At 45.3% G+C, this 70228-nt stretch overlaps 4 protein-coding genes across 4 annotated transcripts; all 4 read right to left on the reverse strand.

The window, feature by feature from the left end:
- Positions 1 to 6356: 6356 nt before the first annotated feature.
- On the reverse strand, positions 6357 to 11370 carry Krt33a (keratin 33A). Its single transcript, NM_027983.3, has 7 exons — positions 10958 to 11370; positions 9909 to 9991; positions 9249 to 9405; positions 7713 to 7874; positions 7497 to 7622; positions 7058 to 7278; positions 6357 to 6873 (listed from the first exon to the last, which is right to left on the reverse strand). Exons 1-7 carry the CDS (start codon positions 11303 to 11305, stop codon positions 6756 to 6758), a joined length of 1215 nt encoding a protein of 404 aa, NP_082259.2. The 5' UTR covers positions 11306 to 11370; the 3' UTR covers positions 6357 to 6755.
- A 7421-nt stretch (positions 11371 to 18791) lies between these two features.
- Positions 18792 to 25026, reverse strand: Krt33b (keratin 33B). The gene is made up of 7 exons (NM_013570.1): positions 24636 to 25026; positions 22631 to 22713; positions 21595 to 21751; positions 20638 to 20799; positions 20418 to 20543; positions 19980 to 20200; positions 18792 to 19232 (listed from the first exon to the last, which is right to left on the reverse strand). Exons 1-7 carry the CDS (start codon positions 24981 to 24983, stop codon positions 19115 to 19117), a joined length of 1215 nt encoding a protein of 404 aa, NP_038598.1. The 5' UTR covers positions 24984 to 25026; the 3' UTR covers positions 18792 to 19114.
- A 7478-nt stretch (positions 25027 to 32504) lies between these two features.
- On the reverse strand, positions 32505 to 36712 carry Krt34 (keratin 34). The gene is made up of 7 exons (NM_027563.4): positions 36307 to 36712; positions 36119 to 36201; positions 35145 to 35301; positions 34077 to 34238; positions 33861 to 33986; positions 33444 to 33664; positions 32505 to 32958 (listed from the first exon to the last, which is right to left on the reverse strand). The coding sequence occupies exons 1-7, from the start codon at positions 36652 to 36654 to the stop codon at positions 32877 to 32879; spliced, it is 1179 nt and encodes a 392-aa protein (NP_081839.1). The 5' UTR covers positions 36655 to 36712; the 3' UTR covers positions 32505 to 32876.
- Positions 36713 to 41803: 5091 nt separating this feature from the next.
- Positions 41804 to 45709, reverse strand: Krt31 (keratin 31). Its single transcript, NM_010659.2, has 7 exons — positions 45293 to 45709; positions 45023 to 45105; positions 44598 to 44754; positions 43498 to 43659; positions 43276 to 43401; positions 42827 to 43047; positions 41804 to 42218 (listed from the first exon to the last, which is right to left on the reverse strand). Exons 1-7 carry the CDS (start codon positions 45638 to 45640, stop codon positions 42065 to 42067), a joined length of 1251 nt encoding a protein of 416 aa, NP_034789.2. The 5' UTR covers positions 45641 to 45709; the 3' UTR covers positions 41804 to 42064.
- Positions 45710 to 70228: the final 24519 nt, after the last annotated feature.

Consider the following 70228-nt stretch of genomic DNA (forward strand, 5'->3'; position numbering starts at 1 on the left):
GACAGGGAAGGGTTAACAAGGATACGAGTGTGCTAAGAGAGTATATGAGAGTTATCATAATACATACACATGTATGAAAATGTCAAAGGAAAAATTTGGTTTTAAAAAAAAAAAAGAGAGTAAGCATGCCCTCTATTCTGGCGGCCTCTAGTGTTCGTCTACTGACATTGCATACACAGCATCCGGCCCAGACTGCTCTGGGCAATTTATAGGTAGGCGTTGCCTCTGGTGTTCAAGTTTTACAATTGGTGGTAGGAAGGTGGTTGTGGTGGCATTCTTTCTTGGGTTTTGTCCTTTATTTCTTTTGTAAATCCCTCATGCTAGGCAAGCATTCAATCACAAGGCCACCTCAGGCCATCTCATTTTGTATATAAGTAAACTAAGGCTCTCGGAGATCAAATTCTTTAACTAGAAGATACAAAGCTTGGACTGGAGTCCATGTCTGCCTGCTCCTGAAGTCATCCTCCTTTCTCACATTCTTCCCTTAACTACAGAAATTGTCTTAAGGAAGGTCTTGTTATTATAATATCCTTACGTCATGTTTAGGTTGACACAAATACACACATGCACACACACCAGGGCTGTTTTATTCACCAATTGACAGTGGTTAGTGTATATAGTGCATTCAATAAGTTTCTGCTAAATGAAATCATCATTGAATGGGAGTTGACTTTTTACTTACAGATCAGCTAGAAGATTGTAGGTGCTGGTCACACTCCCTCCCTCACTGGTCAGTGCACACTTAATCTTAGATGAGGACTGGTGCTTTGCTATAAAATGTTTTGTGCCAATAGAAATGTTCTGCTAATGGGCTGTGTGTGTGTGTGTGTGTGTGTGTGTGTGTGTGTGTGCGTGCGCGCGCGCGCGTGCGCGCACCCCTCCACTGGACACTTGAAATGCATCTAGTGATTGGGAAACTGAATTTTTATCTTTGCTTAGACTTAATACATTTGTATCGAGTGATCACCCACATGTATATATGGAGCTGGTGGCAAACTCAAACATGTCAGATATATGTATGGTAGGCTGAGATATTTGGAAATAACCCACATGCTACAAACAACTAAATGCGCTGTTTATTTCTAAATCTAAATCGTTTTAAAAGCATCGAAGAGCAGGCAACACAGTGTGTGTACTGAACCATTGTCGCGAGAAATGAAGAGAAGTGCTCAGAGAGCTGAACTGCACATGACCTCTCCCCCAGGGAAGTTTCAGAACTTGGTAAACTTGAATTTCGACTTTCTGACTTCTCAGGGAGGTAGAAACCACAAAGTTCTGGAGTTGCCCTAAGTGGAAACACCTCTGTGACCAAGAACTAAGTCTGCAAAGGACCACAGCCTTGTAGAATGATGGACTGGAAATAGACTCCGCCCACAGACGCCTACACCAAAGGACCCTGAGGAAAGCTGTCTTACCCTTTGCCAGGATGGCCCACAAATCTCCCTGACTGTCAAGAGGCCCCAGCTGGTGGTATCCAAATGTACTGGCAGAAATGAACACTGATCCTTTCGAAGACACACAGCGCTATCTGCTTCAACAAGTGCCACAAATAAGGGCCCAGGGAAACCCCATAGAGCGGCCATTACTCAACTATTCCTATCTGTCTGTCTCTCAAGCTTTCCAAAGCATGACAGGAATGTGCTCGAGTTGGAATTTGGGTATGACCAAGGGACAATCTTCAGCTAATAATGTAAATAGCAGTTACGAGGGTTAATTTCCAGACCAAAGCTTCAGGAGGCAATACACTTTTCTCCATCCATTGTGGAACTAGTGTGTGGAAGGTCATATAGAATTGGAGTTACAGCCAACCTGAGTTTCTCCAACTAGATTTTAAAATGGAAAACATTGAGGGGGCTGGGGAGATGGATCAGTTGTTAAAAATTCTGGCTGTTTTCCCAGAGGACCTGGGTTCCATTCCCAGCACCTACAAGGCTGCTCAAAATGCATTTGAAACTCTAGTACTGGGAGAAATCCATCGCCCTCTGGAGGCCTCCAAGGGTACTGCACATACCTGTTGCCATTGCATGCACACAGGCAAAACACACGAATAAAATAAAAATACATATTTATTAAATAACGTTGCAGACTTCCCTGACTTTTATGCACATTTTATTCTAATTTTCTTTTGTCATTAACATTATATATATATATATATATAAATAGATGAATCATATATAGATACATGCACACATACATACATAGCATTGTAGCTTTATAAATGAATATACAAATATAAGGTTTTGGTTTTTGGTTTGGGGGTTGTTTTGTTTTTACAATCTTGGTAGATCCATGAGCAGATATTTTTCAATCTATTTATTTAACTGAGTGTGTAATTAATATAAGATTGCTTATTATCAATTAATGCAGTCTAATGCTCACTAAACGAAAAGTAGAACATTTCCTTCATCACACCCTGGTTCTCTCTGTTAGAATCTAAACCTTTCTTTAATGCACAGCTCCCGTGTTATTGTTGCATTCAGCCAGCCTTAGTTCAAATGCCCCTTGAGCCTTCCGTCTAACCACAGAAGCCTCATCTTTGAGATCAGTAAGGATGAGCGTGAAGGGATGAAGCTAGGTCCTGGGTGGAACCATGAGCCACACAAGCTCCTGCCTCTTGCCTCAAGCATTTGGTGAACCGCAGGCAGGAGGACTGGCACCAACCCAGTCATTCCGTGGCCAAATCACTTAAGTTCTCAATTTCTCCTTTGCAGCAAGCTTCATTCAAAAGATCTCTGCAACTCTGTTCTCATCACCGAAATGCTTTCAAAAGCTAGTTCCATGCCTAGTCCTGTCCACTGTTGTTAACATGGGAAAGCCATTCCTCCTTCAAAGAACACAGTGCCCAGGTGAAAAGGAGGAGGGTGTGTCCCTTTCTCATCAGACAAAGTTCCTCACAGGCTGTGGGTACAGCTCAGTGGAAGGAAAGATAAAGACAGCAATGGCAGATAGGGCTACAACATGGATGAAATAAACAGCAATTTACAACTTGTCCAAGACAAAGGACAACTTTTTCTTTCTTTCTTTTCCTTGTCCTTCCTGCTTTGCCACTTTTTCTTCCCCTTCCCCATTCCCCTATTCTCCCTCCTCTCACCTTCCCTCCTCCCACTCCTTCCCCTCTTCCTCCCTGTCCTCCCCTCCCTTCTCCTCTCTCTCCTCCTTCTCCCTCTATTTTTCCTCTAGCATCAGCCATAGAGCAGAACCTGATTTTAGTGCACAGGAATCAAACAGATGTAAGGTTTCCTCCCCTTTTGGTTTTGGTTTGGTTTGGTTTTCTGATTGCTTGTATCTTCTTAGTTTTTGTTTTGTTTCATTTTTTGAAACGGGATCTCACAAAAACCCATGCCGACCTCAAACTCCATATCGGAAGAGGACCTTGAACTTCTAACCCTCCTGCCTTCACTTTTCTGAGGGCTGGAGTTGCAGTGTAGATCACCAAGCCTATCCTTTACAGTGCTTAGATTGAACCTCCGGCTTCATGCACGTTAAGGAGGCATCAGGCATCCTACACTCTGGATTACATCCCTGCACTCGTTCACTTTTTAAAAACCCTTCCCTTGCATCCAAATGCTGAGTGAAACTCACCAAATCTTATTGCCCAGATTCTGGGTACTTCCTCAACCCATCCCCAGCCAAGGACTCTCTTGCCTCCCACCTGTCCACCGCCCATGTCTCCGCATTGCCACTTAAGATAAGATGCTGTGGAGTTGCTGCTAATTGGACATGGAGTGTGGCCAAGAGCGGTCTTGATGCCTTCATCTTTCTCATCTCCCTCGCCCCCATAGAATGCCTTTCTCAGAAAGATTTCACTCTGGGTGGGGATTGTCTACTGCTTGCCACACAGCATGCTAGGGCCACCCCAATGGGACCTCTGGCCTCCTCTCCACCTGGGCTTTCAGCCACAGGTCACACACATCATCTCTTCTCTGTCACCATGGCTCATTTATCATACTCTTTCCTTTTCCTTTTTCCTTTTCTTTTCATGTGCTTGTGCATGAATGTGTGTATGTTCACATGTGAACACACTGGAGGTACACATATATGTTGTGTGCAAGCATGTGAAGGCCCAAAGTTGATGTCTCGGGAACCTTCTGGAGTCACTTTTCCACCTTATTCTTTTGAGGAAGAACTTCTTGATCAACCCCATAGCTCACCACCATACAGCTCATCTCACTAGATAGCTTGCTCTGGAGATCCGATCCCAGTCTTCCCAGTGCCAGAGTTACAGTGCCATGTCTACAGAGCCTTTATGAGGGTTCTAGAGATCCAAACTCCCGTCCTATTGCTTTTGAGGTGAGTATTTTAACCACTGAGCCATCTACCCAGCCCACTGAGTTATCTTCCCAGCCTTTCACATTTTTCTCTGCCACCCATATCCTACAACCAACTAAGAATGTATTTAGCATGGAAAGATACGAAAATGAGATACAGATATGTAACATTTTTACCAGGCCTTCAGTGATAAACTTAACTGTTGCATTTTTGAATGGAAAATAGGCATAAGGGCTATTTTCAGCTACCATGAATGAAACAATAACCGAAACATTGACACTGATAGACCCATGCTTTGCTTCTGTCCTCCCCTGGGACAATTCTGATGATTGTCATTGGTGAAAATACCACGTGTGCTGATCATAGAAATGTCCTCCTAACACAACAATAACAACACACACAAACACAAGTGGAGAGGATAAAGATAGAAGGAAAAAATTACACAGTAAGCTTGCTTTTTATTGTTTCTTTCTATAACTTAAAGAACACACTAGGAGCCAAGAGTAAGATGCAGTTACGATTAAAGACTGAAACAAAAACATTTTCAAACCCCAAATCTGGGAGAGTTTACCTTATATTTTCATCACCTTTTAGTCTCTTTTTAAATTTCAAACATCTACTACATTCCTATCTGTCACACTCTAAACTTTTAGTAGCAGCATACGGAGGCCACTGCCAACCTTGCTGGTCCTTCATGTGAAGCCATTTGTGTCCATGCTGAGTGCTCCAGCTGCTCCAACTGTGAGGCACTTGTCTTAATTTCTTATACACATGTCTATGAGGACCCTATAAGTCCCTTTAACCTTTACATTTCAGATGGATAATTATTCTTGTATGTTAAAAAAAAAAAGTAAGAGATTGGTACCTCCGCCCATACACCTGCCCACCTGCCGTGGGCTCAGCTATGAACCAAGTGAGCCTCACCCATCTGCCTGGCTGGCCCATGACACTGTCAAGGTGTTAGTGTTGAGTGTCGTAATGACCAGGGGCATGCTACATCGTGATCCTATCTTCTCGTAGTTTGAGCAATAGGTGTGATTTCTGGCACGCTTATCACACTTTCCTTTTACAGATGGGGATGTGAGCAGTTGTTCATGTCAGTGATTCCTCTTTGGATCAAAACAACTTGACTTGTAGCTGTCATCGATACCCCAGAGCCTTCAATCTGAATGTTCTGGGAACCTATCTCCCACTCAACCACCAGAACAGCCTTTAATGGTGATGCCACTTCATCCAGCCTTGAGACTCTCCTGGAGCTTTTCTCTTACTTGGAATAAAATCAGGGAGCTGAGAAGACAGCTCTGGCTGTCATGTGCTTGCTGGCCTGCATCAGAATCCTTAACACTCACATACAAAGCCAGATGCAGTGGAGCAGGTCTGTAAGCCCAGCACTGGGGAAGGTGGTGGAGACAGGAGGATCCGTGGGATTTGCACGCCCATGAGTCTAGTCAACTGGTGAGCCCTAGGGTCAGTGACAGAGCCTGCCTCAAATAACATAGACAGTGACAGAGGAAGATCTCTAGTGTCAACTTTTGGCTTCCTCACAAATGTGCAGAGAGAGAGGGAGCATACCACATACACACATACACACCACACACCACATATACCACATACATACACACAAAGCATACATCACACACACTCACAAAAATAAGTAAGTGAAATTAGCTTCTCTCAGAACCAAGGAGCCCTGCACAACCCCAGCCAGCCACTCCCCACTCTGTCCCGCTGCTGCTAATCACTGCAGGCACACCGGCCCCTTCATGCTCCAAAGGTCCAGCTCCGTTCCCTCTCCTGACTCTGCTGCTTCCCTGGAATGTTCTTTCCCTCTGGATGTCTCTTCTCTAGTTTCAGGTCTCAACACAAATGCCATTTACTGGCAAAACCTTGGCCGTGATTGCTAATACTACCCAGACCTGCATCCACCTCCTCTCTCTAGTCTCTTGATGCTGGTTCTGGCCAGTGGGCGGCATCAGAAGGAGGCTTTTCCTTGAAGGAAATCACAAGCCATATATGGGGGTGACTGGACCTTCCATCTAGTGGGAAAACACTGGTTAATGTTGAGTGAAACAGACAATTCAGATTTTCGTGCCAGAATAAGAATTTATTGGGAAGACAAAGGATGTGTGTTGCATTTAAAAGACAAAAAGTTTAACAAAGAAAAGTTAAGTTCACTGATGTTGTTTCACATGCTTGCCAACCAGATCCTCCACACTCAACGGAGTTATTTACAGTCACATTTAGAGAAGTTTTATTAAAGCACAGCATTGCATATGTAAATATGGCTTTGTGTGAGTATTGTAGGCTCCCCAAGACAGACTTTGCATCTCCTGTGCCCAAGGATCAAATGAGAAAATACACTCTAGGCTTGAACTGAAGCCAAGAACTGGTCCGTCTTTGTCCAGTGCGGTGACTCTTTGAGGACTTGGGAAGGGGTGGCATTACGATGTAACTGGTATCCTTGTCCCCTTCTGGCAATGGCGTCTCTAACGCACAAAAGTGTTGCAAGGTCCACATCGAGGTCGTGTGACACAAGGGTTAGGGACACAGGGCCCAATGGGCTTATCACAAGCATTGGTTGTGGCACAGGGATTGCAAGGGAGCCTGGAGACAGGAAATGATTGGAGAAAGTTAGGGTAGAGTGAGTTCAACACACAGGAAGACACTAGAAACACAGTCAGGCTAGGGCCTTTCCTTTGGATGTCACCAGGTAGAAGTGCAAAGGGGTAAATTAACTCCCGCCAAGAAAACAGCTCACCCCAAGGAAAAGTCATGCAGCCATACTCACTTGCAGTCCTCGCTCTCCAGCAGGCCCCTGTACGTGTTGATCTCACACTCCAGACGAGACCGAATGTCCAGCAGCACTTGGTACTCCTGGTTCTGACGCTCCAGGTCAGCCCGGATCTCACCAAGCTGGGACTCCACATTGGTGATCAGGCACTGCACCTGGGACAGCTGGGAGCTGTAGCGAGCCTCACTCTCTGTCAGGGTGTTCTCCAGAGAGTTTCTCTGTGGGGGAGAAGACAAAGGCTGTCACAGAGCTGTTCCCTCTGAAGGTTTCTGCATGACTTCCAGAGAAGTCACAGGCTTCAAGAGCTAAGAAGAGAGACAGACAGAGACAGAGACAGAGACAGAGACAGAGACAGAGACAGAGAAGCCCCAAGGACACCCCAGTGACTCTGCCTCCCAACTCCACACTGCTCAGCAGCAGTCTAGACACTACACACCAGTTCATGCTGGGCCTGCAGCTCGATCTCCAGGGCATTGACTGTGCGTCTCAGCTCGATGATCTCGGCCTGGCAGGACTGCAGCTGCTCTGAGCTGGACACCACCTGCTTGTTCAACTCCTCTGTCTGCAATAGGCAAGGGGAGGGACAGGATCAGACCCTGCCTTACAGTCCTGGGGACTCGGTTCCTGAGTTACCATGGGCTCAGATGCCCACCTGTGTGGTGTACCATTCCTCCACTTCCCGGCGGTTGGTTTCCACCAGGGCCTCGTACTGACACCTGGTCTCGTTGAGTACTCGGTTCAGGTCCACGGTGGGAGCAGCGTCCACCTCCACGTTGAGGCGGTCTCCAAGCTGGCAGCGCAGGGTGTTGACTTCCTGGCAGGGGAAAGGGAAAATTCAAAACATCACAATGGATCTTGATGCTCTCCTTGAGAGGATGCTTTTGGGCATCTGGTGCGCTGAATCCTTCTACAGTCTCCATTCTGTTCCTTCCCAGCATCCTTTTCCCTGTGGTCAGTGATAAACTGATTCCTTTCTCAAAGCACCTTCAAGCCCATACCCCACTCTGCCCTTCATGCTAAATATAACACTTTCTATTTAGAGGGATGTCATGGTTTAGTACCAGAGCTGAGATGGAGTCGGCAACCATTCATATTCTGCTCCCTAATAGCCCAGTTCAGATGTCTTGCTGAAATATCCCCACCATATCCATAAATTATTTTTTCCTTAAGCTTGGATGTCTGACTACAAAGAAAACAAAGCGAACATCTCTACATGTTACTCCTGACATCTTCATGGAGACAACAGAACTCGGTTCTGGGCTTACACAGCCACCAGACAGACTTAGATTGTATCTCATCTTTAACATCCTCGTATAACTTCTAGAAGCATCTAGAACAATGATCCTCAACCTTCCTAATGCTTCAATCCTTTAATAACAATTCCTCATGTTGTGGTGATCCCCAAACAGAATTATTTTTGTTGCTACTTCATAACTGTCATTTTGCTACTGTTATAAATCATAATGTAAATATTCGATATTTCTGACAGTTTTGGGTGACCCCTATGAGAGGGTTATTTGAACCCCCCCCCAAGGGGGTCGTGAACCCAAAGGTTGAGAACCGCTGTTCTAGAATCTTCAAATTGCTCATCTTTTTTTTTTCTTCTGAAGTTCTCAAGTGCTTAGCACTAATTTGAGTGCATAATAAGCTCTTGGTTAGCATTAACTGTCACTACATACAGAATTCTAGGATGTAGAGTTTGCACCTGTGTGTTTCCTGTGTGGTGGTGACTGACAAACACCTTACTCCGTATTTCTTCCAAGCAGTACAGATATCCAAAAGCATTTTGGATGGCAATGAAGAGTTGTGTTCTGAGTCCAGCTCAGCCCTCTTGTTGGGCAGCCCTAAGCCACCCTGCTCCTTGCCATTCAAAATGGAGAATCACAGTCAGCAATGGTGTCCACAAACACTCTCATTGGGGAGTGACAGAGTCTACAGCAGCTGCCTTAGCTCTGACCTTTCCTCATTACTGACTGAGCTAGCCAACTTCCTTTATTCTTGTTCCAGCCTCTGGCAAAAAATCCAAATCTCCTATCAAGATTACTCATTCTCCACAAATACATTTTTGTTTGGAGAACAGCTTTCTGAGCTAATTGAGCCTCAACTCACAGCCTCTCCCCACAGCCCGTGGCAGTTACAAACATGTCCTGGCCAGTCTGACCGTGTGCTTCACTTTGGGAGACTTCACCTGCTCGTGATTCTGCTTGAGGCAGAGCAGCTCCTCCTTCAGGGACTCCACCTGCGCCTCCAGGTCAGACTTGCAGAGGGTCAGCTCATCCAGGATCCTGCGCAGGCTGTTGATGTCAGCCTCTACCAGCTGCCGCAGACTAAGCTCTGTCTCGTACCTGCAATCACAGGAGAATCGGGGATAGAGTGGGTAGGAGCATGCCTAGCCCAGACTCTGCTTTGGTTTGCTTTGTTGGATAACTAGGCATGACAGATACTAGTTTTTATAACTGTCTCCTTCTATTTAAGTTGTCAAGATCCAGAAGTAGGTCCCTCAGGGAAGTGTATGTTAATTATTTTCACAAAGACAGGGAATCTGAGGAGATAAGAGCTTGTAAACTTCGAGGCTTCCAGAAGGAAAGAACCTCACACATTCTTATGACTGAGTCCTGCACACAGTAGAAGACTAGGCTAGTCACAGACATACAGTTTGGTGGAGTTGAGGTTAGGGCTAGAGATGCCATTCTACAAAAGGGAAGAGGGAAGAGGAGGGAGTGTAGATCTTGGAGAAACTCCTAGGGGAAATCTGGATCAACACAGGCCTGTGTGAACAACAGAAAAAGGGAAGAGAGAAAAGGGAGGTAGAGACAAGCAATAACGCCCCACTGATCCACCCACTCACTTGGTCCTGAAGTCATCAGAAGCCAGCTTGGCATTGTCGATCTGCACGACCAGCCTGGCGTTCTCAGATTTGCCACACAAGATCTAGAGATCCAAAAACATTGTATAATGAGCAGGAGGGTGGCTCTTTTTATCAAGAGAAATCCTCTTAATTTGTTTATATGGAAACATCAGAATATTTTTTTAATTACAGCATATTGTGTGTCTATTACATGCTATTCATATACAATAAATGCTCAAAAAATACTTGAGGGACTAAATCTGGAGGCAGACATGCAAATAAACAAAAATTTATCAGCAGATGATCTTATTTTTCTCCTTTCTTAATAAGGAATATTAATAAACTGATAAAAACAATTTGTATTTGTTTAAAACAACTGGTGTTTGGTTAGAAAGGCTCTAAAAGTTAAAAAAATATTGCACTTTAACAAACTTTCAGTCAAGTTGGCAAGATGAATACATAAAGCAGAAACACAGGGGCAGAGGCAATGGAGGTTGTTCCTGTTCTCAGGGCCATCCTGGATGGCTTGGGACCATTTCTATTTAGTGTCTAATATTTCTGGTTTTAGTGAAATACTCTTATTCCTCACTGTACAAGGTGCACCAAGGAAATTCCAGGGTCAAGATAATGAGATCAGAGTGGTAAGGTGCCCAAAAGAGGTCAACCAGAGGTCAGAGTAGCAACATACCAAGTTAAGAGAGAAAAAAACCTGGTCCTTCCTACTACATGACTTCCTTCTTTGGCTCAGTCCTTTTCTCTTTCCTTAAGGAAATACTTTCAGAGCTCAGAAACACCCACAGACCACTCTTAATAATAGTGGGGGTTATCTAAACTCCTATGACCTCCACCAAGTCTAATTTCTGCCAAGATTCAAAACTAACAGTCTCCAGTCTGCAAATAGAAGAGTCCACAAGAAAAAAAATGCTTAAAAAGCTGGAAATGTGGTTATCAAATTTTCCACCACGCCAAGAGTTCATGTCATTTCTGTGTCTCACACGTTCTCCTGAGAACTTCCTGCTAGGAATGCTGTGGGTGCCCGTCCCGCTCACCTTCTGCTGCAGCTCCTCAATGGTCCTGAAGTAGGCCTGGTAGGCAGGACACACCAGGGGGTCCTGCTGCTGGTTCCTCTCCTGGATCCTACATTCCAGCTCTGCATTCTCTCTCTCCAGCTGCCTCACCTTCTCCATATAGGAGGCCAGGCGGTCATTCAGGAACTGCATGGTCTCCTTCTCATTGCCATTGAAGGAGCCCTCACAGAACCAATTGCAGTTGCCCACATTGGCGGGGATGTTGCAGGCCCCGGGCAGGGTGCAGCCATGGCAGCTGGGGGGCACGCAGGGCCTGGAAGAGCAGCTGGTGCGGCAGCTCATGGCGGGCAGGCAGCAGTTGTATGGCATGGTGCTGGAGGGAGGGAGGTGCCTGGCTGAAGATGAGGTGTGTATTCTCCAAGCCTCAGAGCTCTGAGTCCCCTTCCTCTGGTGAGCTTTTATATCCACTCCAAATTGGGTGGGGACGTATAAGTCAGTCTCTCTCTCTTTTTTCTTTTGGCTTTGCTCATTTAGTGATGGTCAAAGGCTACCCCATTCATTTGCTCTGCTTCCTCAGAAGACTCCCTTACCTCATAAAAGGCTTTACTTGGGCTTCTCCCTCAGTCGGGACTCCTTGCCGTGCCATCCATCATGAGGTAAGAGCTTGGTGGTATGACTTCAAAGGGTAGGTCTCATGAAAGGCCCAACCTTCATTAATAGGGTGTGGTAGGTCAAGGGACAGTGCTGCTACTCTGTGAGGGCCCCTGACACTTGAGTGAGCCACTGGTCCTGCTCAATGAAACAGAGAAGCAGAATTCTTCCTATGCCCGATTTCCAAAGGTCAGAATCACAGTTTTCAAACAACAAACAAACAAACAAACAAACAAACAAACGAAAACCAGGTGCTGAGATAGCCTAGCTTCTTTGTGACCCTGCTTGTAGATACCGTCCACCAATCACATCGCAGACAGCACTAGGATCGCATCTTATCTCAATCGAGGTACTAGACACTTCAAGGAGAGGAAGGTGGACAAGTGCTACAGGCAGAGGGAACTCCCACTTGTTGGACACCTGCACAGTTCCCAGACAGTCCTGTTGGCTGGCATTGTTTTACAACTTTTGGATCTCACCATCCCTTGGCACAAATCTTCAAGGTAAATGATGTTGTTCCTATTTTACACACAGCAAACCAACGTGTCGCAGGTAGGAGATGCTATGTGGTTATACAAGCCTAACGCCGGCTTCTGTTCATCATTTCACATTGCCACTGGACAAGGAACCCGGTTCCCTTCTGAACCTCTTCAGTCAGGTCTTATCTCCTCTCTGAGCTCTCCTTCTGCTCTACCTTGAGCATGGCATCGTCCTGACTTTTGCTTTTATCTCTCTGTTTGAGCTTCTGACCGAAAGGGCAGGGTGCAATTCATCTTTGAGCTCCAGTTCTAGGACCTTGTTACACGATGAACATATTGAGCGAGTATGGACCAAATAGATGAAGATGTAAACAAGAAGCAAATATCGGAAGCAGGAAGTGACAGGTAGCATGTGAGAGGTTTGCATGTTGGGAAAAGCAAGCATCATCAGGTTTGCAGGTTCACAGACATGGACCTGTGCCGGGACGTAGTGCAGTGTGCTGTCTAAGAAACAGAGAGAGTAAAACCAGGAAGTCCAGGTGAGATTTAGTACACGCACCATGACACAGCAAGAAAACCCAGCATGGTGGAGGAACCCAAGTGTAGGCATCAGTGAAGGGAAATGGTAGAAGATAAAATTATCTAATGAGGCTGAAGTCACTTGCTACCAGTGCACAATGGAAGACTTGGATCACCCTGGTATCAGCATCCATGGGAGTTTTGGAACCTGGGGTATGACAAAAGTTTTGAGGTACCATTTTGACAAATGTTCACAGAGAGAGAGACAGAGACAGAGACAGAGAGACAGACAGAAGAGACAGTTTCAGAAAAAGAATGAAAAGGCTGGACGCAGACAGACCATCAAGGAGGTTATTATAGCAGTCTAGGCAAGCAGCAAAAGGGGGCAAAGGGAATCAAAGGATAGAGTTATGATAGGAACGTTAATGACAGATATGGGTATGACTAGGGTGCAGGTGTGAGAAGTACAGAGATGGGCAGAGGGAAAGAAGAGAGAGAGAGAAGCAAGAGCTGAGGGCCAGACTTTGGAAATTCCAGAGAAGTGGAGACAAAGGGAGAAACAATGAAGGGAGTGAGTTTATGTCATCACCAATGAGCAGGGAGGAGAGCTTATGAAAGAGGAATCCATGCAGGTCCGAGAGATGTGTGACAGGAAGGTGCTCGCCACGCAAGCATTAAGATCGTTCAGATGTCCAGCACCTACGTTTGCAGTCAGGCACAGAGGTGCACAGCCGTAATCACAACACTGGGAAGAGAGACACAGAAGATCTCTGAACATCTCTGACGCTCTTGGACAGCTGGCCTAGCCAGTCTGTGAGCCTCAAGTGCAATGAGAGACTTTGTCTCAAAAACTGAGGTGGAGAATAACTGAGAAAGAGACCCAACATTGACCTCTGGCCTATACACACATGTGTATACAGACAGAGAGAGAGAGAGAGAGAGAGAGAGGGGGAGAGAGAGAGAAACAGAGAGTGCATCTTTCGAGGACTTCTAAGTACATCCGCAAGATCATGCACAATCAGGACCATGGAGGGGGTGTTGAGTGGTCCAAAAAGTTGTCAGGACCCTCCTAGTGTCACACAGGTATACCTGCTGTGTATAAAACCTGTGTCCATAAAGTAATACCCACACTAAACTTTAATAAACTGAGTTTTCAAACATGCAGAGGCAAGATGACCATTCCTTAGAGAACTTCCACCATATTGCACCTGTACACTTGATTACAAAGCATATGAGCTTCAGTCTCAGGGATCAGAGCTTTACACAATGATTGGACCTTGAAAGATAATTGCACTTGAAGCAGTTCAGAGATGCTGCGCTTGTTTGAACTCGATGATTCATAACAGTTTGTGACTTAGGAAGAGTCATCCAAGAGGCACAGCAGCGTAAACTGCCCGTGTGTAAGACACCACTTCAGCTTTGTTAGGAAGAGTGTGATTTGATGCTTTGACCATTTAGCTCGAGAGCAATGCATCATCCAGGCAGGACTTCCCACTGTCCTCACGGCAAAGGCCAAGTGCAGCTCAGGAAGAGATGCTCCCCAACAGATCCAAGATACTAAGATGCACGGATCCAAAATCCTCATAGAAATGTTCTAAAGGCATCAGGAGATTTTAGTGTTCAAATAAGGGGCTGTATCCATTGTAAGAGAACCAGGAGATTCTAGTGTCTGGACAAGGGACTGTACCCATTCTTCACAGCTCTGCTTTCCATAAGCATTATGGGCCTGGCAGCTGAGTGGCAGTCCCAACTCATCTTAGCAGCCAAGACACATCAGCAAATTCTATTCTTCACAACCTGTCCCTTCCTTAGCCCACCCCCAGTTTCCCACACATTGGAAGGACCCAGGCAGGATGGCCATGGAATGGTCCCTCCCCTCTCCCTCTCATACTTCAAAGTGGTGGATAAGATACCCTCATGGATTCAACAACTAAAATGGTATTATAATTAATCTTGTCACCTTGATGGGATTTATAATTATGATAGAAACAAATTTCTAAGCATATCTGTGAAGAATTACCTAGATTAATTTAAATGAGTTGGGAAAAAAAATACTACCTAAAATGTAAGTAGTGTAGCTGCATGCCCTGGGACCGTAAGCTGAATAAAAAGGGGACAGAAGGTGGGACACAACTATTTATCACAATCTGCTTCCTCACTGGGAAAACAAGGTCACTGGCCACATCCTGCCCTTGCCACATCTCTTCCCTCTGCCATGATGAGCTGTGCCTCTGGAACTATGACCCCCAACTATTCCTTCCTCAAGTAAAGTATTTCATCACAGCAAGTTATACAGACACAATACAGATGACAATATTCCTGCAACTGACTTTAAATTTCAACACAAGGCCTAATAAAGTCCCAGCTAGCTTAGGCATAGATTTGAAAAGCTGGCTCAAAAAAATCCCATAGGAATAGAGTCAAATTGCCAAAGTAAACTTTAAAAAAGAACAGAGCACTGGAAGATTCGCATGTGCTGGCTTTAAAATTTCCTACAAAGCTCTTCAATATGGGTACCCATGCCACTAATAGAGGAAAGAGCATTGGTTTTGATGAGCAATGTCTAAGTAACTGGGAATCCACATGCAGACAAATGAAGCTTGGCCTTTGGTTACACCACACAGAAATATATGGCTTTAAAAGGAGCAGAACCCACTGCCATAGCTGTGCGTTCCTACTGTCCCAGTACTCGTGAGGTAGAAGGAAGAGGCTGAGTTTGAGTCCTGACTGGGATATACAGAAAGATGCTGTCTCGGAGGCTAACTAGAAAATTTGAGAGGAAGGTAGAAGGAAGTTTTCTAGGTCTTGGGTTAAGAAAAAGTTTCTTGCCAGGCATGGTGGCGCACGCCTTTAGTCTCAGCACTCAGGAGGCGGAGGCAGATGAATCTCTGTGTGCTCACGGCTAGTCTGGTCTACACAGTAAGTGCCAGGACAGTCAGAACTACACAGTGAGACCTTGCCTCAAAAATAAATAAACAGACAAACAAACAAACAAGCAAACAAGCAAAAAGAAAATTTTTGCATATGTCACAAAAATCACAAGTGATAAAAGTAAAACTAGCTGGGTGTGGTGGCACACACCTTTAGTCCCAGCACTTGGGAGGCAGAGGCAGGCGGATTTCTGAGTTCGAGGCTAGCCTGGTCTACAAAGTGAGTTCTGGGACAGCCAGGGCTACACAGAGAAGCCCTGTCTCGGAAAAAAAAAAAAAGTAAAACTAGGGGACTACAGAGATGATGCAATGATTGAGATCACTTCCTACTCTTCCAAAGGACCCCAAGTCCATTCCCAGCTCCCACACTGGGAGGCTCACAATCACCTACAACTCCAGCTCTATAGGATCTGGCACCCACTTCTAGCTTCTACAAGGACCTGCATTCATACATGAGTGTGTGCACACACTCACACAAATACACACACACACACACACAAAATTGAAAACAATTTTACATTTTTTTAAGTAAAATCAGATTGAACTTCAAGGTTCAAAACTCCCCTGTAGCAAACAGACTTTATTTTCACCAAGGAAGTGAAAAGGGATATGGTTTTGAAGGGAAAAGCACTTCTAAATCATCTGCTAGATATGAATCCTGTGTCTGGATCATGCAAAGCACACCTACGACTTAAAAGAGAAGTGAGCCAGGCTTTAAAACCGAGGCCATGGATCCGAATAAACACATCTCCCAAGATCTACACACAGCCTGCACACACATGAAAAGAAGGATGCTCCCATGAATCATCACAGAAATGCAAATCAAAACCACAGCGAGTGCTACTTCATGTGCCCTGGGATGACCTGTGTTTCTGTTGTTGTTTTGCAATATGGAAAAACACAGGTGTTTGTGAGAACGTGCAGAGACTGGAGGCCTCTCATTCAGTCAGTGAGCATGTCAACTACCACAGAGACAGGTCTAACAGCTACTCGGTTTTTATATGTGTACAATTACGACATAACCTAGCAATTTTATTCCTGTGTATCTATACCCAAAAGAGCTGAAAATATATACCCAAGCAAGGGGAGGTGAGTCACATGTGAAGCTCCTGTACTTGGAAGTTTGAGGCAAAGGGATTGCCATGAGTTCGAGGCCAGCCTAAGCTATGTAATGAATGCCAAGCAGCTTAGGCTTCAGCGTAAGACTCTGTCTCAAAATAGCAAATATGGGATGAGGAGATGACTCACTTGGGAGGGCACTTGACAAGTGAGAATCCCAGATCGGATTCCTAGCATCCACATAAAGCAGCTGGAGGTTGGCTCATGTTTGTAATCCCAGCGCTAGGAAGTATGAACAGAAAGGAGGATTCCGAGGTTTCACTGGCCAGTCTATGCAACTCAGCAGGCTTCAGGTTCAACAAGAGACCTTTTCTTCAAAAATAAAATGGAGAGCAGAAGAAAACAACAGGCAGCATTGTCTTCTGCATTCCATAAGTGCACATATGGGCATGTGTACCTGCACACACACATGTGCCGCAAACATACATAAAGCGTACATCACACACAGAAAGAAAGAAGAGAGAAGAGGTGGCAGAGGGAAGCAGGGAGGGGAAAGAACCACATGTCCACTGTGGAGAGCTTTTGGTGCCTATTCTAGAAATTTGTCAAGCACTGGTCACTGGGCTCAAGGAAGTAGGCTCAGATAAGACTATTTACATTTGGGCTAATAGCAAGCTCAGGGTAAACTCAGCCAAGGAAGGGGTGGCACTCCTTTCATCTTGGTCATCCTGAGAAGCCCCCAGAAACAGCAACCACTTTGTTTACTGCCTTGCTGGATCTCTTTGTTTATTGCCTTGTTTGATTTCTTTGTCTAATAACTGACCTATTCTCTTTAAGTACCTAGAATGGCATAAAAGCAGACTAGAAAAAAAAAAAAAGCTGCTTCGGCTTCAGCACTGGCTGGAGCCATGTTATAATCTTGTCTAATTGTCTCTTTCTTTTCAATCCTCACTCCCTCCCTTGAGTCCCAGTTGACTGAGCTGGCTTGGTCAGTCCACCCTAAAACTTGAACACAAAGATTTAAGACAATGTAATCTTAGTAAGAAAAAAGGTTGAAAAAATAATCTCGAATTGCAATATTCGTGGTACATGCTGCATGCTAGAAGATGGATGGATCTAAAGACATTAGATTTATGCAAAAGAAGCCAGTCACAGTACATCACATATCCTGTTTATCTACTCATATTGATACCTGACTTGGGGTCACAGCCTGTGTACCAACAAACCAGTTTCAACCACCCATCTTCGTCCAACCCCACAAAAACAGCCATATTGCTAGAGAAAAGAAAAAGAAAGACAGTCATTCGAAGTCCACGCTAGAAAGAGGAACAATGAGATCTAATAATGTACCCCAAGACATTCTTTGGGGTTCTGAAGCCCAAATTTAAGTAGAGGTTTAGGATTATGCTTATCTAGGTAGTCTGGGTCAAAATGTAGTCCTGCTCATCATGGATTTCGCATTGTTTTGGTTCCACTCTCCTGCAAGACACTTTGACAAGCGCAGACCTCTTCCCAGAGAGAAGATTCCCCTCTAGCTTTAGGATCTCTCTTTTCTTAGCGAGATACTCCTGGGGAATTCTCATTTCTATGGCCCATTGGTCAAAGGTCTGATGCTAAGTGAAGCACACAAGCGTCAGTTTAGAATTTGAGATATCCAGAGTGAGCAAATCTATACACATAGTGTTGGGGATCTGGTTTAATGCTTGCACTGTGGGTCCCCAAACTGCATGAGAATGCCGTGTGTGAGACGCTGAGGGTCCCTGCCCTCCTAGGAAGAATGGAAGAGATCCACAAATGCTGGTTTGAAAGCAGGTTTCTTCTCTCTTACTGATGCACATAAACAACTAACAGAGAGAACAAACTCTGGATTCTATCTTATCCTTGCTCCTTCCTGAATGTGTAGGAGGCCCTGGCACTTGTTAGGAGTTCAGAAGATGCAAGTAGTGAATTATGTGAATGCAGTGAATTAGAAAAGAAAATAACAAAAATTGAGAAAGTGTTGCCCTGGAATGGAGGTGTCTATCCCATTTGCATGAGGCCTTTTGCCCAAATGTTTTGCCGTTTAGTGCCAGCCTGCAAGGATGTTAGCACTGAGTGTGTCTAATGAATGTTAGGACACCGATAAGCTAACAAGACCCCTTCTGCATTCAAGTCTCTTCATAAGAGTCCCACAGAGAACAAACACTCTGAAAAAGATGGATACAAGTGAAACTCATGTCTGTTTGCAAGAGGAAAATTTATTAGGTTTTTGGAAAACTGCAAGAAAGGGCAGAAGAAGCAGTGAGAACCACAAAATACCTCGTGTGGCCCCTTCACAGCTCAGATCTCTCAGACCACCAGATACAAGCCGGTGGTCACGGACAAGCCCTGGATGAAGATGGTCCAGTGGGCCTGGACTCAGACCCAGACCACAGCACTAGGCCTGTGTTCTTCTTCCAGACCATGATCCCTACGGTGCTGGATGTGGGTTCAAAGAGGCTGAGCTGATCCACTGACTCTCTTTCTGTCTTTATGCAATCCTCCTGCTGGCCATGGGGTGTTTAGCAGCCAAAGGAATTGCAGGGTCCACATCGGGAGCGTGTGACACAAGGGTTTGTGACACAGGGTCCAATGGGCTTGTCACAGGCATTGGTGGTGGCACAGGGGTTGCAGGGCAGCCTAGGACACAGGATCGTTAGAGTCAGCATGAGAAAGTAAGTTCTGAGAAAGCAGAATAGCCTAAAAACAAGAAGCCTATTCCCCTTTTTCTAAAGCGTATCTTATTTGGTTCATTCCCTCTACAGAGTTCAGAAACAGTGGTAGAAGAGAGTATACAATACTAGCAATGAAGTAGGAGCCTTCTGTATAACCCTGGGGACACAGAGGAATCACTTCAACAATTAGGCCTCTGCCTCCAACCTAGAAAATGGGATTGGTGATTTATACTGTACAGATATAAACGTCGGAAGAGAATTGTCCTTCTAAATAGCCTGCCTGAGCTGTCCCTCAGCCTGATGATCTACTACCTACTGAGTCCTCTTCCTGGGAGATGCTCAAATGCACTAGGAGATAGCTATATTAGATCAAATTCCTTCTCTCAAGTGATTTTAACAAGGGCCAAAATAACAGTGGACCTAAAGTTTTAGTTTAATTGAAGCAATGGTTTCCTTTCCATGTCAGAATCCATCCATGAAGATATAAAGTTCTGCACCCTATAGCCAAAGAATCACCATCAGGGAGTACAGTCGCCTTGCCACTATCTTTCAGGATAGAAAATACCTTTAACCCATCTACTACTGATAGCAAGAACCTTACACTGGTCTCTAGAGATATACTGGGGTCTGAATTTCATTTGCAAAGTCCCTTTATTATTCTTAAGACACTTGCATGTGCCTCAGGTGCTAGATACAGCAGCCAGCAACTCACTTGCAGTCCTCGCTCTCCAGCAGGCCCCTATACGTGTTGATCTCACACTCCAGCCGGGCCTTGACATCCAGCAACACCTGGTACTCCTGGTTCTGACGCTCCAGGTCAGCCCGGATCTCACCAAGCTGGGACTCCACGTTGGTGATCAGGCACTGCACCTGGGACAGCTGAGAGCTGTAGCGAGCCTCACTCTCTGCCAGGGTATTCTCCAGAGAGTTTCTCTGTGGGGGAGAAAACAAAGGCTGTCACAGAGCTGTTCCCTCTGAAGGTTTCTGCATGACTTCCAGAGAAGTCACAGGCTTCATGAGCTAAGAAGAGAGGGAGGGGGGAGGGGGAGGGACAGGGAGAGAGAGAGAGAGAGAGAGAGGCTGCAAGGACACCCCAGTGACTCTGCCTCCCCACTCCACACTGCTCAGCAGCAGTCTGGACACTACACACCATGCTGTGCTGGGCCTGCAGCTCGATCTCCAGGGCATTGACTGTGCGTCTCAGCTCGATGATCTCTGCCTGGCAGGACTGCAGCTGCTCTGAGCTAGACACCACCTGCTTGTTCAGCTCCTCTGTCTGCAATAGGCAAGGGGAGGGAGGGACAGGATCAGACCCTGCCTTACAGTCCTGGGGACTTGGTTTCTGAGTGACCCTGGGCTCAGATGCCCACCTGTGTGGTGAACCATTCCTCCACTTCCCGGCGGTTGGTTTCCACCAGGGCCTCGTACTGACACCTGGTCTCGTTGAGCACTCGGTTCAGGTCCACGGTGGGAGCAGCGTCCACCTCTACGTTGAGGCGGTCTCCAAGCTGGCAGCGCAGGGTGTTGACTTCCTGGTGGGGGGAAAGGCAAAGAGTGGACCACAGACCTAAGGAGACCTTCGGCCTTTAAGAAACACACACAGCTCACTCTTTAAATGATGAATGCAAGAGTTTAAAAGGGTGAATGTCTGTAAGAGGCAAGTTTGTCATAAACACAATTTTGAGGCAAGGGAATATTTTAGTGGGATAGAGAAGCATTGCCTTGAAGTTAGAAAACCTGAGTCCAGTTCATGTAAATCGCCTCTGGTGACTCTGCCTGAGGTCCTCCCCTCATCTATGTATGGAGATGCTTGGACAAGTTATTGCTAATATTGCTTGAGATCCAAGATTCTAACATTTCCTGCTGACTTTGCATTTGTTGTGTACTAAGCTCAATGTGACAAGTGATGTATGAGTGTTGCTACTTAAATATGAAGGAACACAGGTTAATGGAGTCTGCTCTTTCTGTGTCCCCTAACACCATAGCCCGCCTATTAGAACTAGTTTCCCATGTTTTCCCCATCCATTTATCTACACCCTCAACCATCCATTTTGCCTAGACTTACAAAGGACAACAGCATTCTCTTTTCGCACTTCAGCACTGATTTCCCAACTACTCAGAAAATAACAAAATTCATGTGCACCTAGGGCCACACTTCTTCCTGGAAAAGAGATCAGCTTGGGCCTCATTGCTCAATCATCTCTCAGCTTTCCTTTGAGCAACTAACAAAAATGTTGTGTTAATCTCACCCACCAAGGCTTCCCTTCCCCTGCTCAAGAGTCGAGAGGGCCTGAGTACTGAAATGTTGGTGGGTGGGACTTTCTTACCTCCTCATGGTTTTGCTTGAGACACAGCAGCTCCTGCCTCAGGGACTCCACCTGTGCCTCCAGATCAGACTTGCAGAGGGTCAGTTCGTCCAGGATCCTGCGCAGGCCATTGAGGTCTGACTCCACCAGCTGCCGCAGGGACAGCTCTGACTCATACCTGCGCACATAGTCAAGTCAGAGGCATCAAAGAGGAAATGTTTCTGTTTGGAGAACATAGTCAAACTCATCCTACTTTGAGGCCAGTCCATTTTAAGTGTTGTAAAAGAACAACATCACTGTAGTAAGTTGGGTGGCCCATCTCCTTCTGAGAGCCACAGAGAAGGTACTGTGTGTGGTTCCATCCACCATTCACTACGATTGTTCTAGGAATCCATTCACAAGCTGCTCTCAAGGAAGCATCCTCTTGAATTGCTACACTTTCTAGTTCTACTACAACCTATCTCTCTTCTTTATCCAAGTACCCTGAAAATCATGAAGTTCAAAGTCCCTCAGATCCAGCCTTGCCATTAAATGACTGGTGATGGATTCCTTACTCTCCCAGAACCATGTTTGCAAAATGAAGACAGAAGTAAAACTTCATTTTGTTGCCCTGAAGATAAAGAAGCAATATGAGTGAAATCCTATTATAAACTCTACAAAACATCAAAATATTATTATGAGCACAATCATACCTGAAAATACTGATTAATTCACTGAAAAAAAGGACCTTTGCCTCCTGTTTTTCTTTATGGCTTAATACTCCTTTGGGATGCATTCATAATGACTAGTCTATACAATAAGGCCAATATGAAACTTACTTTTAAAGTTATAGTGTTGAGTTCAAAAGTGTAAAGAATGGAAGTCGCTTATACTTCTTCAAGCTTAAAACATAGACCCCCTCTGCTCTCAATGACGAGACCCTGGCTTTTAATCTAACTCTAACCCAAGTCACAATAAATAGCACTTGGAAGCTTCCTGGCACATTCTCAGAACAAAGAGCCATCACTTTGCAATCCATCCTCCCACTGGGCTGCTCTGGTCACTACAGGTGTCTTACTTGGTCCTGAAGTCATCAGCAGCCAGCTTGGCATTGTCGATCTGCACCACCAGCCTGCCGTTCTCAGACTTGCCACAGAGAATCTGCAGGGGATGGATTGTGACATGAGATACATTATTCCTTCCTGTGCCCTTTCAGATCTTCACATTGGCTCTAAAGCAGGGTTTGAAGCACTGGGGTAAAATGTAACACAGATGCCATGAAGGAAGCATGTGGTTTGAATGCCAGTGTTTTTTCTCCCATGACAGTGGACGCAGTCATGATTTCTACTCTTCTAGGGCTGTTTCTAATCCTCCTGTAGGAACTGAGTCTACTGGGTGATCAAGCCTCAGGTCGTGTGGCCAGAGATCCCTGTACGCTTAGAATGGAGAACATTCCTGGGATGGTAAAATTGGGCACAATACACTGCAGATATACAGGATGAGTTTATTATCCTCTCACACCACCTCTGTTAGAACCCTGCTGCCCTCTGTCCGTTCTGCTGGCACTGTGCATGTGCTTTAGGTAAAATGTCTGCTCCTTGTAGAACCCACATCCCTTCCTTTCCAGCATCCATGGAGGGCCACTTCTTCCATGTGTGTTACTCGTTTCCCACAGCATTGCTTCCCTTTGCTGTGCCTTCTCTTCCCCACATCTCTCCTCCCTATTAGGCTGTGATCTCCTGCTGACAGGAGATTCTCTTTCTCAGCATTTTACCCCTGACCCTGACCCTAGAACTTTGCCAAATGTTCACCAAATGTGACTTAAATAGATAAGGATACTCAAGTCATACTACTCCTTTTGGATATTCACTTTGTAGGGACTACAGGACAGCAGACAGACAGTTCCCTCCAGGAACCAATGGCTTGCACAGTCAGATAGAGACTCCTATTTGTGGGGAGCTGGGGGACAGTTCAGTTGGTAAAGTGCTTGCTTCGCAAAGTGAGGACCCACGTTCAATTCCTAGAACTAAAGTTTTTTTTTGTTTTTGTTGTTGTTGTTGTTTAAGTCAAGGTGTAGCAGTGCTGAGACAGACAGAGCTCTGTATCTTGATGGTCCACCTACTTGACAAGTCCAAGCCAATGGGTTTCTCTGATTCAGGAAAAAAAATGGTGAATGACACTTGCTATCCTCTGACCTACACACACACATTAATAGGCACCTGCTCACACAGACACACTACACAGACACACACACACTCACACACACACACATTTGCACCCAATCCCTGCTTGTCATTCAAAACCCACTCCAATACCAATTTTTTGAGGATCCTTCCAAGTCCCACCTTTATGTGGGGGTCTACTCTTGCCTGCCCTGTATGCTGTTTGCCTGCATATGTGTCCTAGAAAATGGTGTGTGTGTGTGTGTGTGTGTGTGTGTGTGTGTGTGTGTGTTTGTGTGTGTGTGTGTCTCTCTCTCTGTCTCTCTGTGTGTGTGTGTTTGTGTGTGTGTGTGTCTCTCTCTCTGTCTCTGTGTGTGTGTGTGTTTGTGTGTGTGTGTGTGTCTCTCTCTCTGTCTCTGTCTCTGTGTGTGTGTGTGTATGTGTGTGTGTGTGTGTGTGTGTGTGTGTGTGTGTGTGTGTGTGTGTTAGTGGGGCTCCTGGTTTACCAAAACTGTCTTTAACTATACTTGCTATAAATTCTAAATGCTTTACCTATTTGAGGATTCATATAGAAATTCTTTAGCTCCAAAAACTAATTCAGGTGCATGGTACTTTTTTAATGTTATAATTTGTCTGAAAGCAAGAAAGAGACATCATAAGAAACTTTTTTAAAAATGACCTGTTCTGGTTTGCGGTAAGAAGCATGTTAGGAAGCTCTGGCTAATATGGCTCGAATGCTGAATCTGCATACTTTCGTTACGGTGATTCCCTAAAGGATTTTCAAAACTTCCCTTTAGGCCTGTGAAACCTACATCAGTTCCAACATTAGCTGCAAACAGCCTCAGCTACATTCTGACTGCAGTATGTTCAACTTGAATAAATAACTCATTCAACTGCCACTAGGGTGCCCGTCCCGCTCACCTTCTGCTGCAGCTCCTCAATGGTCCTGAAGTAGGCCTGGTAGGCAGGACACACCAGGGGGTCCTGCTGCTGGTTCCTCTCTTGGATCTTACATTCCAGCTCTGCATTCTCTCTCTCCAGCTGCCTCACCTTCTCCATATAGGAGGCCAGGCGGTCATTCAGGAACTGCATGGTCTCCCTCTCATTGCCATTGAAGGAGCCCTCACAGAACCAATTGCAGTTGCCCACATTGGCGGGGATGTTGCAGGCCCCGGGCAGGGTGCAGCCATGGCAGCTGGGGGGCACGCAGGGCCGGGAAGAGCAGCTGGTGCGGCAGCTCATGGCGGGCAGGCAGCAGTTGTATGGCATGGTGCTGGAGGGAGCAGAGTTATGAGAGTCAACTTCTACGCCTGATGTCCTGTGTCTGGTAGAAGGCCTGGTCCTCTTTGGAGCTTTATATCCTGTCAGTGGTGGGTGTGGCAACCATGTAAAACATTATCCTCCTTTTGCTCATATTACCAATTTCCCATTTGTTATTTAGCCACCTCGCATGAGTCCTTTAGCTCATAAAATGTTTTACTTTGGCTTCCTGCTATGTCAGGACTCCTCACCAATCATGCTGGTTAGTTCAGAAAGAGCTTCATGGTTTGGCTTCAAAGTAACCAACTTTGCCAACGGTAGCATTTGTTTGCTGGGCATTAAGTTACAGTGGCTTCCTGGTCCCAGATCTGGGAGCACTTCTGATTGCTTTTTCTTAGGCCTTAAAAAGCTCTTTGCCTTGTTCAGCTCATCCCAGTGAGGAGTCTATGGGGAAACTATCTGAGCATCTCCTTGGAAACCAAAATGGTTGGTAGTGAATCCCAAAAGCTAACATCAGAAAGCACAGCCCAGCTCAGTACTGCCATACCATCCAAGTGGGTAGAGACAATGTTAACCTCTTCCTTCAAGGAGTCTTTTGAGCTCTGTTTGTGCCACTGTGTCCACATAGGAATACTTAGAAAGCTTACTTATTGCACACAGTGTAATACAGTATTTGCCTGCACACAGTCTGGCTATAATTGACTTCTACTTGCCCGAGTGCCTACTTCGCACCAGACACTGAGTTACCTCATATCCACCAATTCCTTCAGGAACCACAAAACGCTCTAAAAGTTTTTAAGGTAGCCCTGGAGTTTTCCCAAGATCCTACAGGTTCACCATGATGGAACCAAGATCAAAAGCAGACTTCTCTAATTCCAGTGGCCATAGTCTTACTATCCATGACACTCTGTCCCTTCCAATACTTTTACAATAAGATGGCATAATGTGGGATAGTCTTAATTCAGTTGAACCCAGCCATTGCTTAGCAGTGTTTCTCCCCATGTCCCACCCCCATTCCCCAACAAGAATGAGCCAAGAAACAAATCTATTCTTTTTTTTTAAAGAATCCAATGAAAACCTACTTAGCAAGACCACATTATTCCCACCAGAAGTTGGAAAGAAGGAAACCCCTAGTCAATCTAGTGTAGAAATCCCTGAGCCTAGTTCTCCCAAGGGTCTCAAGGCCAACACATTTGCACATGCTAAGGTGACATCTCATGACTGTCAGAACATTTTAGCAAGCTCATCTTCTGTCCTCATGCTATTACAGAGGGAGCTTTGAACTGCAGAGATTTCAAGTCTAACTGATCAGCGTCCCAAATACAAAAGGTATTTCTTAAAGTTCTCTTCTTCCTCTTCCTCCTCCTCCTCCTCCTCTCCCCTTCCTCCTCCTCTCCCTCCTCCTCTTCCTCCTCTTTCTCCTCCGTGTTCCCTCCTATCATATGGTTACCACTCAGGCCATTCTTCAAATGTGTGCCGGGACTGTATTTTTTTACATTATTTGAGGGAAAGGCAACTCTACATATTTTAAGGCTGTTTCTCTTTGTGGAGCCAGCCAGATGTTATTTGAAACTAAACCTATTGAATAAGGTTTATTGAGTCATTTGTTTAATGGGTCAGAAACAAGTCGTGACTGTAAAATAATAAGGTGAATTTTCTTGAGTGATTCTGGAAGTCATTTCCAAGGAAGAGCTAGCTCCAAGCATGCTTTTGGACAGAAAACAAGCTTTAAGCAAAAGGGTGGTCTTTTCAAGCAAAACTAAGTCCTCACAGTCTCTGACTGCCTTCCTGACTCTTCTTGTAAAATGGTTCTACTGTGACATATGAACCAAGTGTGTTGATTCAAGTCCGTACCAAGCTGATCTAAATGAACTCACACAACCCAGAAAATACATGACATTATTATTTTTTTTTAATTTCTTCCATCCTTCTCTTTTTCTACATTATGGACCTCAAAAGAGAAAATCCCAGACAATGCTTCTTTTTTAAAGAGTAATAAAGGAATCATTTGTTGCAAACTAGAATATGCATCCATGAAGATTAACTATTGCTATAGTTTCCACCTTGGTCAGAACATAATAATCCATGGAAAAGATTACTGTACATTCAAAAGTACATGGTAGAATTTAAATACACACACACACACACACACACACACACACACACACATATATATATATCCTGAGTATTTTATATATTATATACTGTATATGTGGTATATTATTTAATATATATTATATGTTATATATGTGGCTGAAAGAATGTTGATCTGTTAAGAAAATAAAAATATTTGTTTCCTAGGAATTCTTACAAATGAGTGCTTCTCACTTATTCTATTTACTGTATATACTGTGTGTTCTCAACTTTATATAAATGATTATATTGTCTCTTGACAATTACCCTTCAATAAACATGATGGACAGACGAAATCCTAACAACCAGAAAGGTTTTATAGTTACTTGTATCATTGTGTCAGACGCTGTGGCTGAAGCTTTTGGTCTCAAGATGTGAGCTAACGACATTTGAGGTTTAAGGACACTATTCATTATAGAAGCCAAGACTATTTCCATGTCAGAGATCACACACAAACTCAGCAGTAGTATTTAACCATAGAGTGAAGTCAGGGCAAGGCTTTGGCTGGAGCCACCCTCCCTGTCTTTAAAGCCAAGAAGCCTCCCTTCTTTTTCCCAAAGTAGTGTTTATGGTAGCCAGAATCTACTGTTTGAAATTCTCATCAGGACATATCATGTGTAAGCTGTGTTCTTTTGAAAATGTAAGATAATACATTGGGCTCCTCACACATTTATTACATGTTTCTGTACACAAGGAGCAGTTAAAGGTCATGAATTGTATCACCGGACAAGCAAGAAGATTTCTCATATCAAAAAGGGTCAAAGTCAAGAAGTACCAAGTTCACTCATGCTGCTCTTCATGCTAGGATAGAAGAGTGTGAAGCAATTCCAAATAGTGAGACTTAATGTTTTTTTTTTCAATTGTATATATTTATTGTTATGTCTGTGTGAGTGTAGGCACACAAATGTGCAAAGGTCAGACGGCACCTTTCAGTAGCTATTTCTCCCCTTCTACCTCTGCATGGATTCTGGAGATCAAACTCAAGTCATCAGACTTACCTGGCGATCACCCTTCACTGGATGAACAATCCCATCAGCCCTAACAATGAATTTGCTCTACCTGGGATGGTGAGAGTTAAGGAACAGGATGAGAGGGGATTGAAATCTGCCGCGTAGAATGCTCTACAGGTCAAAGGAAAGAGCAAATGCTAACACAGGTTTGTTTGTTTGTTTGTTTGTTTGTTTTTAAGCAAATAAAGAAGTTTCATGCTTCAGTACAAGTGGGTGGTAAACCTCTGCATTACAATCACAGTCACGTTGATCATTTGAGGTGAACATGAAGGAGCTATGAGGATACTGCTTCTTCCCTGGCATCCTACAGACCATGTCTCTTCATAGTCACCAGTGAACACCCTATTTTCATATCCAAGCTGACCCTCCTCTCCCTTGATCTGTTGACTAACCCCCTCAGTGAAACTCTTATCATCGTTTGGCTTCCATGTCCCCTCAGCTGCTCCTCCATTGTCCTCTCCAGTTGCTGTACCCAGGTGTCCTCAGAGACCTCATGTCGGGGATGTTGAAGCACACCACGTCAGCTCTGTCATTTCTGTCAGCAGTCCCCAAGGCTCTTGTGTACTCTTTCAGCTTCCTTCCAGTGGTCTTAACTAATACATCTCTAGCTACAACGCTTACTTAAAGAACTCTCCAACACAAGCAGCCATTCTTTTGAAGATCTCTTTATTAGCATTGTTTCATTTCAGAAAGCCCCAAAACTTCAGATCCTGGGGTCTAAAGAGTTGACTCACGTCTTGCTCTTGCAGAGGACCTGGATTTTTTTCTCCAGCATGCACATGACAACTCCCAGTCATCCATCTATAACTGCAGCTCCAAGGGATACAATACCCTCTTCTGACCGCCATGGACACCAGGTACACCCACATTGCTCATACATGGGCTAAACATTCATGCATATAAAATAAAATAAACAAATACATTTTAAAAACAGAAAACGAGGTTAGGCCCATAGTAGGAGTTTGTAATAATAATTTGTGTCAACTTGACTTTGATAAGGGATGCCAAATAGCTGATTAAGGCTACTCCTGATGAATTTATGAAGTGTTTCTGGAAAAAGTTACATTGAATATCATTTTTACCAATATAGATTGGCATCATCTACGCAACCGAGGGCTCAAAGAATGAGAATAATATGTAAGGATGTTGGGGTCACTCTTCTTTCTTGAGCTAGGCTACCAGTCTAATCCTAACTTCAGACATTTCTACCTTTTAACCTTGACCTGTTCCATCAGCTCTCTTGATTCTCAAGCCTTTGGGCTGAGAATGGAGCTACATGATTGCCTTTCCTGGGCAATCAACTTGAAGATCACAGAATTTCTCAATCTCCATAACAATATGAGCCAATCCTGCATAACAATTTTTTTCTATATATCTATCTGTGTCTTAAATAGAAGATATATACATACATTGGGAATGGATAAATAGATGACAGATAAATGATAGATATAATGGTTCGGTTTCTTTAGAGATCCTGTTGGTTGACTTATCTAGAGAACAACTTCCCTTGCAAGATCAAATAGACAAACATTGAAAGCACTGTCAAATACAATCTACCAAACTACCATGCAGTTTCATCTGACTGTCACATTCCTGTTACATTCTGCATTAGAAAGTAAACTATCAAAATACAAATACTCCTCCCAGTTCCTCATTTCCCTACCCCACAAATGTAATGCTTAGAAAAACTTTCCCTCTTCTTGAACCTACACACTCTCATCTGTCCAAGCATGTGCCATCAAATTTTATTTCAGAATTATGCTAATATCATATAGCAAGAGTTGATTGAAGTCAGAACTGTGGGAGGTGCATAAGGTTTTAATAACCTTATCGTGAATCCTCACTAGTGTTACTCTTCCTTACTCATTCCACTCCCAGAATGCCTTGGTTTGCATTCTGCTTTGATTGGAAGGTGATTCTTTCGCAGTTGAAGGTCCTGCAGTCAACAGGACAGGCAGATGAACTCTATGTAATGAACACATTTCCAAAGTACTTATCACATGCTATCTTGTTCTCCAAGTCTTTTCTTACCATTCTCTCACACTTCTGAAATTTGTAGTTCTTTATTTTTATCTCCCTTGAGCCATCTTGCTGTTTGCCAATGATATCTATCTTTTTTGTGTTACACATTCCAGGCTGTAAATATTGCTATGAGCCAGGACTGGAGTTTGTAGGGTTTCTGCTTTTCTGACATAGCGTTTGGCATACAACAATAGATAATTGATTGTATTTGTTTAAGTCAGAGATCATTAACTGAAATAATAATAATAATAACTGGATACATAACAATTATAGACTTGACAGCTTTAAAAATTCAAAGATGGGGCAAAGGTATGAAGACGTGAGAGTTGTGTATTGAGAGAAACAGTGAACACTGGCTTTCCTTAGAATTATAGGCCATGGAATACAAGGAGTTCAGCTGGGCATGGTGTGCATGCTTTGAGCCAGTACTGGGGAGGAAAGGCATGCAGATCTCTTTGAGTTTGAGATTTGAATGATCTACAGATCAAGTTCCAGGATACCCAGGGCTACATCATGAAACCCTGTTTAAAAAAACAGGAAAGTTTGTGAAATAAAATGATTTCATTTTTAAAGTTGGGTACACAAATTAATAACAGCAGTGGTATCTGCGTACAGATATATGTGTCTCGTCCTGTGTACATACACAGATGTCCACAGGCATACAACTCATGATATGACCTGTTTTTATGTGTGTGGTTCCCTGTTCTTCGCTACTATATCCATCGTTGTTGGCATGCCTCAGAACTTATATTACCAACATATGTGTGTTACCATTGAAGAGAGGAAAAATCAAGTATAGAAGGTCAACTGTATTTGACTATCTTAGAGCAGTGCCAGGTATAAATATAATGGGTAACAATATGACTTAATGGTTTAGTTCATTACACTTTGACAGCATGGGATGATCCGAGTTAGGAATGAGTGGTGACTGTTGTTGTTTGTACTTTGGGTGGCGATTTTTTTTAATGTAATCCTCCTCTAGCAAAATTTTACTTAACTCTTTCAAATGCATATCCTTATGAAATGAAAATACTTTCATTTGACTTTGGGTAAATAAACAATTTGAAATCTAAAAAAAGAGGCAATTTCTTCGGCATCACAAGTCAATAACAAGACAAACCTGCTTACCAAGATTACGTCTTAGTTCAGCTAGGCTTGGTTGCTAAAGTAACTTTTATTCGGCTGATTTAAGTGTCCTCATTCTCCGGATCTTTCTATCTTTAACTGTGTCTAGCTTGTTTTCTCTCTGCAAACTGTCTCTGTACCACGATCCTGGTAAAACTGCTTCCTTTCCTTTCTCTCTCTCTCTCTCTCTCTCTCTCTCTCTCTCTCTCTCTCTCTCTCTCTCTCTCTCTCCCTCCCTCCCCCCTCTCTCTCCTTCCTTTTTTTCTCTCTCTGCATTGCTCTATTAAGTAGCTTTCCCTTCCTTTCTCTTCTCCTGAGAGTTGGACATATCCTATTCTGTCAGATCTTTCTCTGATTTGTCCCTTTGTCACTCAATTAGAACTTTCAAACATGGGTGATGCCTTCTACAAACTAACTTCATCTCCATTGTTTGGGATTAAAGGTGTGTACTAAGGGTGTGTCTTTATTCCAGCCAGAGAGAGTAAAGGTGTGTTCTAAAGGCTGAGCCACACCACAACTAGAAACAGGGCTTGTGAATAAATACAATCTCAGGGTTTACAGTGTGAGCAAATACCCTGCAACACTTGGTGGATAGACATGAAGAGAAACTTTCTCTTGAGTAACCGACAACATGGAACTTGAATGGAGACTTGTGATAACAATAAGAAAACATCAAGCAGCTTTGATGGAGAGGAAGGGAAACATCCCAGAGTGAGCTTCTTCAGGGGAGAAAGTCTCCCTCTAAACTCTGAAGAAAAGCTTCAAGAGTTTAATCGAGATAGATAGCTTGAAGTAAAAGAGAATGAGAGAGAGAGACCCACCATGGACACTGTAATGGAGGTGGGAATCTGAAGGAAAAGGGAGGGGCCCTCCAAATAAACCCCTAAACAAAAAAAAACAAATGGGTTACAAAGCCAATGGTCATGTAGTTTAAGAGCAAGAAGACTAATGAGGGTGAGAATTTGAGAAACTCAGGGAATGGGGGAGCCTTAGAATAGTCAAGGGCCCTGCAGTCACAGCAAAATGGGCTTGGGTGTTCATGGCCAAGTTTTTCTACATGGCCCGCCCTTTCTGAGAGTCCACCCATACAGAGAACACCTCTCCCTGCCCCTCAAGGTTTCCCTTTGAGCTTAATAGCTAGGTCAGCCATTTGATCCATTTAATCACCCTGCTAGTTCCAGGTATTTTTATGGGACAGTCATGAATATTTTACAAAGTATGAATATGAATGAGAAACACCTTTACTATGCCAGAGAAATAAAGTTTATTGGGAGGTGGATGAAGCTGCCTCCTTGCATTCCAGAGAATCACCAAGAAGAAAGGAAGGCAGGAAATGGAGGCATGTACAGGAACCGCCCTCTATGCCAATCTCACGGAGTTCCGTTGGCAGACATGTGACACCTGAGCAGAAAAGACACTCAACCTTCAACTGAAGGAGTTGGACAGGAAGTTGCTGGTTCAGGAAAGCTCATCCTCATCTAAAAATCACAGTTGTCACGATGACGTTTCTTAGTGACAACGGAAATCCTTGCAAAGGAGGGGCCTGGGTTTGACCGTTCCTGCATTTGAACTAAATGACTTCATCGACATCTTCAAAAGGGAATCAGTTCAGTTAACAGCAACGCTTTGAGCTGCCGCAAGGTCCACAGCAACTGCCACTAGCATTGGTGGTGGCGCATGGGTTGCAGGGGAGGCTGGGGAGACACAAAGGTTAACAATGGGTTGGAGAGGAGAAGTCAAGAGAACCCTAAGTCACACACGGTAACTTGTACTTACAGGAGCAACCTATGAATTATCAGGGGTTGGAATTAGAAGGGCACTGAGGCCCTTCACCAAGCCCTTCTCCCTTACCCACAATACCTTGTGCAGAACTGGACAATTGTGCTTTTGGAAAACTATCGTCTTGTATGGTTGTGCTCTAGAGGAAGTTAACGGGATCCACCTAACCCAACATGCAACTCTGTGACTGGCAATCTCCCTACCTACCCCTCACCTCTCTGTTGGTAGCTTTCAGAGACAGAAACTATTCCCTTCACCTTTGTTCATCTACATTTACTAAACTGACACAAATTGCTGTAGGCTTTCAATGTGCTGTTTGAGTAATTTAAAATATGGCCATCGTAAGTGTGTCTCCTTAGCATACCACATATCCAGTCCCAGAAATATATTCTGTACTCACTTGCAGTCCTCGCTCTCCAGCAGGCTCCTGTACGTGTTGATCTCACACTCCAGCCTGGCCCGGACATCCAGCAGCACCTGGTACTCCTGGTTCTGACGCTCCAGGTCAGCCCGGATCTCACCAAGCTGAGACTCCACGTTGGTGATCAGGCACTGCACCTGGGACAGCTGAGAGCTGTAGCGAGCCTCACTCTCTGTCAGGGTGTTCTCCAGAGAGTTTCTCTGTGGGGGAGAAGACAAAGGCTGTCACAGAGCTGTTCCCTCTGAAGGTTTCTGCATGACTTCCAGAGAAGTCACAGGCTTCAAGAGCTAAGAAGAGAGACAGAGAGAGAGAGAGAGACCCCAAGGACACCCCAGTGACTCTGCCTCCCCACTCCACACTCCACACTGCTCAGCAGCAGGTCTGGACACTACACACCATGCAGTGCTGGGCCTGCAGCTCGATCTCCAGGGCGTTGACTGTGCGTCTTAGCTCGATGATCTCAGCCTGGCAGGACTGTAGCTGCTCTGAGCTGGACACCACCTGCTTGTTCAGCTCCTCTGACTGCAATAGGTAAGGGGAGGGACAGAATCAGACCCTGCCTTACAGTCCTGGGGACTCAGTTGCTGAGCAACCCTGGGCTCAGATGCCCACCTGTGTGGTGAACCATTCCTCCACTTCCCGGCGGTTGGTTTCCACCAGGGCCTCGTACTGACACCTGGTCTCGTTGAGCACTCGGTTCAGGTCCACGGTGGGAGCAGCGTCCACCTCCACGTTGAGGCGGTCTCCAAGCTGGCAGCGCAGGGTGTTGACTTCCTGGTGGGGGAAGGAGAAAGAATGAGCCTATGAAGACAGATCTGTTCTCTTCCTGCTTCAGGGAAGTGAGTACTGTGCTACCTAGAATACCTAGGAAGGGATTGGGGGAGGGGGAGGCGGGGGGAAGGGGGTAGGGGCTAAAACCAAATATCCGGATCATTCCAAAGTTGCAGACATCTCAACAAACTTCCAAAAGGAACCACAGCCACATCTTTCTGAAACAAAAGCTGAAACGCTGTCACAGCCTTCTAACACTTGTCCTTGATACCTGCAATTCCTCCTGATGGCTGCCACTCCTTTGGGTAACAAATTCTTAGCCTTACTTAAATATGCCTTGCTTCAGCACTTCTTTGTACAGCCTACACCCTCAAATGGCAACACTCACGGGTTAATCGAAATCTCTCTCTTGCCTCTGAGACGTGCTCCCCAGCTCCTCTTTGGAAGTCGGACTTCCTCCTACCATGCACAGCACACAGCTCTTGCTTCACTCAGCCTTACATTATATCATCAGGACTCCATAGCTGCCCTCCACACTAGGCTGCAAGTTCTTAGAGAGAGGAGCCATGAATTCTTTTATTTATTTTTTTAACCCTCCATCTCCACCATCAATTCCAGAACCTAGTGGTAGCAACCAGCAGAGATGGGAGGTCAGTGGACAGACACCCAGCTCACTATCTCTAGCAGCTGCCTACACTCCCCCGTGTGCCACAGCATCCACAGTTCACCACACTCCTCTGTAAGGATACAGTGGTAAGGTCCTCCTGGGTCCTTAGCTTAGAGGCCTTCAGGGAATGGCCCACATCATGTACCCTGGCAGCTGGTACCTCCTGATTTGGGAAGCCTCTCTGGATGCTAAAGGTGTCACTCTGAGGCTGTGAAACTTGCTTTCTAAATATTTCCTCATACCTCCTCGTGGTTCTTCTTGAGGCACAGCAGCTCCTCCCTCAGAGACTCCACCTGAGCCTCCAAGTCAGACTTGCAGAGGGTCAGCTCATCCAGGATCCTGCGCAGGCTGTTGATGTCAGCCTCCACCAGCTGCCTCATGGACAGCTCAGTCTGGTACCTGCACACACACAGGGTGGGACGATCAGCCAATGTCTTCTCAGTGTGGTATTGGACCAAGAACTCCATGAGCGTATCCACAAGCCTTTCCTCTTCTGTTCTTTTCTTGCTATGTGTGGATCAGCTGGGGGAGGGCTTGACTCCCTTATGCCCGCAGACTCCCATAAGGTGGAACCCTCAGTCTGTTCTTGATGTTATTGATTAGTATAGCACCAAGTCAATCCGTTCCCATCTCTGGATTTGGGAGTTTTATAAAAAGAACATTCTAGAAACCCTGATAGAGATTGAACATCTCTAACCAGAAGATCCAATTCCTAAAATGCTTCAAAATCTGAAAGTCTTTGAAGGACATAACACCATAGTTAAATCTGCCCCCATCTGACTTCAAACAGAGCAGATTCACAATGCAGGTGCACTAAATATAGTGTATAAAATGGCATGCAGGTTGTGTTTACAGTATATAAATACCTTAACAAATGAGTTTTGTGCTTTAGGGGGTCTCCGTGTATGGGGAGTGCCAAGATAGCTTATTATGAATATTCAAATATTCCACAACTCAGAAGGAAAGCCAACCAAGTAATACTTCCAGTCCCAAGCACTTCCAATACAGGAGAGTCAACCATATCAACTGAAGGGCTAGGGTCTGAATACCTATTTGAAGCTTTTTTTTTTATAGCCACACTCAGGAGAAGACATGAAAAAGGAAGACATATCTTTCTCATCCCTTCCACCTGCCCTTCCAGGCCACATTAGACCCACAGAGCCATGACAGAACCACCAAGGTTTGGGAGTCACCCAACTCAAAAGGTTTAACATACTTGGTCCTGAAGTCATCAGAGGCCAGCTTGGCATTGTCGATCTGCACGACCAGCCTGGCGTTCTCAGACTTAGCACACAGAATCTGAAACAATGGTTCTAATGTGAGATCCACTTGAACTTGAGCATGTCTCTCCATTCAAGAAAAGGCAACTGCTGCTGCTGCATCTGAGATAGGCTACCCTCTCACCTTCTGCTGCAGCTCCTCAATGGTCCTGAAGTAGGCCTGGTAGGCAGGACACACCAGGGGGTCCTGCTGCTGGTTCCTCTCCTGGATCCTACATTCCAGCTCTGCATTCTCTCTCTCCAGCTGCCTCACCTTCTCCATATAGGAGGCCAGGCGGTCATTCAGGAACTGCATGGTCTCCTTCTCATTGCCATTGAAGGAGCCCTCACAGAACCAATTGCAGTTGCCCACATTGGCGGGGATGTTGCAGGCCCCGGGCAGGGTGCAGCCATGGCAGCTGGGGGGCACGCAGGGCCGGGAGGAGCAGCTGGTGCGGCAGCTCAGGGCGGGCAGGCAAGACTCACAGGACATGGTTTGGGGAGAAGTGATGGGAGCAGTGAGCTGCTGCAGGTAGGTCTGGGTGAGGTTTGAGTCTCTCCTTCCTTCGTGGTCTTTTTATACCCATACCAGTGGGTGGAGGCTTGGCAAATAGCATAATTCTCTTTCCTGGTCCCGAAGCTAATTTTTTTCGTCAAAATACGCTCCTTAGATTGCTTTCAAAGAGTCCCCCCTCATCCCATAAAATTATTCCATTTGGCTTGTGTCACAGCAGCCTCTTCCTGGGTACAAAAGGTTGATGAAATCAGAGTTTCATTAGATGCCTTCAAAGGAGGCAGATTCATCACAGTCCCATAAGGCTCACCCCATTACTCAGAGGGAAGGATAGCCTGTGACATTAGGTGGGGTTGTTTGGAATCAGAAATTCCTTTCCCCGGAGGTTCTGCTGATTTAACCATGGCAAAGGAACTTTTGGCAAACATCCTTCCATAGGCCTCTCCTCTCAAATCTACCCACATCTCAGCATCCAGGGAAACCTTTCTTACAGAGGATACTACCACTCTGGATGAGTTGCAAGCAGGCTGATACTTGGTACTGGCTGCACCTTGGGAAGTGTGCAGATAGACAGACTAGAAACAGTTGTATGTTGGTGCTTAAGAAATGAAATGAGAAATGAAATCTGGATGGATGGATGGATGGATGGATGGATGGATGGATGGATGGATAGGATAGGATGAGATGGACTGCACAGATAGACAGATGGATAGGAACTGTTCTAAATGGAGGTTTGGCCAAGTATAGGCCACAGTCTGCATAGGGTGTGAAGCTCTTGGAGGATATTGAAAGCTTTAAATGGTAGAGCCATTGAGTAGGTTCTCTGACATTGAGGAAAATACACAGACACACACAGACACAGACACACACACACACACACACACATACACACACACACCTGAACCTTTCTACCCTTAAGAATCCAAGCCAAGTATTGGGTTAATAATAATCAAAACTATTAGTAGTCCTAATGAAAATTTCCACTTTACAGTGTTTTCATGAACACAAAGTTGCATGCTTTTCTTGACAAATGTGTAAAGTCGATGGAGATGAAATGGTTGTCTCTACATTACCTCTGAGGAAACTGCGGCTCAGGAAACTCACAAGTATGCCAAGCTGATGGTTCTGATTTGTGGGCTTCAGTGGAACCAGTGGAAACTCCTCACCTTATAAAGATTCTACAAGTCCCTTGGGAGCAGGCTGGTTCTTAACTCTTGGCCTGATCCAGTCTGTTTGAGAGGAAACTAAACTCTCAAAAGGTTTCATGAGTCTTAGGGAAACAAAGTCTAGGGCTTGGGGCAGTTCAGCTGGCAGGGGCTCACTCACCTGTCCTTGTGACACGCCTGCACCTGAGCAGCTGGTGTCTGCTGAAATTGGTGGCAGGAGCCCAGTCATAGGGCATCATGTGAGGAAGATGAGGGGGAATAGGGAGGCAGTGGAATGTTTCTTTGGAAACGGAGCCTTAGGGAGTAGAACCCTTCAGTGGCCAAGTGGGTCACTTGCCTATTCTTCTTCAAACATTTTAAATGTGCCCCCCTACTTTTCAAAGCACCCCAAGACTGAGAACTTCTGTTTTCCCATGTGCCTTTTGATGACAACAGAACACCAGGAAATGTTTTTTTAAGCCATTTAGAAGTGGTTTTGGATCTATAGAACACATTTATTTACAATATTGAGATGCTTCTGAAAAAAGGTATCATGACAAATGGATTGTATAAGGTTTGTTCATAACCACAGTGCCTCTTTATCATCGATGCTATCCCTACTTGAAGCATGCACAGAGCTTTCTGTCTGGGGGAGGGCTGCATTTCTTTAACACTCCATTTGTGAACCCCAAGTTTGTCTTTGTGAAGATCGGCTTGACTGTCGTGAAGCCATCCAATGAGTAGCTGGGAATACACTAGACAAGTTAGATAGCTAAAAGCAAACAAACTATATAATTACATCAATTTACATTAATTATGAACCATTATTGTCTTTAAAGTGGCTTGACAAAAAAAATAGTTTGGAATGTACCCATTGAGGGGCCTGGACATCTGGGACAACCTTGAAGAACGTCATTGACTTGATCATAGACATTCTTCATACTTTATGGTAGAGTCTTGTGTATAACCATAGGTGGAACCTGGTTCTAATAACCAAATATTAAGCAAGTCTCTAAAACTCAGTGCCCTTGTCTGTAAAATGGATTTAACTTCTAACACTCCTATAAACATTCATTGAGATAACACCCTACCATTTTACCTAACTCATAGTAGCCGCTCAATAGTTAAGAGCTGTGTTGGTTTCATGTTGCTGTTGTCATAAATTACTGTAGCCTGCCTTTGGCTATTTTGTAAGTTCTTCTTTCTTCCATTTTTCTTTGCCCATTTTCTTCAATCCTTTCAACCCCCTACAACTAGAAGGAGAAAAAGAATAGAGGGAAAAGGGGGTGATGTTATCAGTAGACTACTTCCTGCTGATTAGGGGCATTGAGTTTTTTGGGGCAAATTTGATATTCACCATGAGGATATCTAATTTCTTCTCATTTGTTGTTTCCTCTTTGCACATAACTACTTAACAAACTGTGGCCAACAGCAACCAACCAACAACTCAACAACAACAACCAACAACCCACCATGCCTCTTGGGGCCCTAGCATTTATACACCCTCTGAAAAGTAACCAGACATCACACAATCATAGAAAGTATCTACAGCTGGCAAAATCATGCCTCTGCTAGAGCAAGAGGCAAATCATAGTCAGTTGCTTCAGACAATCTGGAGCAGTCCCCTATCCCAACCTGGAATTAAAACAAGAACATATTCTCATAATATTTCTGTGTTTTCAAAAGAAACCAAACTCCAAAATTGCCACTACAAATCGCCACAAAGTTAATGACTTAAAACAAAACAATTTTTTTCTTTAAAATTCCACAAGTTAGAAGTCCAAAATTGGTCTCAAATCAGAGTTTTATGCTGCTCTAAAGTCAAGAAATCAGGTAACATCCCACATCCTAACCATGGAAAACTCTAAAAAGTGGTGAGACAACTCAGTGGTAAAGATGCTTGCTGCTGAGCCTGACAAAGTGAGTTCCATCCTGGGACTCACATGGTGAAAGGAAAGAAACAACTCCTGCAGATTGTCCTCTGACTTTTGCATACACACTTGGTACAGGGGCACTCTCTTACACACAGATACACACAAAACACATAAATTATCTTTGATTTCTTAAAGGATCAAAGTCCAAAACATCAGAATCAGAACTATAAAACTTGTAGAAGGAAACATAGAAGGGAATCTTCGTGAATCTGGGTTTAACACCAAAAGCTCAAGCAACCAAAAGAAAAATTGAACAAACTTCCTCCAAACTAAAACTGTACATCCAAAACTCAATCGAGAGCCTGGAGAGATAGATCAGCAACTAGGGTGCTTGCTGCTCTTGCAGGGGATCCAGGTTCAGTCCCCATCACCCACATGATGGCTTACAACTCTCTGTTGTTCCAGTTCCAGGGAATCCAATGCCCTTTTCTGGTTCCATGGATATTGCACACAGGCAATGCATTTACATATGTGCATGCAAAGCATCCACACACATAAAATGAATAAATTTTAAAAATGAATACAGAACTCCTTCAAGAAAATCGACACAGTCTGGAGATAAAACTTGGTGATCAAGTACTTGCCTAACATGGTTAAGGGCCTGAGCTCAAGGTCCAAGCCCCAGAAAGGGAGAGTGAACAAACCAAGGAGTTCAGAAACTGGGGGAGAATATCTACAGATCATATATCTGGTGGGAAAGAAGGTTTCAGAGTTTATTTTTATCTCCTACAACCAAACAAGAGAAACATCTTTTAAATGGATAAAAGTCTTCAACTGGTAATTCTCCAAAGACGGTATACAAACAGCCATGAAGAAGAAGAAGAAGAAGAAGAAGAAGAAGAAGAAGAAGAAGAAGAAGAAGAAGAAGAAGAAGAAGAAGAAGAAGAAGAAGCAGCAGCAGCTCAGGGTCCTTTGTCATCAGGAACATACAAAGGGAAACCACAATGGAGTCTCACTTCAACCCATTCTGGTGACTATGGCTTCAAGCAAACAGAAAATAACAAGCGTTGACGAGCTTATGCGAAATTGGGACCCCATTTCTGATGAGAATTTTAAATGGGCGCAGACACTGTGGCAAAAACCCAGTTTGAATTACTTGATTATGTCAGGTCATGAGACCATGATTCACAAACATAGGTTGTGAAGGATCCTATGGGTCCTCTGGGGTTTGAGAAAGTCAACGCTTGTCATTTCTGTGGATCTTCCTTACAGTTAAAAGAAGGTGTTCTTTCTTGACAAATACTGCTCTCCTCGACCCCCAAGCTCGTTGTTTCTTTCAATAGTCGGATATTTGTTTCCAGCACCAACTGTTTATTTAGGAGCTGAGGTTCTGGATCTTAGGGTAGTAGTACTTCTTGCCGGTCCAACTTTATGTCTTTTAAAACATTGTGAGTGATTTGTGATTGGGAGTTGCCTGGAACTATCTCTCCCTGCTGTACCACCCAGCATCGACAGAGTGGGAATTCATTAGGAATTGGTTAGATTGCTATGAGAAGCCCATGAAGAGTTGGTGGATATTCTCGGTCAGGAGCTGGAAGCCAAGGCTAATAATCAAAATATACATGAAGGAGAAAAAAGCATCCTGGGTATGGCAGGGAAAGACAAGGTTTCCTTCATACAGTACACCTGAGGTTATCTGAACCACAATAACCCAGAATCATAGAGCACTAGATCCAAGGATCCTACTGAGATTTTTTTGTTTTGGTTTTGGTTTTGGTTTTGGTTTTGGTTTGTTTTACTTTTCCAGAGCCACTTGGCAGTCCCTAACTCATGCTTTCTAAATCAGACTTGGATATCAACAGCTCTGGGAGAAGCCGTGTCATGAGAGAAATACAGAGATGATGAAAGGCACGGCAGCAGCATCGCCCTCCTTCCTGACAGCTGCTCTGTGTCACCCATGGGTCCAGGGTGTTGGGCTAGGCATCTGCCCATCTAGAGTCAAGCCGTCATAAAGCCTGACTTTCAAGTGGCTTTTTATAGAGTCCTCAAGTGGTGAGTCGTCAGCAAGAAATAAATACCAGTGAGAAAGGCATCTGCTTTTGCAGGGAAAAATGTTTATTGGGAGATTACAAGGGAGGGCCACTGGCACTTCAGAGTCCTCTGAGCAGTCCAATGAAGAATAGGAGGCAGGCAGAGAATGGCCTGGAGGAGGGTGCAGTGGCTGAAGACACAGATTCTGGGACTGTCATCCCAGAGATGCTCTGGCCATTAGGTTTGTGGGTTTTACGTCTGTTTTTGTGGAACCAGAACCAGGTCAGCCATCTGGAGTGCTAAGCCCAGTGTCCTTGCTCTGTTGACATCCCCCAGGTTCTAGCGTACAAAGGAGTTGCATGGCCCACAGCGGGGACGTGGGACACAAGGTGTGCAAGGGGCAGGGGGTGGGCAGGGGACACAGGGATTGGAGACGCAGGGCCCAATGGGCTTGCCGCATGCATTGCTTGTGGCACAGGGGTTGCAAGGTAGCCTAGAAAAAAAAATAGTAGAACAGAGAGTTGAGATAAGGCAAATCACATATCAAAGAGTCCCCAAGAGTAGAAATCCTGTTAGAACTTGCCCTGGCCTAGAACAGGGACTGCCCAGGTCCCCTCTACTACAATACCTTTAAATCACTAAACCTCTCTCTATTAGAGAGAGCCACAAGTACTACAGACACCCCCAAATGAATACGCTCCTAGCTGTGGATCTTGAGTCTATTCCAAGCCCCGTTTTCTTACAGAGAGAACTGAAGGACTACAGTTCCAGCCTACCCAAGGGCAATAACACAGCCAGATAAGATAAGCTTAAGCTCTCTGTACAATGAAGTATTGTAAAAAGAGACAGTTCACATGATCCTACATGTTATCATAGTACACTACAAAGAGTAGCTGTGAAATTTCACTCTGTACACAAACAACTGTGCTAACAACCCATTTGATGTTTTTAATGGTGGCCATAGTATTTTCTAAGCTCTGTTTGAGCATGTCTGGTGGGAAGATGTCATTTCTTTCCTGATATAGGCAATCCCTGGGCGGTCCACCTGAGTCTTCTCCTCCATTGGGAGCTCTCATCAAACCCTTCCAGCCCTGCACTCACTTGCAGTCCTCGCTCTCCAGCAGGCCCCTATACGTGTTGATCTCACACTCCAGCCGGGCCTTGACATCCAGCAGCACCTGGTACTCCTGGTTCTGACGCTCCAGGTCAGCCCGGATCTCACCAAGCTGGGACTCCACGTTGGTGATCAGGCACTGCACCTGGGACAGCTGAGAGCTGTAGCGAGCCTCACTCTCTGTCAGGGTGTTCTCCAGAGAGTTTCTCTGTGGGGGACGAGACAAAGGCTGTCACAGAGCTGTTCCCTCTGAAGGTTTCTGCATGACTTCCAGAGAAGTCACAGGCTTCAAAAGCTAAGAAGAGAGACAGACAGAGAGAGACAGACACAGAGACAGAGACAGAGAGAACGAGAGAGAGAGAGAGAACCCAAGGACACCCCAGTGACTCTGCCTCCCCACTCCACACTGCTCAGCAGCAGTCTGGACACTACACACCATGCAGTGCTGGGCCTGCAGCTCGATCTCCAGGGCGTTGACTGTGCGTCTCAGCTCGATGATCTCGGCTTGGCAGGACTGCAGCTGCTCTGAGCTGGACACCACCTGCTTGTTCAGCTCCTCTGTCTGCAATAGGCAAAGGGAGGGAGGGACAGGATCAGACCCTGCCTTACAGTCCTGGGGAGACTCAGTTCCTGAGTTACCATGGGCTCAGATGCCCACCTGTGTGGTGAACCATTCCTCCACTTCCCGGCGGTTGGTTTCCACCATGGCCTCGTACTGACACCTGGTCTCGTTGAGCACACGGTTCAGGTCCACGGTGGGAGCAGCGTCCACCTCCACGTTGAGGCGGTCTCCAAGCTGGCAGCGTAGGGTGTTGACTTCCTACAGATGCATACATTTAGAGTTATTACCTTCAATGAGTCTCAGCGATGGCACTGCCTATCAAAGCCCTCCTAAGTATTTTCTCAGAAAAGAAAGTCCAAGTGGAGCAATCAATTATATCCATTTCAGGCAAATAATCTCCATGGGGGTCAGCTCCCAGCTCCCTCCTCCTCATTACTATGCCATGACACTTGTTTTCAAAAAGAAGTTCCAAGGGTTTGCTTAGTTACTGCTGAAAGAAGGCTTAACAAACACATGTCCCAGATTGGAAAATTGTCTGTGAGACCCTCAAAATGCAAAATAATGGCTGGACTAGTTCAGAATGTACATCTAACAATAATACTGCCAGAAACAAACAAACAAACAAGGAAGCAAAGAAAGAAAGAAACAAGGAGAAGAGAAAAGAAAGAAAGGAAGAAAGGAAGGAAGGAAGTAAAAGAAAGAGAAAGAAGAAAGGAAGGAAGCAAAGGAAGGGAGGGAAGAAGAAAGGAAGGAAGGAAGGAAGGAAGGAAGGAAGGAAGGAAGGAAGGAAGGAAGGAAGGAAGGGAGGGAGGGAATATCATATGATGGCACCTCCCAGGAGAAGCCACTCATTCCTCACCAAAACTTTGGAAGAGTGGAGACAACATTTGCCTGCCCTGACTTATTGATCTTAGCAGGAGAACAATTGTATCACTATTACAGCAAGTCTAGAACCCTACAACTTGAGGACGAATTGCCAACAAATAGAGCTGTCTGGGAAACAGTGCATGGGCTTTTTAACATGAGGCATATCCTATTGGAAAACACGGACAATTTCAGCTCTACTTATCTCTCATCGGGTCTTGGTGCCTCTGAAAGGGATTCATAAAGACACCCTTTGAGTCATCTTTATACCCTTAGTCCTGTTTCTTCCCATCCTAAAGCCCGAGGCTGTTAATTTCTTCAGTTCATCTCACCTCTTCATGGTTCCTCTTGAGACACAGCAGCTCCTCCTTCAGGGACTCCACCTGCGCCTCCAGGTCAGACTTGCACAGGGTCAGCTCATCCAAGATCCTTCGCAGGCCGTTGATGTCTGACTCTACCAGCTGCCGCAGACCGAGCTCTGTCTCATACCTGAAGAAGGACGGGGTCAAAGGAGCAACTTGTGGGACTTTAAGAAGCAGAATAATAATCCTTGTTAGACACCATCTTTCTTGCTTTACAGGGAGTTCTGGATGCTCCATCAAAACCCAACGTCGCTCCTTTCCATTTTCCTGATTCCTTTTCCCTGGTTCTGCCCCCAACATCTTTTGCAGATGACATTTTGTCTGCTCTTTGGAAATCCCTTTCTTTAACTAGACGTTAAACCAAAGGATGCTAGTGTGGATGCTGAATAACTCACTTGGTCCTGAAGTCGTCTGCAGCCAGCTTGGCATTATCTATCTGCACCACCAACCTGGCATTCTCTGATTTGCTGCACAGGATCTGAGGAAGGAGAGACCACAATAATTAGTGAGCATGAAAATTAATATAAAACCATCAACTGCTTTAAAAAAAATGGCTTGCAGAGTTATTTTGAGGGAGGAAATGGAAAAGCATGGATACTTCTCTACTACAAGCTGAGAACCTTAGCAAGTTGCCATTACTTAGACAGAACAAGAAACCCACTCACCTTCTGCTGCAACTCCTCAATGGTCCTGAAGTAGGCCTGGTAGGCAGGACACACCAGGGGGTCCTGCTGCTGGTTCCTCTCCTGGATCCTACATTCCAGCTCTGCATTCTCTCTCTCCAGCTGCCTCACCTTCTCCATATAGGAGGCCAGGCGGTCATTCAGGAACTGCATGGTCTCCTTCTCATTGCCATTGAAGGAGCCCTCACAGAACCAATTGCAGTTGCCCACATTGGCGGGGATGTTGCAGGCCCCAGGCAGGGTGCAGCCATGGCAGCTGGGGGGCACACAGGGCCGGGAGGAGCAGCTGGTGCGGCAGCTCAGGGCCGGCAGGCAGCAATTGTATGGCATGGTGCTGGAGGGAGGGAGAGAGGTACCTGGCTGAAGACTCGGTGTGAATTCTCCAAGCCTCAGAGCTCTGAGTCTCCTTCCCTTGGTGAGACTTTATAAGCCTTCTACAGAGGGTGTGGACACAGTATGTAACATCTTTTTTTCTTTGTACTTCTTCACTGGTTTTCAGACGCCCTCTCCTTCAGTCTGTCATTTGCTTCCCTCAGAAGAGTCCCTGGTCCCATAAAATTCTTTACTTGAGCTTCTTGCCAAGTCAGGACTCTTCTTCAGCCATTGCACCCATGAAACAGAGTTCTGCAGTAGCCCTTCAAAGAAGTCACATGGCCCAGCCCTGGTCAGTTGGGTGTTGGTCCATCCAGTGACATTCTTTTGTGTTACAAGATCCTGAAGACTCACAATCAACCTAATGCCCTATCCTGAGAGAGAGAGAGAGAGAGAGAGAGAGAGAGAGAGAGAGAAATTGGTTGGTTGGTTGGTTGGTTGGTTGGTTGGTTGGTTGGTTGGTTGGAGAAAGAAGATACATTCAGTTACAGCCATCAGCTCTTGTTTCTTCTGATGAAAGTAAACTCTCTAAATGTTGTAGCCTTCCAGGCTTGATCTAAGCCTTGGATGTGAAGTTTGGAGAGCTTTCTGTAGTTTACAGGACCACATAATGACCTCTCTTATCACTTAAGAGACTGGTAGTGGCTTTGATGATAACCTTGAGAACAGAGAAGATTCTGAGAGAAGAGACAGTTTTTAAAGAGTTATAGCTTTTGGCTGATAGATGGGTGTAGATTCATTTAAGCTGTCTAGGAAAAGAACTGTGCAAGAAATAAGAACATGTTCATCTAATTTTTCCATGAGGCATCAATCAAAACAGAGTGAGTGAGCTCATTAGTAAAGTCAAGAAGTAACCCAAGGGAGGGTAAAATGCAGACAGGTCTGTGATAGGTAGAGCACTTGCCTACTGTATAAAATGGCTTGGGTTCAATCCCCAGCAAGGCAAGAGATAGCCCAAAGAGGTCTCCACTAGCAAAAAAAAAAAAAATCACTTTATATTAAACATGGAGCAAATTGGCTTTACAGTTTGTAACGTATCCATGTGTTGGCTTTAACATTAAAAATCGCTTTGAAATTTCTAGTTAAACGTTCTACCCTTCTGTCTAGTTCTCCTAGTTCAATACATGTAAACTCAGTGCTTTGCTCTGGGCATCCAAGCTCCAGCTTGGATGTGCATACAGATGTTCTAAGGACCGAAGGTTCAAAAGCATGAAAGAGGGGCTACATTATATCATTGAATCCAAGGGCTTAGATGCTAGGAAAGAAAATATTGAAATGCCCTGAAATCACAGGACTATTCTTTAGCAGGAGTGCCAAGCTAGAAATGGGTGGTGATGGAAGAGAACAGAAGATCTGAGGATGAGGTGGCCCAAGCTAGAGATGTATAAAGGTTAGGTAATTATAGGCACCAGCCGATACCAACTGCACTCCAGTACATCACCCAAGCTCCTGTGGCTTTGGCTCGCAGCCAAAGCTTCTTCTTTACTGACACCTCATTGGAGTCCCTCTCCCCAGTGAGCTTTCATGGTAGTCTTCATGTGGCTGGAGGCTCCGATAAAAGGTCCAGTGTCTGCAGTCCCCAAGACCATTATCCCACACTTATTATAAAACCATTCAGTTTCTAAAGGCCCAGAGCACTACAAAAGAGCCTTGGACTTGTAATAAAATCAAATTTTCTTCTCCCACCCCCCCAAGACTTTGAAAGTGGGTGAAATAGGCGGGTCTGGAGACAGGTACCACCCAGACTTCCCAGAAGGACATCAGACCAGCGCTGGTAGTCGGCAGCTCCTGTAACCTTCTGGGGTTTGGAATGATATTCAAGGTGGCTACATCCAAAGATGAGAAGCCATGCATGACTAAAGACAAGCATGAGCCTCTGACTTCCCAATGCCTGTCAGACTGCTCCAAAGCACTGGCTTTCCAGCAAAGAGCTGCTTCCTCAACCTGCCTTCTTCTCCATCCAAGGAAGCCTTGCTTTGAGCACAGGTTGAATACCTGCAGCATCCTCCAACCTCTTTGGTCTTATCTATGGGCTGCCCAGTGTAGCCCCCATAGAGGCCTTCACCAAAGAAAGAATGTTTGGTTGCTCTATAGGAGAAGATTTGCAGGTGTGGTCGACCAGAAGGACAAAAATAAGATCCTATCAGTACAGAGAGATCAAAGACGGAGCCAGATGGAGGCCAGGAGGAGTCCGTACAGCGAGAAAGACAAGAACACAGAGAAGAAAGGAACAAGAAGGAAACCTGTAAGGGAGCACCAAACTGTGCAGTGCTACGTGGGTCAGATAGAGCTAGCCCACTTTCAAGTGGGCTAGCCTGGAGAGTGCAAAGCTGAGAAGGTAACCGAGACATACAAAATTGATGGCCAGAAAAACAGACTTCCCTGCTGAGTATCCTGTAAGGGGTAAACGAAGACCAGCCCTGCAAGACCTGCAGACATAGGACCACAGCTTCTGAGACCTCTGAACGATCAGCCTTGACCCACCGTGTCCAAAGAAGAGCATCGTCTCCATCATCCAGCCCGGATTTGTTTGTAGCTGAAACGCACTGTTGTTTGCCTCCAGACGATGTAAACTCCAAGAGCAGCAATGCCATTTGTTCCTGACCAAGTATGGAGAACCTGGAGATGAGATAGGGAAGGAGTGGGGACAGTCAACCATAAAATGCCATCTGTTTCTGATGGAGTACAGGGGGATAAAAGAGAGGAAGAGCAAGAATATTCAGGCATTCACTGGCTTTAGGTGTTGGGCAAACATCAGTCACATTGAAGATGTAGGAGGACTGGTCACCTCTGTCGCCTGCAACCTACTCCAGGAGATATCTGGTTTCCCCGCTGACTGTCCTGCAGAAGGTGACATGGAACAATTCATCAGGATGGAGCGTTCAGGCAGACTGGCTGGTGAGTAAGCACAAAGCTGACATCCCGTGTCTCTTGCACTGTATCAACTAGCTGGAGTAGATTTGCCTCTTGAAAAAATAAGAGAAATGAGGCCCCAGGCATAACCATGCCCTGTGATTTACTCAGGCTAGCAGTAGACTTAAGTGATTTCTTGGACTACTTGCATGCTTTAATCCCCCTAAGAAGAAACTGAGATCTTCATGGACCCTCAAACCTGCCTTTCTTTATCTGGTTTGATTTAATTCAAAAATACATTCACTAGGCTTTAGAACAGAACCAAGTTGAAACAGAAGAATCAAAGATGATAAGACATTCCCAGTTTATGGATAAGTCAGGCCAATCAGCCCTAATTTGGTCCAAAAAGTAAACAAGAAAAATACAGACAAAAGTGAGGAAATGAGGTATTTTAAAGGTAGAAGATGATACTTGGAAATATATTTGTACTTAATATTGTTTTAAAATTGCACATATGATATTAAGGGCAGCAGACATTTTATGACCATGCACTGTGTGTCTAGCATAATCCTAGGTGCAGGGTCATGGTAGGTGTGGAGTTGGATGCATCCTTGTCCCTCCTGGAGCTCTCCGGCATACATAATGCCATGCAGTTGGGCAAGGTGATAAAATATTCTTCTTTTAGCCGGGCATGGTGGTGCACACCTTAAATCCCAGCACTTGGGAGGCAGAGGCAGGCAGATCTCTGAGTTTGAGGCCAGCCTGGTCTACAGAGTGAGTTCCAGGACAGCCAGGGCTACACAGAGAAACCCTGTCTCGTAAAACTATATATATATATATATATATTCTCCTTTTACCAACCTTTACCCATCCCCCCCCCCCCGTCACTTGCCTTATATTCCAAATTTGGACCATTTCAATCCAGTTCATGGTTCTTAATCTTGGGTGAAGGGATGGAGCACTTTCTGATGAGCATCTCTCTCTCTCTCTCTCTCTCTCTCTCTCTCTCTCTGTGTGTGTGTGTGTGTGTGTGTGTGTGTGTGTGTGTGTGTGCACACACACACATTGCCCATCCATGTACAGAGCCAGAGGAGAACATGAGGTATCTCGCCAAATCGACAAAGTGTCCTCCTGTTCTATCACCCTCTGCCTTATTCCCTGGAGACAGAGCCTCAGAGGGAAGCGGTAGGCAGCGTGTGAACCTGCTGCTGATGGGCACACACCACACTGCCCTCTTCACACCAAACCTCAAAGGTGTGGAGGCTTGAGTGTCTAGTTTTACCCCCTCTTCTGTGAACCTGGAAAGGGGACTCCTCTCTTCTTTCAGCCTGAGATCTTCCGCAAGGATGGCCATGCTTTCTCTGACTCTCTCCTTTCAAACTGATCGTCGAAACTCTTTTGTAAATGGTAAAAAGCAGTGGACACAGATGAAGGCTTCAGACCTCATCTCTTCTTCCTTGGTAGATGCTGTAGTTTGGGGATATGGCAGCAGGGGTGGGGTGGAGTATAGATCAAGCTTCTTCATCAAATCCTAGGCATTAAAATTGTACTTGGAGATACTTGGAGAGACTATGAAGGATACCTTAATGTCCTCAACTCAGAACGATTCCTATAACAGCAGCATCTTCCTTTCTTCCCGTGCAGTGGCTCTCAACCTGTGGGTTACAACCCCTTTGGGGGTCAAGTGAGCCTTTCTCAAGGGTCACCTAAGACCATCGGAAAACACAGATGGCTCACAAACAACAGCAAAATTACAGTTATGAAGTCGCAAAGAAAATAATTTTATGGTTGTGGGGTCAGCACCACATGAGGAACTGTATTAAGGGGTCACAGCGTTAGGAAGGTTGAGAACCACTGCTCTAAGGAAAAGAACAAAACAATAGTCATGGTTCTGTTCATCCCACTGATGAAGTCTGAGACCTGGCTTCGGAAAACACAGTGGTTAGAGCGCAGGTTTTAGAGGCAGACTGATCTGGGTCTGAATCTTGTATTCTTCATTCAACAACCATGTGATCTTTAATGTGTTAGTTACTCTCTTGGGGCCTTGGAGCCTTATCTTCAAAGTGGAAAATGGCGATATTGACTTTGTGAGACTACTGTAAGGATTAAGTGGGCTTATGTATATAGACTTATCTACAATTTAGATCAGTGTTTAATTTGTAATAAGTTTTCAATACATCTGTCTGCTGACGTGGAGGAGGAGGAAAAGAATAATTCATCATCATGATCAGGATTCCAGTGCTGGTAATGAGAAGATGTTGTGTTTCCAGGGAATCTACACACACACACACACACACACACACTACTCCAGGTATAGTAACCCCTGGACCCAGCATTTCTTCCCAGGAAGCCAAACCACTTGGCATGCAACCTCCTCACACCTAATTGTCTCATTGTAAGTGACAGTGGCATTGGATATGAACCTTGGAAGCACAGGTCAATCCCCCTGAGGCCTCACTGACTCACTCTGTGCCACCAAAAGAATCCCTCAACCACTGTGTGACTCACCCTCCCTCCCTCTTCCTTAAATGGAAAGATTGATGCTCACTTACTCTGTCGTGGTGCAAGAGTAAGATGGTTTATTTTGTCAGGCAGCTTTGAACTTGTTGGATAAAAGAAGCTATTTAAGCACAGTGGAGGAGTGAGGCTGGTTGGGCCAGGTACTTGCTCCAGTAGGGCCAATCAAGATTGTGCTTTCTTATTATGACTACCGTTGGTGAGAGCCTCGGGCATGGGTTACCTGTGCCACACTCCACAGTTTAGAGAAAAGAGCAGAGGTACCATGAAGAGGAGAGTGTGACAGCCTCTGACCTTCCCTGAGCATCCCATGGGAAACGTCTCAAGTCCTCACAACCAAATCAGAGCCCACGTGGACAGTTGCCAGTGGACAAGAGGAGTCTAAGGTTGAGAATAATTACAGGCAGAGCAGCCACATTCTCACTTGCTCTCCCTTTACCATTGGAGCTTGAGACTATGGCCACTTCTGTACCCAAGCTCCCTACCAGGATAGGGGCTGGATTAAACCACCGCCAGCTGTCCTTGCAGGCTTCGCAGCCAGCTACTGTAATTTGTAGCGTTTACAGAGCAGGAGGGTGGGGAGCAAAGCCTGCTCAAGCACTTGTGGTTTCGCTGGTGAGTAAGAACCAGGAAGCAGGGTTCAGAGAGGGTAGGAGCCAGAAGACTGACTGCCTCCATCACCTCACACCCAGCCCCATCAAATACCTGAATGCCCTCCTTGGAGGTTATAAAACATCCTTTTAAATAGCTCCAGAGATGCTTCTCATCTTTGGTCAGCTATGATGTTGAATTCTGGAGACCTGTTTGTTCTTGGCCACTTCAGCCTTGTATGGAATATCCAGATTATGTGCCAGTTTCCTTGGGGTCCTAGGCCAAGGCAGCTGCCAGAAAAATACACTCACGAGTGGAACTTCTTAGGGAGCTCGAGTGGACCGGTACATCTGGACCACTCCAGACTTACAGTGTGTGAGACTCAGCAGGCACCATCATTTCACACTTTAAGAGTTTCTGGATGCACAAGAGATACTGTCTCCATGGCACAGAGCACTCCTCAACCATGGGTTGGATGCATCAAGAAAACAAGACCAAACCCTCTATAGTGTCTGGCCAAACAGGGGCTTATTCCCTAAATGTACACCTTGCCCAGACCTCTATTCTGATAGATACCCTCCAACTTGAATATCTATCAGAATCACCTGAAAGCCTTGATAACAGCAGACTTCTGATTCAGAAAGTTTGAGGAAAGGCTCCAAATTACGCACATCCAACGGGCCCTTGCCGATGCTGGTGCTGCTGGCCGGAGAACCACAGTTTCAGAACCAGCCCTAAAGTTTCTGTGTAATTTTTTCCCTTCAAAGCTTCCAAGGAATGGACTTTGGACCTATTTCAAAGAGACAGGGGTTCAAGTCTTGACTCAGCCACTAAGGATAACAGCTGCTCTCTCCTTGCAGAGTTGTGGGTACCCAGGGCTCCTTTAAAGTCACTCTCAAGAAATCTCTGCTATCATACTTAATATTGTTGAAACAGTATCCAGGTGTGTTTTGGCAAACCTCACTATCCAGGAGTGTCTGACATATGATAATCTTGCCAGAAGCCCGACCTTAATGCCGGCAACACCCGATACTCATGTTCCTGCTCTAGTGGACCTGGTGGGACTTGGCATATAGGTCAGTACAAGGCTACAAAGGCCTCGGCTGCACACAGGCTTCTCACATAGGAAACAGAGAAGCTGGTTAAGGATCCTCCACCTACCTCCAACCCTTCAATAAACCACAGGGCCCTGAGACATTTCCAGACCCAGAGAAGAAGCCAACACCTATTAGCAGTCTCCAGCTGCAAGAACATCAATGGTTTTTCTTTGTCAGTCTCTAGCTTCCCCCATCCCCTCCATTACTTGGCTTCATGTCCACCCATTCACCATCTGCCTCCTGCCTCCAGGAGAAAGTCCTTCCAAAGGAGATGCAGGCAAGATGGTGCTGTGTCTTGGTTTCTGTGAAGCTTATACTGAGCCCAGGATGCTGCTCCTGCAGCAAAAACGATCAAGCCAAGTCTTCTCTATTTACAAAGGAACTTACCAGCATGTGCTGAGATCAGAACTGCACATGCCTGGGGGTTTGGCATGGATCTCAGTTCCAGGATTAATAACAGGCAGTACGGCCTTCAGAGTGAAGCATGCTGGGCCACACGGTGATCCAAGGCAGAGCCAGGGGCCCTCCCTGATCTGCAGCACACCTCTTGCCTGGGTTTAGAGCCACTGTTGCACCTCCTGATGGCAGATGTCCACCAGAGTCCCATTCTAATGCCATGTCTCCTCCAGCATCCTATTGAGATTCACAGCAGACTCAGGGTTCAATTCAACCTACCAGCTGACAAGCAAAAACCATATTTCATGTGGGCTCAGGAGAAGGGTGACATACTCAGGGACTCTTGTTATCCTCCACTCGGAGCCTCAGCTCCCATTCACTGTGTTCCGCACTGTCTTCTCTGGGCTCTCGGATGGAGCACTGCCTGCCCCCACCCCCACCCCAGCAGACTCCAGGGCATCAGTCTAGAGCCACCTCTATGGAGAACCAAGAGAGAGGGAGAGTATGTCTTCTCCAGGATGGAGCCTCCTGATAAGTTATCCAGTCTCAGGGGGTCAGCCCTAAACAAATACACATATGAGCCACACAAAAGCGACTCCACAGGCTGCACTTTCATATACCTATGTATTTTATGTGTATGAAACAATAATTAAAGAATAAGAGGTCATGAATTTGAGAAGGAAGGAGGTACACAAGAGAAGTTGCAGAGGAAGCAGAAGGGGCAAAAATGATATTAGTACCCCCATACGAAATTCTCAGGACTCTTAAACCACATTTTTAAAGGTCCTGGCCTTGTCTATTGTGACTGTGCCCTAATTAAGATGGGTACCAATTAATGCTTCGTAGTGTCTATTCCTGGGGTCCTACTCCTTCCACCTGACCCTGAAATCCCTCCGGGCCCTGCTTAGAGATGAAAAACATCAAACAGTTTATCTTTTATCTTTTGAAATGCCCTTATATTTCTTTGAAATGCACCTGACTGGTTTGTTCATTATTTGTGAAACTCGAGAACTTTTCTTTTCATTGTCTATGGGTCTTTTGTTTGGATGCATGAAATGTGTACCACATGTTTGTAGTACCCATAAAGGCCAGAAGAGGGTGTCAGATTCCCTGAAACTGAAGTCACAGACATTAATGAGCTTCCATATGGTCACCGCGCACGGAACTCAGTCTTCCAGAAGAGCGATTAGGGCTTTTAACCAATGAGCCTTCTCGCCATCCCCTATCTTTATTGTTTTTAATTAGCTTACAAAGTAGCAATTTTCTTTTTAACATCGGATACCTGTTTTGTTTTCGTTATTTTCTTCCTTCTCCCGCCCCCCCTTTCTGTCATAATTCCCCTACTGTTCTCGTGAGTTATCCCCCTCCCCACGCAGCGCCCCTGAAGTCCCCCCCACCCTGCGCCCCAGCCACATTGCGCCCCTGAAGCTTTTCCCCCACCCATGGCCTCTTTTCTAGCTGATTCACACCCACTCCCACCTAGATACATCTACTTTCAGTTAGAATCTAGGCTCTGCCTACTAGCGAGAGCATGCAGTATTTTTCTTTCTGAATGCAGTATGCCTTGCTTAATATAATGTTCTCCAGTTTCATCCATCCGGCTGCAAGTTTCCTTACTTTTCTTTACAGCTGATTAAAAGTCTGTTGAGTATATGAACTATAACTTCATTATCTATTTATCTGTTGATGGACATCTCTACTGCTCCCATTTCCTATGGCTTTGAAGAGGGCATCTTTGTGCATCTTTGTGTGAAGAGGGCTTTGTGTAGCATCCCTATTAGGATGTTCAGTCCTTTAGGTGCATAACCAGGAATATGGCTGACTCACAACCTCTAACAGATTTGTATAGTGAATGTGCCAGTGTGCGTTCACACGAGCCGTGAATGGGGTCTCCTCTTTCCCTATATCTTCCCCAGCATTCATTGTCAATTTTTTTCTTGATGGTAGCCACCCTGACCTGAGTAAGATGGGACCTCAAAGTGATTTTAATTGTCATCTCAACAACAAAATTTTCATTGTCCTTGTCTTCAAATATGCTCACAGCATCAGACACTTTATAAGTTTCTTTTATTTCTAAAACAGAGAGCTAGTGGCTAGTTGTCAATAAATCCTGGGGAAAAGTAGCCTGCTGGCTTCCAGGTCTTTGCTAACAAAGAAGTTTCTCTGCCCTCTGTCCTGTGGTGACTGGCTCATTTTGTAAGTCTGGGTTTTTGTTGTTGTTGTTGTTGCTGCTACTGCTGCTGCTGCTGCTGGTGTTTGTTTGTTGGTTGGTTGGCTTTGTTTTGGTTTTGGTTTTTTCGAGAGAGGGTTTCTCTGTGTAGCCCTGGCTGTCCTGGAACTCACTTTGTAGACCAGGCTGGCCTTGAACTCAGAAATCCACCTGCCTCTGCCTCTCTCCCAATTGCTGGAATAAAGGTGTGCGCCACTACTGCCCAGCATTTCATTTTGTAGGTCCTTATGATGGCAGCAAGAATCTCCAAGCTCAATGGATCTCAGAATCCTCGAGTCCAGGACTTTAAGACATAAAAACCCCTCTGATAATTCCCTCCGAATTATGTCTAGTGTGTCATTTCCCAAGGTGGTCCATGACCTCCCGTGACTCAGTTTCCCAGACTTTGACCAAGACGCTGAGAGTATATGAGAATTACTCAGGTCCTTCATAGAGACACAGAGCTGCCTCGTTGCTTCATCTGCCTGTTACTCTCATTTGTCCTTTCTTTCATTCATTCACTCCATAATATTTATTTAGTGCCTACACTTGCCCTGCAGGTGCTGGGACTGGAACCTGGTGGTGTGTAAGCAAAAAACAATCTGAGAGCTTTTCCTTTAGCTACGTGTTTCCTACCTCTACTCAGGGGATCCCATAAGAGTGCTGGTGAATCTCTGGACTCAGGAGATGTTGGGGAGGCATCAAAGGGACTGCCTGGAACTTGAAGATAAGGACAATTAGAGAGGAACAGAGAGGGTATTCTTTATTTAAAAAAAAACTGTATGAAAAAATTAATACTTAAGAATGCCAGCACTAGGCAGTGGTGGCACACGCCTTTAATCCCAGCACTTGGGAGACAGAGGCAGGCGGATTTCTGAGTTCGAGGCCAGCCTGGTCTACAAAGTGAGTTCCAGGATATCCAGGGCTACACAGAGAAACCCTGTCTTGAAAAAAACAAAAACAAAAGAATGCCAGCAATAGGACTACCCCATTTGTTGGACCACTAAAGAAACAAGTTTGAGTGACATGAAAATATATACAAGAACAGCAGTAGTGTTTTCAAGGCTAGTAAAATGGAATTTTGTGTTTCACTGTGCTAAGGATGTAAGCTGTTTCTGTTCTCAGAGCCTATGTCAGGACAGCCAGGACTTACAGTCGTGCAAATTGACAGCTGGAGTCTCACACAGTACATTTGGGTCAGGCCTGAGAGTCTCCAGCGAGGCCCCTGATGCTGATACAGCAGGATACAGGACCACAGTAAGAGGACATGAGCACCTGTCTGTGGCCAGAGGCCTGTTCTGTGGTGACGATTATCCTCTGTAAATGAAAGCCCAGATAGATGAGACCAAGAGCCAATGAGTGAATTGTGAACTTTCAGTTCTCAGGAACTGGAGACATAGCTTCATGGTTGACTCTTTACCAGACATGTGCAAGGACCCAGGTCTCATCCCCAGCAACACAAAAAGAAACAAAGTCTAAATGTACATGCTGTCTTCAGGAAAATAAGCAAGGTCTGTTTATTTCCCTCGCTCACTCTTCATGGCCAAGGCTGTTTCATAAGAACTTCTAAGATAGAAGAAGAATAAGGAAGGGACCAGAAGAAGCCTAGATGATGTTTGTGAAGCCTGGGGGAGGAGGCCAAGTGTAACACAGAGCAATGTTTATAGACCAGAAGAAGGTGAAGGGAGGCAATATTATTAACATCTATTACATTCTAGGAATCGGATCTGGAATTTAGCACAGTATTTCACTAATCATAGTTCTCTCTCTCTCTCTCTCTCTCTCTCTCTCACACACACACACACAGAGAGAGAGAGAGAGAGAGAGAGAGAACCTAACACTCAAGGTTAACATATACTACTACAGAAATGTTGACTACTTCCAAAGTCCCACCAAGTTTGCTACCATATAATCCGTATTGATGACATGTTTTATGCTGCAATACTGTACAGATATCCCTATATAGAATATAGAAATATGGCTCCGTGGTTAAGATCACTGGCTGCTCTCCCAGACGACCCCCACTTCGACTTCCAGCACCCACATGGCAGCTCACAAACCATCAGTAACTCCCAGGGGATCTGAAAACCTCTTCTGAACTTTAAGGGTACCAGGCACTCAAACGGTTGGTGCACACACATACATCTGGCAAAGCATTCATACACATTCAAGATTATCATCATCATCATGATCATCATCATTTATTGATTACAGAAAAATCTAAGAGTAGTTGAGTAACTTGCCTGAGCTCCCAGAGCCAGAAAGGGACAGACACTGAAATGCCAGCCCAGGTCTGCCTTGCTCTCAAGCCCAACCTCTTTTTGATCACCTAGACAACCTGAAGGAACCAGAGAGCAGAGTCTGGACTAAACACCATGCCAAGCAAGGTATCCCCCATCCAGATCCAGACACTCAATTAATTCAGCAAATAGGCACCACACAACACGGCTAGAATAGAGTCCCTAAGAGATATTTGAGCAGATGAGAGAGATCATCAAAGGAGCAGTTGGGACAACTCATCTGGTATTCACAGTGTGCTCTAGGATGGGGACACTAGATCTCCACTTTGCAGGCTCATGGGCCATAACAAGGCATCTCCCACAAATCCAAAAAAGGGACATGAAAGCACAGCAACATGGGATGGACATGGCACTAAAAAGCCAGATGAGGAAGGAGCAGGAAGCATTATGAGGAGCTGACGAGGGCTTCAAGTGGCAGAATACACATGCAATCCTAGAACTTGGGAAGCTGAGGGCCAGAATCAGTGCAAACTTGAGTCCAGCCTCATCTACATAGAAAGTACCAGGCCAGCCAAGGCTACATATGGAGACCCTGTTAAAGCTACCATCAGTACTGCCAGGAGGAAGAACAGGAAGGTCATGGGTCAGAGATGTCCTGGAGCTGAGCAATTTGAGTATAGGGTGGTCAGGGGAGGGAGAAAAATCAAAGGGGGCATAGATCTCCTATTGGAGGACAGTTACATGCTTAAAGAGAAGTGGGAAGTTAAGGGAAGCCATCTGGAAGAGAAGTGTGCCATTCAGGGATCCAAAATGAAGGCCTAGAGGCAGATAAGCACTTAGACAGTATCTGGACCCACTGAGAAACTCTCCTCCTGCTCTGACTAGGGCCTTCTCCTCCTGGCAGATAGATAGCCCCCAGGCTCACATCTGAATAGCAACTGTGATTCTCATCAGAACAGTCTGTACCCCAAAGGGAAGGCAATGTTTGGAGTATCTAAAGCAGGTGTCAGGGAAGATATTTCAGTTAGAGGGAGTGCCTCTTCAAAACAAGCTTAACCTGTCTCCTAAATGAGCCGTCCTCCAACCTTGATGGGAGCTTGGCATTTGTGTTTTTAAAAGTTAGAATAACATTAAGCAAGAAGACCAGATATTTTTATATGTATTAAAAAGGAAGGCATAGTGGAGAAGCGTTGAGTTAAATGAGGTTGGGGAAAGGAAGATTAAGAATTATTTATTCACTACGCTGTGCCCCTGTAAGTGTCCATGAGAAGGAACGAAGTAGATTGTATTCTGGCCAGAAAGATTTAAAGACAAAGCTAAGGATGGGTGAAGGGTTGCATATAACCACCGTAGGCAGAGCATCATTGAACACGCACACATAGAGAGAAGAAAGACAGAGAGACACAGAGTCAGAGACAGAGGTAGGCAGAGACATAGAGAGAGAAAGACAGGCAGAGGCAGAGACAGAGGAAAAAGAGACAGAGAGACAGATAGGGTTGAAGACAGAGTCAGAAAGAGAGATGCAGAGAGAAGCAGAGACATAGACAAAGAGAGATGAGGGGAGGAGAGGAAGGGGAAAGAGAAAAACCACACTGGAAAATTCTCCTTGTCCAGATAAGTCAGTATTGTTGGTTGTTCAGTGGGAACAGAGGCTGGACCCTTCCCGGGAGTCCTCTCAGTAACTAACATGTCCATTCTTGGGGCTTACAGCCAGCCATACTTTCTACCTTACTAGACTTTGCTGGTAATGATATTTAGATTTTAAAACGCCACATGTTGGGAGTCTGGACAAATGTTGTCATGTCAAGCCTGGAAAAGATAGCAAGGCAAGTGGTAATTCACCATTCTGGTGGCACAGGGAGCCTGATGGGCCTGACCCTAGATGGCCCCAAAGTGAATCTTATCCTAAACCAAGGGAGCAAAAGTCTCAGAGAAGCAAAATAAGAGCCTCCTAAAAACAATGGGCTGCAAGCATTTAGCCAAAGCATTCTCCACGTGTGACAAACAGCTGAGACTACTAGTAAGATGCAGCCTGGGGGTGTGTAGTGGTAGAGGGAAGCCAGAGAGAAGGGCATATGTACAGGAGAGACAGCCAACTTGTGAGGAGAGAGGGGCTTGAGATTTGGTACCAAGGACATCCCTTAGCTCTCGGGGCCCATCACATGGAAGGGTCATGGTTGTTCCTTAAGATGTGATAACTTCAGGACTAGAGGAGTGGCCCAGCAGTCAATAGCACTAGCCGATCTTCCTGAGATTTTGAGTTCAATTCCCAACATCCAAATGGCAGCTCACAACTGTCTATAACTATAGTCCCACATGATCTGATGCCCTCTTCTGGTGTGCAGACATACAGAAAAAAAATACCCATATATATATAAATAAATAAATTGTGTGTGCCTGTGTCTGTGCATGTGTATGTGTGTGTGTGCGTGTGTGTACATATGTGTGTGTATATATATGTGTGTATATATATATATATACATATATATATATAGAGAGAGAGATATATGAATGAATCATATATATGATTATTTGTTAGAAGGAAACCTGCCAAGAGCCTCCTGAGCATTCTTTTTGAAGTTTTATTGACATGTGTTATACACACTGATGGTTTTCATTATGACATGTTCATGCATGTATAAAATGTACTGTGATCAGGTTCACACACCCCCTGTAACTCTCTCTTGCCTGCTTCCCCCTCCCATTGACCACCCAGATCTTACCAATTTGCCCCTTTTCTATCTTCCCATGTCTTTGTTTATTTTGTGATGACGACCCAACGTGTTTCATTAGAGTTGCTCACAGGAGTCATTTGTAGAAGCATGAACACTTCACCACTGAAGGAAATGTCTCCCCCTCCCCCTTAGAAACCAGCAATTGCCGATAAATCATCAGGGAGGCACAGGAACTCCCTTCTCCATGACAGGGTGGTGCTGGGCCCAGACTTATGCATAATCAGCAGGTGTGGGTATGAGAATGCCATGGCCAGATCGTGCCCAGAACCCAAGGCTCCACCCCTTCCTCCAGCTCTTACATTCTTCCCGCCCCATCATCTGCAGTGTTCCCTGAGCCTCGAAGGGGGATGCTCTAGATGTCCCATTCAGGACTGAGTATCCAACAACCACTTATTCTCCGCATTTAGACCAATTATGAATCTCTGTAGTTACCACTGCCCACTGCAAAAAGAAATTCCTCCGTCCAAACTTGACAGGAACACCAGTCTCTGGGAGTAAACTCAATTTTTCATACAGCAATTTGACGGGTATATCACATATGAGTGCATGCACATACACACAGAGAGACAGACAGACAGACAGACAGAAAGACCGACAGATAGAGACAGAGAGAGATATTCTAGGCTTGTGATAACACAAAAACCTATTTGCCTAGTGTCAGATGGACCACTCAAAAGGAGAAATAAGTCTCTAGTAGCAATCATGGTTCTAGAAAGAACCATGGTTATAGACAAGAGCTATTGTCACACTTCCAGGCCACCACCATAGACAGCTAGGGCTCCTCAAGTTGACCCTGGGAGTGCACCTCACCAGCTCTTCCCTCCTGCTGGACAGACAGTCCCCACTGGTTCTCCATAAGCGGTATCTACTACGTCCCTGCCACCTGCCAGGAACATTGTGTGAGCTCTCCCTCAACCTAATGGAAAGAAATGGTAATAATTCTACTTCTTCCATTGAGGACTAGGCATCAAGGGGTCACCACTGTAGTGACTCAGGCTAGCATCACCAGGCAGCATCTGAGATCAGCTCTGTCTGACTCTAGCAAAAGTTTTCTATCTTCCAAATGATGTAGCAGCAAAGAAAGGTATCTATGCTTTGTTCTCCTCCCCTCTCCTCTTCCTCTTCCTCTTCCTCTCCTCTTCCTCTCCTCTCCTCTCCTCTCTTCTCCTCTCCTCTCCTCTCCTCTCCCAGATACACAGGTAAGCTAGGATTGGAGATTTTGTTCTTGCGGGCATATTCTGTGCCTGCCAAAGTCAGGAGCTCCTGGCAAAGCCTAGCCCCTCGGGACTGCTTTTCCATCTGCCTTTCCATCACGGCCTGCTAAGGACCACTTTGGTCTTTTCCAGAACCCTGGTTAAGAGGTGATAGTGACCTAGAGGGTTCTAGTGTCAACTGCAATCCTCAAAGCCAGAATTTGTGGGGCAACGAAGACAGAGAACTGAGAAATCTATGACAATGCTTCTCAAAAAAAAAAAAGTACATCTCTGGGCATCGAGCCAGAACCAAGACAATTGTCCCCAGTACCCACGCTGGGCCTCCAGGCCTAAGGAATTTCATGCTTCTGTGACAGGGGCCAATCTGAATGAGAGATAAAACTTGGCAACTCGGTCAAAGCAATTCTCAACATGACCAAGCTCCTTTTAACTAAACTGGATCTCTAAGAGGGCTGAGTTTGCTCTCGGATAAAATACCAAGAGGCCAAAGATGCCAAAAGCACGGTAGGGACATGTTAGTTCTTAGCTGTTCTGAAGGAATCCGAGCCTGGCAACAGGAGTCGTTGGGGAACTACAGGCAAAGTGCACACCGAGAGTCAGGAAAGAGCATTCTCCCAGGGACTTAAGACCCAGCTGCAGTAATGTGGCAAGGCCAATGAGGATCCAACAACTTGAAGACCACCACATGAAGAGCAACACCAAAATAACAGCAACTGACGTGCACGGTGGGTGGCGGTCCACGTGAAGCAGGCGCACAGTCGCATCTTAAAAATCTCTGGGACAATGGACTAGAACCCAAACCCCAGAAGAGACACTGAGAACAATGTGAGCTTTAACGGAAGATAACGACACTCTTGCCAAATTAAATTTCAAAGAAATACAGCATAAGGGCTAACAGAAAGCCAATATTTGGAAGCATCTACTGCTTGCATTTTAGTAGAAATGTCTCCAGGGCAATCTGGTCTTTTGAAAAGGTTAAGAATGGAGGAGATGGAAACACCATGACCCCAGCGCCACCTCCGTGATACCCTCCCTGCATTGGAATCCTGACTTCAGCATCATCTCCAGCACCGTCTCCGTAGGCAAAGTGGGGCTTGTGGTTGACAGGTCACAGCTTGAGAGAGAGGCAAAGGAAACACGCAGTCCCGGTCAGTGGCGATGGTGGGGGAGGCTGCAGGGAGAGAAGAAAGAACGAGCTAAACAAGAGAACATGAAAGATACTTCAGTGGTCAACAGACAAAAATGAGGCCCAAAGGACTGAACAGGAAGCGTGCTATCAACTAGGCACACAAATCAAAGGAACCCATGCTGACAGATCCACTGTTACTAGCATCTGTGTCATTCAGCGTTCTGAAGGCTGAGGATGGGGCCACGAGAGGGCGTGTCTGTCATTTATGTAACATTCTGTCAGCGTAGAGGTGCATGAGTCACTAGACAAAGATACACAGGAAGGTGTGTTCTTTGTGCTGAGATCCGCAAGCACTTCAGTTATTGCTGAGGAATGGCCTGACAGCCTGGTATGTGGTTTGGCCAGGGTTCGCCTACATTACATACGTGCAGCACTCACTCTCCAGAAGGCTCTAGTACATGTTAATCACACCCCACAAGTAGGCCCTGGTGCCCACAAGCTTCTACTGTTTCTAGTTCTCTGCCTCCGGTTGAGCCCAGACCTCAGATAGCCATCTCTCTAAGTTGCTAAGGAGGCTCAGGACCATAGATACCTCATCTTCAGACAGGAGTTCTGTTCACTTGGAGCTGGAGAGATGGCTCAGCAGTTAAGAGTGCTTGCTGCTCTTGCAGAGGACGCAGGTTCAATACCCAGCACCCACATGATGGCTTTCAGCTGTTAACTCCAGTTTCAGGGGATCCGACACTCTCTTCTGACCTTCACAGGCACCAGACACACATGGGATGCACATACATGCATTCAAGCAAAGCACTCATATATATATAATATGTAATTTAAGTTTTTTATTAAAATTCTGTGTGTGTTTCTGCAATAGGGAAGGATGAAGTAGGAAACCTAGGTACCACTACATTCAGCCATGAAGACCATGGCAAAACTCTCAAATTCGGAGGGTTTGGAGAACGCCTCTAGAGCTCTGAAATCAGCATTGCCAATACCATAAGAAGTTCCCATCAAAAATTCTAACAAAACCTTTGCCCTGCACATTCATGTGTTCTCAATACCCGGCCAAAAAGCATCATCCAGAGACATTGTGTTAAATGAACAGCTGGGCCACGTGCGTCATTCCAAAGGAGCACTTTTGATGTGAACGCTGCTCTGGGGCAAGCTGATTTGAGAGCAAAGCCTCTCCCCCACAGAGAGTCTGAGAGTTGACTTAAATGTTTACTATAATATAATATTAGATCATCTCTCCTTTTTTTCTCCCTCCAACCTCTCCAACGTATCCCCTTGCTCTCTTTCAAATTCATAGTCTCTTATTCTATAGTTGATGCTGGTGTGTGTGTGTGTGTATGTGTGTGCGTGTGCGTGTGCCTGTGCCTCTGTGTGTATGTGTGCATGTGTGTATGTGTTCCTAAATTTATAAACACGTTCTGCTCAATCCCTCCACTGTTACTTCTGTGTTTCCTAGCTGACCATTTGATATTAGACAACCAATTGGCATCTTCTTCCCTAGGGAAGACTATGTCCCCCTTTCTCAGCGTCCTTTAGTTGCACCTGAGGCTCAAGAATCATTTCAGAAGAAGGAACCAAAGAATTCTACGAGACAAAGAAACAGGATTCTGTCTTCTAGAAGTATCAGAGAAGCCACACCCATGAAGCCGCGCTGACAAGGCTGACTAAAAATGACTTGGACCAGAACAGCACCAATGGGTATCCTAGGGTGGAAAGGAAAGAGCGCTGTAAGGTCTCAACTCTAGACAAAGAACTGACTTAATTTTTAGAAGACCTAACTAGTGAGACTTCTGGCTATTACTGCCAGGCATGTGGCATGTGGCATGTGGCATGTGGCATGTGGCATGTGGCCTGTGGCATGTGGCATGGCCTGTGTGCTGAAGATAAAGAATGAGTGACAAGATGGCTGAGCTTGGAGCTGCACCCCAGAGAGCCCAGTGTAGGTCTCACCTCCAGGGTCTCCAGCAGGCAGAACGGCAGTTACTGAGAAGTGAGATGTGACAGGCGAGCGGATGCCTTCAGACTAAAGCACAGAAAGTAAAAACAAAACAAAACAAAACAAAACAAAACAAAACAAAACAAAACAAAACAAAACAAAACAAACAGGGCAGTTCGGCAACCCAGAGCAGAGCCAAAAGGGGCCACCCTGCTCTGCAGCACAGTCTCTGCCTGAGCTCAGAACCATAGCTCCACCTTCCAGCAGCTGCCCACCCCTCCCGGTCACAGCCTCGTGTTCACACTGCGTCTCCTCAGAACTCTATGCAGCGGCGACCACAGTAAGCTTAGTGTCCAATTCAGTCTGGAACTTGGCACGCCCCCGCCAGGTGACACCTCAGAGTTTGGGGTCCATTGAGGGAGCAGAGAAGTAGATGGCTAAAATGAGAAGAACTCTGACCAAACAAAGAGTGCCTGGACCTGTCCCTTGGCAAACCAAAGGAGGCAATCCTATCCACACCTGTGTCAATATGAGAGGTATTCCTATACATACAAGTGCCATTATGAAAGTCTGTCCCAAGGCCCAGGGTGAGGAGACATTGGAGACCTTCCTAACTCATAAGGCAGCTCTTCTCTAGAGGGAGTCTGGGCTCTTACACCCATAGTAGCCTTTTTCTCCTAATGTTAGCTGAGCCTATACCCCAAACAGAAAGCCACAGGACCCAAGAATGCTCTCTTTTCTGCCCTGAACTCTCCTGCTGGGTCTGAGCTCCCAGGCCTGCACCTGTTTGTGATTTCTCTTTGTAACAGAACTTTTTCTCCTTCAAAGTCCCCTGTGGGATCTCCATGTCACTCAGCCTCAGGTCATCTAGGCTATTTACTGATTGATTGATTGATTGATTGATTGATTGATGTATATCCTATTATTGCTATTGTGTAATGTGGATGTTTATCTGTGGACCATATGCATGCCAGAAGAGGGCACTAGATCCCCTGGGATTGGAGTTACAGACATGTGTGACCCACTATGTGGGTCCTGGGAATGCAACCAGGTCCTCTGCAAGAATAGCCAGGTGTTCTTAACTGGTAAGCCATCTCTTCGGGCTTCATCCAGGACAGTATACAATCTACACGTTCCACCAGCTGATTCAGGGACGCTCACTCTATGCCTGGCCTAATTAGCTTCAATTGTCAATATGATGCAGCCTAGAGTGAACTGAAAAGGAAGTCTTGATTGAGGGAATGGCCAGATTTATATTTGCCTGTGGGCATTTCTATGGAGGATTGACTCCTCCCACCTAATCCTTTCTTCTCTTTCATGCTGTATAATGTCCATTTCTAGAACGGAGCTGAGTTAGTGTTGAGAAAGGAAGGAAGTGCCTACTCTAGTCTCTCATTGATCCATTCAGTCATTTAGGCAAAAAACGATTTTTGGCTGTGATTTGGTTTGTGATTTTTGTTTGGTTTGCTTTGCTTTGCTTTTTTGAGAATGCATTTTATGTAATCCAGACTGATCTCAAATTCATGATTCTCCTGCATCTGCCTCCCAAGTGCTAAGAGAGCAGTCATGTAGCACCACACCTGGCCCTCAAAAGCTATTTACAAAATGCCTGCGGTAAACCAAGCGCTGGTGGCAAATACTGGAAAATAGGGAAGAAATGAGGAGTCCCAAGGCTTCCCTCTCCTTGACTCTCAACAAAATTGTACTGGACCATAGAGCTTCATCTCAACCAGTAGCAGTTACAAACTCCTGGACAGGATGGCTACTTTACAGCTTATGTGTTTTGTTTGTTTGTTTATCATGGCTCCTACTGCTGGAAGATACAGGGGAATTGCATCATGTAGGGGAGGTTACCCATCATGCACTTCAGTAGATGTAAACACTTAAGGGAACTGCTAGAACCCAGTCCTAGGTGTTAGGAAATGCAACCTCAGAAAATCACATAGGCCAAGGACACCATAAAGACTTAACAGACCAGGCTAAGCCAATCAGTTCGAGGGAGCCAACTCTTCAAGCTATGCTAAATGGAAACACCACCCTTTTGCTCGAGTTAAATAAGACTTCATTTATACTTTAATATATGCTCATTTATAGTTAAGAAATACATGCTAAAAGATTAAATAGATACTGTTTTCTCTTTATCTGATTTTTTTAAGTAGGATAACAGCACGCAGCACTGGCAGGAGTATGAGGAAACAGGTCTCATCATAATTTGTTAACAAGATGCAAATTAATGCAATCATGAGCTGTCAGTCCTATACTCCGGTACAGAGCCCAGGATCTCACAGAAGGATGTTATGAGCCTCAGAATTGCTTTCGGTGGCAACCTTGGCTAATCTGCAATACACCCATGGAGGAGAGACTTAGTGAAGTTCACTGCATTATGAAAAGACATGGTTAGAAGAGATTTCTGAAGATAGATTGGGAAAGTTGGGAGATGTGTATTTAGGACTCTGAAAGGGAGGAGAATATAGAATTCTATTTCTGTAGGAATGAAAAGAGACTTTGGCATAATTCAAGGATCTTCATGATGGGAAATATGATGATGCAGAAAAGTCAGCTTTCCTTTGCTCATTACAAGCCCGTGATGCTCAAATAGCCGAAGTCTGGAGCCTTATGGTGTCTTCAGAAAGATGAGCTTTGAGGGCTGTCCTATGTCCCATAAATTCTCTCTGAATTCCAAGGCCAATCTCTTCTCTTCTCTTCTCTTCTCTTCTCTTCTCTTCTCTTCTCTTCTCTTCTCCTCTCCTCTCCTCTCCTCTCCTCTCCTCTCCTCTTCTCTCTTCTCTTCTATCTCTCCTCTTGTCTTCTCTTTTTCTTCTTCCTCTACTTCCTCGTCCTCTTCTTTCTTCTTTCTTCTCTCTCTCTCTCTCTCTCTCTCTCTCTCTCTCTCTCTCTCTCTCTCTCTGATTATCAGGTTTCTCCTGCCATTTGGCACTGTGGTCCCATCCTCCCTACCACTTACCTGATCATGTCTCATTGCCCCAGAGCCCAGATGCAAGGTAGATGTTCCACCTGTATGTGTTTAATACACTGGTGATAAATACAATGTGGTCAAGAAAAGACACTTGCGTGTTAAGCCAATGAATCGACATCTCACATTCTTAGCAATGTGAAAAAAGATAAATACCCAAACAGAGATGTGCTTATGAATTCACTCTTCAGAAAAGAAAGGGCAATCAATGCTAATTTATTTGGTGTGCCATTTGTGTGGTATAAATATTCCACTATAGTGAAGCCAGTAATGTGTCTCTGAGTGAGGAGTTGGAAAGAGATGCATAAAATCATCTCTTGGGAGGCAATAAGAGGTAGCTCCCACACTCACCTTGGCCCTGCTTTCCAAATGTGTGACAGTGGATTTTTTTTTAACGCATCAGTTTATTCTACAAATTCACAACGGGTAATGTATGCTATAGACCTACCCTTGAAAAAGAAGAAAGAAGTGTGGCCATGGTGCACATATAGCTTCCTCTCACCAGTCCCAAGATGCTTTCCTAGAGCCCCCAGGGCCACGCTGGACTGTGAGTCTGAAGGAATCAGGTAGGCCCCGGAAAGGGTGAAAGCAGCTTGCGCAACCCTGGCAATCATTCTCTTTCAGAGATGTGTGCTCCTCTCCTGAGCCAACCCCTGCACTTTCTGGTGCTGCCACGGACCCCAGAAAGATATGGCTCCATGTGAGACCACTAGGAATCATTAGGAGGAGGAAGCCAATATAGAGAAGGAACACAATACAAATGTAGGTCCGCTTCCGGACTTTAGTGGGAAAGACCTGTGTCTGAACTCCTGTGTAAGCAGGTTTTGTCATCCTCCAGGGAATTGTTGCCAATGCTCAGTTTTCTAGCCATTAGCAACAGCATTGCCTGGGAACTTCTTAGAAATACCCATTTTCAGGTCCCAGCCTGAACCTACTATATCAGGTCAGGACCAACAGACAGGGTTTGCACAAGTGTCCCAGGAACCTGTGACTCGTGGTAAGATGGGCTGACTTCTTAGAGCACAGGGAACAGTTGTACATACAGGGGTGAGAAACATCTGGAACAGACATAATGTCTTCTAAACCCAATGCAAACAGCTTCTAAGCATGGGAGTTGCAATAGACCAGACCCTGGTCAATGACTAGAGAGTCTGTTCCCAGTCACTTTCAGGCCAACAGCATCAGTATCCTGGCAAGTAAAGTCCAGATATCAGCTCTCTAGATGGTTCTGACTTTAGTGGAGGCTGGGAAGTGGTGACTTGGAGGTCTGAGAAAGGAGTGTGAGAAAAGACGCTGGAGTGAAGAGCAACCCTTCGGAGACAGGCATGCAGGCTCGGGCCTCCTCACAGGTTTCAGTTAAGTCACAGGATTCTCCTTTTCTCTGTGGCAAAAGAGGATTATACAATCTGCCTTTTGAGATCCTGGAGAGACTTCACATCTCACAGAGTGAGATTTGCTAATGGGATTTGCTTTGTTCATGAACAGCAAAGGGTTGCCAGGCCTCTTCAGCAATCCTGAGAACTAAACTTTCCCATTACTCATTTGTCTTTAGACAGTGCCTACTTATTTCACTGGTATAAATAGCAATACTCCAAGGGGGAATTAGTAATGTGTTTGCTTACAAGGTCTTCTCCACACCCTTGAGAAGTCTGGACTAGAGCCCAGATATTGGGGCTCAGCAAAGAACTGCCCTCCCCCTTCTGTGGGGTGGGTTCTTCTACATGAATACCAGGATTACAGGGTTGATGTGGATGCATGATTGAGGTCTGGGTGGGTAGGCCACACACCTGTGGTACATAGAGACTCATTTGGCATGTCAATCACGTGCAGGAAACAGACATTCTCAGAGTGGGAGGAAGCACATTTCACCTTAACTCTTCTTTGGTACAGACATCTGGGAAGTTATCATCAAGAATGGAGCTCCTATGCCTTGCAGGGTGAATACAGAACCCTGCATGCAAAGGGGATTAGGGGCTGGGAAGAGAAGATCTCAGAATCAAGTTCTCCCAGAACCAAGAGATAGGTTTAGGCCTAGAGGACTCCTGCACAGTCTGGGAGCCACCTCAGCCGGACTCTTGAACTGTAGAACCCCTTTTGCTGGTTCTCATTAGGTGTCCCCAGAAGCACTACACCCCCACACCCAGTGACAGGGAACCTGGGGCCCTCTATGCTCTTTACTAGTGCTATATGAGTTGTTCTCCCTAGATCCAGTCCTAGAAATTAGCAGTCCCCAAGGCCTGGTGTCCAGATAGGAAAGATTAGGCTTTTCTTTTCTGGTCCTAGAGCATTCCATTCAGAATTGCTGAACAGGCTAACTTGGGGGCTTTGTGCCATTAAAGGAGGGGGCATCCCTGTAAATGTTCCACCATTAGTACTACCACTTTCCAAGCACAGAGTTACTCCCCCAGAGACCCCTGCTGAGCCTCCATGCCAGACTCATCCTCCAACACCTGGACCAGCTCTTTGTATGGGCCTCTACCCTCTGGCACAGGGCGACACACTCTGGACCTGTGGTGGCAGAGGCAGATGAGCAGCCAGCAGCTCTCTGAACAGCAATCTTCTTTCTTTGTTCTTCTCTGGCCAGGAACTGAGATGTCAGCTTTTACTGAGAGAGTCCACAGGTTTGGGGCAAGGGTTATTCCA

Source organism: Mus musculus, chromosome 11, assembly GCF_000001635.26.
Source record: "Mus musculus strain C57BL/6J chromosome 11, GRCm38.p6 C57BL/6J".
NCBI lineage: Eukaryota > Metazoa > Chordata > Mammalia > Rodentia > Muridae > Mus > Mus musculus.

What these genes read in the sequence shown, in the direction of transcription:
- Krt33b (NM_013570.1), bottom strand. Translation starts at nt 24,983, where the DNA reads ATGCCATACAACTGCTGCCTGCCCGCCATGAGCTGCCGCACCAGCTGC. An exon ending in TCAAGCAAAACCATGAGGAG is followed by an intron (nt 20,800 to 21,594) that starts GTAAGAAAGTCC and finishes TCCCCCCACCAG; the next exon opens with GAAGTCAACACCCTGCGCTG. An exon ending in AGGAATGGTTCACCACACAG is followed by an intron (nt 20,544 to 20,637) that starts GTGGGCATCTGA and finishes TGCCTATTGCAG; the next exon opens with ACAGAGGAGCTGAACAAGCA.
- Krt31 (NM_010659.2), bottom strand. Translation starts at nt 45,640, where the DNA reads ATGCCATACAATTGCTGCCTGCCGGCCCTGAGCTGCCGCACCAGCTGC. An exon ending in GCAGACGACTTCAGGACCAA is followed by an intron (nt 44,755 to 45,022) that starts GTGAGTTATTCA and finishes GTCCTTCTTCAG; the next exon opens with GTATGAGACAGAGCTCGGTC. An exon ending in TGCAGGCCCAGCACTGCATG is followed by an intron (nt 43,048 to 43,275) that starts GTGTGTAGTGTC and finishes CGTCCCCCACAG; the next exon opens with AGAAACTCTCTGGAGAACAC.
- Krt34 (NM_027563.4), bottom strand. Translation starts at nt 36,654, where the DNA reads ATGTCCTGTGAGTCTTGCCTGCCCGCCCTGAGCTGCCGCACCAGCTGC. An exon ending in TTGAGGAGCTGCAGCAGAAG is followed by an intron (nt 36,202 to 36,306) that starts GTGAGAGGGTAG and finishes CCATTGTTTCAG; the next exon opens with ATTCTGTGTGCTAAGTCTGA. An exon ending in AGGAATGGTTCACCACACAG is followed by an intron (nt 33,987 to 34,076) that starts GTGGGCATCTGA and finishes TACCTATTGCAG; the next exon opens with TCAGAGGAGCTGAACAAGCA.
- Krt33a (NM_027983.3), bottom strand. Translation starts at nt 11,305, where the DNA reads ATGCCATACAACTGCTGCCTGCCCGCCATGAGCTGCCGCACCAGCTGC. An exon ending in TCTGATGACTTCAGGACCAA is followed by an intron (nt 9,406 to 9,908) that starts GTGAGTGGGTGG and finishes CTGTGATTGCAG; the next exon opens with GTACGAGACAGAGCTTAGTC. An exon ending in TGCAGGCCCAGCATGAACTG is followed by an intron (nt 7,279 to 7,496) that starts GTGTGTAGTGTC and finishes TCTCCCCCACAG; the next exon opens with AGAAACTCTCTGGAGAACAC.